The following is a 72,089-nucleotide window of genomic DNA, read 5'->3' as shown; positions in this document are numbered from 1 at the left end:
GTAAAACCTCAGATTAAAAGGAGCACAAGTCCTTCTGACCAATCAGAATCTAGAATTTAACAACACTGTGGTCTAATTCCAGTTAAGCCTACAACATGAAAAGGAATACAAGATTATTAATAAATGTAATAAGAACTATAATCTATTTCTTTGTGGTAACAGTAAATCTGCTTCATTACACCGCCTCAGTGTGTTACATTCCGTATAAAAGTGCTTATTTTAGTTGGAATGATACACATTTTATTTATAACAAATATGATACATATTTTATTATTTTTATTATATTTTATATTTTGTTACACTCATTAAAGCTTCCCACATGTGAATCCTGGGTTGTGTAGTTAGAGCTTTCACACTGCTCCTACTTTGTCCAGGGTTAACACCTAATCCTGGTGATCTTCATTATCTGATGTTTTACACTGTACATTCCTACAACAATGCTGCAACCTTCTTCTAATTTGCATATTTGTGTATCAACATTCCTGATTGGATAAATTCAGCACCCGGGCACTTTAAATAACGACCTGTCTGATCCTCAGTGTTTTGGTGGCTGTGTTGTCAGGCCTGTGAAAGTGTTCCGGTTGCTGGGGATGGACACGGTGGAGGAGGACATTTACTTCCACGCTAACAGCAAGCTCAAAATCTACAAAGCTGTGATCAAGAGCAGACTGTTCCCTCTGTCCAGAGATAGTCAGGATGCTGCTCTAAGTCTATAGTAGCTAAGTGAAATTATTCACTAAAACCTGAGAACCTTAGACTGACAAAACCATCCAGGTAGAACAGTCTATAGCACTCTTTAGGGAACCCGAGTGGTAACAACACCACAATCTGACCAAAGTCTCAGCAGCAGAGAGGCATGATGTAAAGCTTCAGGATGGACCAGGCGAGTCCAGAGAGCACAATAGAGTCAGGGTCATGAGCCAGGTGAGTACAGGGTCTGATCTACACTGAGGAATCCTGCTGTTTTTAATCCTTCTGACTGAATACAGAGCTTTGGTTTTGTTTTCATTTGCTTTTTTTGTCTTTTTCAGTTTATATTAATATATTAATTTTTACTTTTATCTCATTTATAAATTTATTTTGTTTTGTTTGTTTTCTTGTTGATCTAGGGCAGGGATCGGCAACCTTAAACACTCAAATGCCCCTTTTCCACCGAGGCAGTTTGAGTGCTGGTTCGGAGCCTAATTTTGAACCAGTTCTTTCTTTTTCGACAGCCAAAGCACCGGCTCTGAATCAGGAAAAGTGGTTCTTAAGTAGCACCAAAACGTTGCTGGTCAAGACTTAAGAACCACTTGTGTCAGGGGCTGTGGGCAGGGCTACTGTTAGCGCATTTGATAATGTACCTTAAGTATACTAATGTTTAATACACTTTTACTTTACCACAATATGATATATTATCAGCACACATGATAGTAAGTAGCTACATGCTAAGGCTAACTTTTGTCTGTGTTAATGATAAAATAACGTTATGTACTTTCTCGATAACAACCTCCGTTTATACAGATTACATGGAGCTGCACGTACACGTTGGATTCGCCGCGTTTGGATGTTAATGTAGGTTCACAAAGCCATGAGCATTAACAGTAAAGCAACATCCGCCATTGTTGTTGTGTTTGCCGCTGCTGCGCTAAAGTTGCTGGGACACGTGACACGTATACAGTGACGTCAGACTCGGCTCTGTGATGCTCTCTAACCGATGGAAAGGCAAACCGGTTCTTAGAAGGTTCCCCAGTGGAACCAACTTTGAACCAGCGCCAGTGCTAGCTCTGAACCAGCACCCGGTTCTTTTTGGTGGAAAAGGGGCAAAAGAGCCACTTGGACCCGTTTCCCACAGAAAAAAAAAACACAGGGAGCCACAAAACCCTTTTGACATCTAAAATGAAGATAACAGCCGCATATATGGTTTTTTACCTTTATGGAAAGTACAGAAAAAACTGTAGTGTGTTGCATTTATGAAATCAATGAAATGCTACAGAGTAAACGAAATTTGTCTGCAAGCAGTTTCAACTAACCTTAACAAAAAAGACGCTGGGTTGAAGGTTACTTTCAAATAAAATGTTCAATGTCTAATCGAGTCTTCTTCGTATTCATGACATAAAAATTTTAACTTGCCGGCTGCAGCAAACCAAACATGCGTCTGCTTCTGTGTCGGATTTCACAAGTCGGCAATTGACGCATATATGACGCATATTTTTAAGCGACAAACAAATTAAACATGGTTTATTTTAATGTTACAAGAGCGTCATAATCTTAGAATTTAGAATTACATTTTTTAAAAAACTAACTAACTAAATTAAAAAAAAAAATTCAATTAAATGTTCATTTTCCAATCTACAGGGAGCCACAGCAGAGGGATGAAAGAGCCACTTGCGGCTCCGGAGCCGCGGGTTGCCGACCCCTGGTCTAGTGAAAACAAGTCTCATGAATTTGGGAAATTATCACATGAGCATGAAATAATTTGTAATTTTCCAACAATATTTGTTTATTTTCTGAAAGAAAGCAAGATATTAAATGTTGTGATACCTAAAAAAAATTAGATACTTACCTAAAAAAAGAACTCACATCATCTTTACTTTACTTAAAAAATCTTGTGAAATTGGAAAATTATGACATGAGCACAAGTTACGTTTTTGTTTTAACAAGATTCTTTTTTGAGACAAAATGAGATAATAGATGGTTTATGAGAGATAATTAAGATTTTCTTCTTATGGTTTTATAATCATGAAATACAGAGACCTTAAAATCTCTAAAAACTCATGAAAATGGATTTTTTTTCTGAAATAGTTTGTGTTTTGGTGGGCACGGTGGCTTAGTGGTTAGCACGTTCGCCTCACACCTCCAGGGTTGGGGTTCGATTCCCGCCTCCGCCTTGTGTGTGTGGAGTTTGCATGTTCTCCCCGTGCCTTGGGGGTTTCCTCCGGGTACTCCGGTTTCCTCCCCCGGTCCAAAGACATGCATGGTAGGTTGATTGGCATCTCTGGAAAATTGTCTGTATTGTGTGATTGCTTGAGTGAATGAGAGTGTGTGTGTGTGTGCCCTGTGATGGGTTGGCACTCCGTCCAGGGTGTATCCTGCCTTGATGCCCGATGACGCCTGAGACGCACAGGCTCCCCGTGACCCGAGGTAGTTCGGATAAGCGGTAGAAAATGAGTGAGAGTTTGTGTGTGTTTTTTTAATGAAACAATATAGTAAATGGTGCACATTCAGATAATTACCTAAAAAGACATTACACCATGCCATTTACTTTGAGGAAAAACAAACTCTTGTGAAAATGTAAAATCTTTCTTTCTTTCTTACTTTCTTTAATTTTTCTGTTTGTGTGTTTCAGGATGTATTCGTGGGCATCGTATAAATCTTTGTTCCTGCAATAAATCTCTGTCCCTGCCCTCTGCTGATAGCGAAGGTGAGGATGAAGATGATTATGATGAAGAAGAGGACAGTGTGATCTTAGCAGACTCGGAGATTCAGTTTGTGAGCGGTGACGTCACACACCCTCAGGCTGAGAGCAAGGACGCCATCATCATTCACTGTTTGGGTATGTGAAGAAAAAACATGCCAAAATATCTGATGTTCCCATAGCAACAATATCCATGAGTCATCAGTGGCATTTAAGTTTTAAGTGTGTGTTAAATGTGTCCCTTAAAGGTGGGGTCTCCGTTGTTTGAGAAATGCTTCAGAAAACTGAGTCGGGACGACAAACAAAACAAAAACAAAACAAACGTGTAGCCAATGAGCAGAAAGGGGCGTGTCTTGTCAATATGGGCGGAGAGAGTGTTCAGTGCGCATGTGTAACATTAGCAGAAAGCGGTTTTAACATTGACATGGAGGATAAAAACAAAGAAAGAAAGAAAAGAAAGGCTTACGATAAGGTAAGAAGTAGGACGTGTTAATATAGGATCAGCTTTCCAGCGCTGGAGAGAACTGAAGGAGCAGGAAGTTGTTCACATATTCACAGATTGGAGTTTCCTGAGTCAATAACTCCTGAGCTAAACGCTGTTACTACACAAATAACACCTCTTTTCTATCGTAGTAATGTAGAGACGCAGCTACAACCGTGTTTTGTATAGTAACAGTGTTTAGCTCAGGAGTTATTGACTCGGGAAACTCCAATCTGTGAATATGTGTCCAACTTTACTTAAGACGCCGAGGCGCTTTTTTCCTTCTCGATAGGAGAGTAACGTTGGTTTTGCTTTGTTACACAGAACTAATATATGTCTTTGTCCTTTACATGATTATGCTTGTGTGTCATTTTTGCTTGTTTGTTTATCTGCAATCGTATTGTTCTTCACTTCAGCTGTGATAAAGACACATTTCTTTCTATTAGTTGCCTGGGTTACGTATGTATGTGTGGGCGGAGCTATCAATACAGGGGTGGGACCCATTTGGGTTAGGGGCGTGTTTGTTTTGGTGATTTCAAATGTCAACATTGGCTTTCAAACAACGGAGACCCCACCTTTAATGTCTATTTACTTTTCTTTTTCTTTCTGTCCTCCTTACTATCTTCCTTATGTTTTTCTTTATGTCTTTCTTTCTTTCTTTCTTCTGATATAGAGCAGATAGGAATATAAAAAACATAAATACAGTACAAAAAAAAATAGATATTGTTGGCAGAACAATATGACATTATTATTATTAATTATTATTATATAGTATTTTCTCATTTTTCAGGTTTTTACATATAAGTTGAATATTTATTGATAAAAACACACAAGGTTGCTCACATGAAAGACACAGTCCTTTGAAGATATGAATTTTTTTTTAAGCCTGTGTGTGTGTGTGTGTGTGTGTGTAGATGATTCTGGAAAGTGGGGAAATGGTGGCTTGTTTACAGCTCTGTTGCGCCGTTCAGTGGAGGTGAAGAATCAGTATGAAATGGCCGGACGCAAGTACGGTGAGTAAAATGTCCAGATCCTTCAGAGACTCGTCGTCAGCGACGTCTCCAGATTAACACACCTGATGCTCCGTTTCAGACCTGGATATCGGGGACGTGCTGCTGATTCCCATCACGACAAGCAGTCGAGAGCGAGCGGAAAAGACTTTGTGAGTCATAACTCAACCAGCTCCTTGTTTCTCAGCATCTTCTGCTCTTTGTCCTCTGTGTTCGAGGTGTGCGTGGGATTTTAAAAAATCTCTGCTGCTCTGCTCAGTTTCTGTACATGCTGTAAACCTCCCACTGTCACCTGACCTCAACCAGGACACTGCACTGTGGGACTCAGGTCTGAGCTCACTTTCCTTTTGTCTGTGTGGGAATCACAATAAGCCCCCAGGAAGGGTCACACTTAAACACTTAAATACACTACACCATACTGTCCATCACTCTCAGTATTTCAACATTTCTACACTCTTCTTTCTTTCTTTCTTTCTTTCTTTCTTTCTACCACTTTTTTAAATTAATTTCTCCCTTCCTTCCTTTCTTTCTTTCTATATTGAGAGAGATTACATTACGTCCCTGTGTGAAAACAAACTCCTTCAGTATGAAGACACTCCAGTACGCACCACAGCAGCAGCTTGTCTTATTTATTATTTTTTATATGCTCAGCTGACACAGTAAGATCATTTCACACTGAACACTGAAGACAGGCATGTGACTGTGTGACTTGTAGCGCTTTTGCTTGCAGTCCTTTAACCCTGTGAGCTGTTCGATATTCCCGTCTTGTAAACACACATGTGTTACATTTCCTTCCTCGTGTCACTACAGGTGACTCTGATCGTGGCACAAAGGAGATATAAAAGCAACAAGCTGTCAGGGATTAGCCTCGCTGCCCTGGAGGAGGGGCTCAAGAAGATCTACAGAACTGCCAAGGCCAAGAATGGTAAAGATCCTGCTCATGAATGCTCACTTCAAAATATTTATTTTATATATTATATATTTATGTTCAGAGCCAAAGGGAACAGTGATATTTTTGTAAATGTTAAGACATAAGATCGTAATCATACAGACGGGAAAACTTTGAAGAGAGGGATATCTAAAGTTTTAGAGTGTTGATGCAGTTTTTCTTGATCCGGTTCTTTTTCCAGCAAGCGTCCACCTTCCACAAATCGGGGAAACCACTAAAGACTTCAGCTGGTACGGCACTGAGAGACTGATACGCAAGCATTTAGCCTCGCGAGGCATTCCCACCTTCGTGTATCCTTCCACATGCATCTGTAAGACAGAATAATACCAAAAATATATATTTTTATAATAATAGTAATTATAAATTACTCTCACAAAAGCCATGATGGAAATATTGTATTTACGAGTGGAACACACATGAACACCACCACAAAGTCGTAATTACGAGCAGGATTTTCTTTAAGCTCTGAGTTTCCCAGTCTTTCACAGAAAAGAAGCTCAAAATCTGAATTCAGTTATTTCCGGTTACTCTGTGTTTGGTTTACGATGCTAGTTACTGAAGTACAAGCAAACTGGCTAATATTTACACAGATTACGATACAATACATAACGATAAAGTTTATAGCAAATAACATAAAGTGAAACACACCTGAACGCATTATTGTACCTTGCTGTATTTTTAGTAGCTAATCAACTGAAGGTTCACCTCCATCTCGCTCCGACGAAGACGACTTGAACGCATCTGACGTCATAATTATGACTTCACGTCTCGTAAATTCCATACCAACTTCCCAGGAGGATTTGAACACAACGCTACATTACACATAAGCTCCGCCTCATTAAATTGTTTAGACAGCATTAAGACCTGGATGGCAAAAAATGTCCTTGACAAAACTGGGGTCATTATTTTTGGCTCTCAAAAAAATTGCACCCGTCTGGGAAGTAACTTGGGCTTATACTCGCCATATGTAAAGTCTTTTGTAAAAAATCTGGGGGTGATCTTTGACTCTGAACTCAATTTTGAGAAGCCAATTAGCTCTGTTGTTAAGAACAGTTTCCATCAACTGAGAATTATTTCCAAACTGAAACCAATGTTCCAGGATCTAGAAAAGGTCATACATGCATTTATATAATCTTGATTGGATTACTGTAATTCTCTTTATATTGGTCTCCCCCATTCCTCTCTAAATCAGCTACAGTTAGTTCAGAATGCAGCTGCCAGGTTACTTATCACATTACTCCAGTGTTAGCTTCCCTACATTGGCTCCCAGTTTATTTTAGAATAAAGTTTAAAATTATTTTAACTGTTTTTAAAGGTCAAGCACCCATTTACATTTCTGAAATTATTCACCCTTATTCAGCATCCAGATCTCTCAAGTACAATAATCAAGCTCTTCTTCAGGTTCCTCGATCACGGTTGAAATCTAAAGGTGATAGAGCTTTTGCAACAGTTGCGCTCGCTCTCTGGAACCAGCTTCCTTTTAGTATAAAGAATGCGTCTTCTGTTGGGGTTTTTAAAAAACAGTTAAAAACCCATCTGTATTGTCAGGCTTTTCCTGTTGAGTTTTAATTTGTCTTTTCTTTTTGAACTTTCATATATTTTACCCGTTTTATTGTGTATTAATTGTATGTTATGTCTCTGTACAGCACTTTGGTCAGCTAGAGCTGAATTTAAATGTGCTTTAGAAATAAACTTACTTACTTACTTTTCTTTTGTTTGCCAAGTAGGGAAGTTAAAGGTACAAGATGGTACACTTGTAAAGGTACACTTGTACAATTGTTCCTCTCATTAAAATATTGTTGTTTTCTCGTTCCCTTTCATGTTGCGCCTTCACCCCTAGACGGGGCGTAACAGTGGTATGAGAACATTTTGAGAATGATTATTTTAATGCGAGTAGAACAGGTTTGAAACAGGACCAGCCACCTTTAGCACATTCACAGAGCTGCTTGAAGGAAAACAGAACTTCAGCAACAAACAAGAGGTTTGTCATATGCCTGTGCTGCAAAATATTACAAGCATGAATTTCAAAAAAATAAAGAAATAAAATAATGATAAAATAAAACCTCAGCACTCTGATACTGTCACTACATGACTAATTTGGACCTTTTCCAATAGTACAAACAAATAAGAATCTTTTTGACTCTGCATCCTTTGTTGGTGTTTGTTGGGAAATTGAAAGTTTTTTCCATTAAAGGAATAAAACAATTTAAATCTGCATGAAAATCATTAACTTCTGACTAACACCGGACACCAAAAAAAACCAAAACACATTTCTGATAAATTGTCTGCCTTTTCTTCCAGCTTGTTGACCTGTCCTGTACAGTGTCCTGGGTTTGTAGACAATGATCCACTTTCTCTCTGTTTCTCCTTAACCTCTCTGTACGTATGATGGAGATAAAGAAGACCTCATGAGCTCACGGGTCACTCACATAGTAGCTGAGGCGGAAAGTCCAGCTCATACCCAGGTATAAAGTATTTTACTCTTTAATTATTATTACACTTAAGGAACAATACAGTAAACAAGGAACTTTTTATGTTAATGTTTCTTTAACTGCTAACATTTAACATGTGAGATAACGTGAACAGGAGCTCCGTGTTAAAATCTTTATAAACATGTGCTTTTAACTTTCACCTCATCCTTATACATCTTTCTTTATTTCTTTATTTCTTATTTTATTACTTTCTTTCTTTCTTTTTTATACCAGGATGAACAGATTTTGTCCGAAAATCCGTAAGGTTCACGGCTGTAAAAAGATAATTTACACACAGTCATCTAATGCCAGATTATTTTACTTTACTATATAATTATAACTGTTAAAGAAATGCATGTGGAACAGATCAGGTTTCAGACAGAAATACATTTCTTTATTAAATTAGACTCCTACAGGTTTGTTTAATAATATATTTTTTTTCTCACAGGGATTTTCTGCAATTAAATTCGATAAATATAAATATATATTATTTCATTTCCCCCCTAATAATCATTGTACACAATATTTGTTGTGCTGCCGGTCCAGTGCTCTGACGAGTTATTTGTGTTTGCTCTCTCTGTAGGAGTTACAGGATATGTGTCAGCAGTATCCTCATGCCATCCTGGTACAGATGAGATGGCTGAGGTCTTGTTTTGTCAACCAGAAAAAAACTCTTCTTCAAAGTACATCCTGAAGTTAGAATAAAGAATAAATGAGAAGGTTTTTGTTTGTTGTTGTTTTTATTATAGAAAAGAATGAATTTGTTCAAGTTATGAAACCTCTGTCTCGTTCTGCTGATGTGTTTTGTGCGGAGAAAATAAAATAATAATATTTATTTCACTTTTTTGTTTTTATTTGTATGTAATACCTTTTTTATGAATATCACCTCTAGTATTCAGTGACACTTCAAATGTTATTACAAGATTTAAAATTAAAACAATACAAATAAATGTTATAAAATAAATAACAATATAATAAAATAATACTAAATAAATTTAACAATAAACTGGTATATCTAAACAAAATGTTACATACACACACACACACACACACACACACACTGTAAAAACACAATGAATGCACGTTGTTATGCACATTTTGTTATGCACATGTACAGCTTTTCAGCTAACAGAATTCAGTGGAAAGATAAAACTAGTCAACATACAAAACTGTATAAATTCTATATGCCACAGGTAATCAATGTAGTAGCATTAGCAATAGCTACATAGCACAGCATGAGAGATATGTTAGCCTGTTTCATTACAGTACATGCTATATACTCTTAGCAAAATGACTTAGTCTTAATACCTTTTGTGCCATTTTTCCATCTTTTTCTTATTATTAGCCTACAATTTGCACTAAGTTCTAAGTTCGCTTGCACCATCTTCCTGCTACTCTCATTACAGACGTCATTGTCACCTAAAGAGGTGTCAACTGTAAATAAACACCACCCATCCTTCTTGTATTGCCCAGTAAGAAACTGCCACTGAGAATTGTAGAGAAAAACAGAAGTAGTGATGAAACGCTACAAACTCTACAAAGTCCTGGGTGTTTACTTTCATATGAGCTCCATATTAACACCACTGTGGAGTGAGACATGAGGAAGACGTTCATCAACGTGGACACAAAAAAACAACAGGAGGAAATTAATTTTTTGGCCTTTGGGGAAAAAAGTAAAACCTGACTGAAATTCAGCAGTTAAATTAAATAAATATTGTCTTTCTTAAGACAATACAAATAACACGGAAAAACATTAGGAAGAAAATTAGAACTGTATAAACATACACAGGTAATAAAAATAGAAATTCTTTATTCTATAATAATCACACATGCAACAACTACTGACTGAACAGCAGGACCCTTTTAAATTTTATTTAGGTTTTTTTTCTGTAGAAATAGGAGGAGAAAAATGAGTCAAGAAAAAGAAAAATGTATCTGTATGTATGAGTCTTTTTGCTGAAAAATAACAAAACCGAGTAAACGAGCTTGAAGTGTTTCATACAGTGTGTTTAAAAAGTCAGGAATTGATGTGGCTTTATATTTATTGTTTATTAGCTTATGTATTTACACTTTTTATTGTATAGTTATTGTTTTAATTTTAGATGAAAAAATGGATTTGGTGTCAGATGAAAGGGTAGAAACAGTGCTTCTCATTCCTTCTTGCTTTTTCAGACGTCCTGTAGAAATAGTCGGGGTGCCAATACTTTTGGCTCGGGAGGGGGTACATTTAAAACAAAGCTAGAAAGCATTCCCATATGTATCCATATATCACTTCAATTGTATTATAAATGAGAAAATACTTCTAGGATATTGCAGGGTGCCAATAGTTTTGCAGATGCTGTGATTGTGTGTTTTTACAGATTCTCACATTCGGATTGAATCGTCATGACTACAGATTCCTGGCAGCTTGTATTTAGTATCTTCATAAAAAATGAACGAACGGATTCTTATAAATCTTCTTGTTTTTATAGTAACAAACTGGAACGTCTGTGAATCCGTGAGTTGTAAATTCTCTCAGAATTGTGGTGTATTTACTTTTACAAAATAACAGCGGTTCATTTTCCATCTGAAGTAAAAGACATCGACGGCAACGAGAATGGATTTAATCCTCATTAGTGTAAACACGTGTAGCATCATGTAGCGTTAAACATCATGAGTCACGTTTTCATTATGGTCCAAGTTACGAGAACACGAACACACACACACACACACATACACAAACACACACACACAGTGGAACGTGACCTCTTTCACTCTGATGGTTTGCACAGAGGAAGATAAAAGAGAGAGAGATGAAGAAGAAGAAGAAAGTAGAAGAACACTAACAGGTTGTGTTCTTGTTTTGTTTAAAAGTAAAAGCATTGCAGTAATGAACATGCGACACTTCAGGAACAAAGCGACGTAATACATCTAAGGATGAGAAATGAGTTTCTTTACTTCATGTCTCGATTGTGATCAACAGTGAACGACGAATTATATATTACACTTTAAGGTGTTTTAAGCTTTTAACCTCAACTTTAACTTTTCCGTATGATGTTGTGCTACAACCAGGAACTGAAATGGACTTCATTAAGATTATATGTCTTGAATAAACACAAAAATATTGGGGAAGATCGATAGAGTTCTGGAAAAAAGCATCATGCTTGTTAGAAATGACATTTAGAGATGAAATAATTTGGAGCAGAGCCACAATTGTGTCCACAGAAGAAACCCTCCACCCAGAGACTGTGACTAGGTGAAGAAGGAATTAGTCAAAGATGCAAATCCATGAGATTGTGTAGGTCTGATTCCTGAAACAACTGAAACAACCAGAGCCAGGACACTCCACAAAGCTGGGCTTTTGTGAAAGAGCTTGTTTAGCTTGCTGGAAACTCATGAAAGAAACATGTCAAAAATGCTTCTCAAGTCTTAAAACACCTAAATTGAAAAGTCTGACCTTGGTACAAAGTGCTTTGTTTGGAAAAACCCAACACTACTGATCACCCTGAGAACACCATCATCTGTGTGAAACATGGTGGTGGTAGCATAATGGTAGCATCATGTGACTGTAGAAAGGACATTATTCATAATAACACTCTCTGGTGTTTATAACAGTTTATAATCACACCCTCCAGTGTCACCCATATGAGGATGAGGTTCCCCTTTGAGTCTGGTTCCTCTCAAGGTTTCTTCATCTTCTATCTAAGGGAGTTTTTCTTCACTACAGTCACCTCAGTCACCTCAGACTTGTTCATTAGGGATAAATACAAACATATTTATATATAAGTCTAATATTAAACTTTTTGTACGATATTTCTAATGTTCTGTAAAGTTGCTTTAACACAATGTTCATTGTTAAATACAAATAAAATTAAATTGAATGTAGCAGGGATGCTCATATATCAACAAGCAAATGGGATACTGGTCAGGAGTGAAAGAGAGATACTGTAGATGACAGGCCCATTCTAGAAGATACCTTCTTCCAGACATCTTCTAAAAGGAAGTGTAAATCTGTTGGGATCACAAAACAACCACGACTAGAGCTAGGATACTCCACAAAACTGGGCTTTTAAGGAAGAATGGTCAGAATATGGGAAAAAATAGGTTTAGCTGTTGGAACTCCTCCAGTCTTTAAAGACCTAAATTGATAAATTTTATCTTGGCTTAAAGCATGTCATTGGGTGGAAACTCAACACTGCTCATCATCCTGAGATCATCATCAGTGTGAAACATGGTGGTGGTAGAATCATGTGGCTGGAATGTTTATTTATCAGCAGGTAAATGGAAAACTGGCCAGAGTTGAAGGAGAGATGGTTCGGATAGGGAAATCTTTAAAGACACCTTATTCCAGACGTCTTCTAACAGGACAATGATGCGAAGCAAAACACCAAAGTTAGGGCTTGAAGCTGACTGAGAATCTGTGGGAACTTGAACTTGAAACTTGAAACCTTGCTGTACACCTACTGTACAAGCATTTCATTGGGGGTTGTGGGGGGGTAAAAACATCTTCAAATGGCTGGGTGTGTTAAATAAATACACTCCAGATGCAGAGGAGAGAAATGAGAAACACATGGAGGACTGTGTTGTGACATGTATATAAACTGTTAGAATGAGCACATTATCTTAGCTGGTGTTCGCAGTTGTGTTTCGTTTCTGTCAGGAAGCTTTTCTTTGACCTTCTTTTCCTTCCTGACTCTAAACTGCTCAGACAGTTACGACCTCAGCATCATCAAACCACCATCTCTTTATCACTGAAACCTGCTGCTTCTGCATTTCTTTGTCCTACTTATTTTTTGTCGTCGTATTTTCCGATACTAGAGATCTCTGGTCTGCTTCAAGACTTTAATGACAAAGATGAAATTTAATGTTATCGACTTATTCTTGATAAAATCCTACTTTATAAAATTAATAAGAAAGTCTGAAAAAAACAAACGACTCTTTAACCTACTGTTTTCATTTATTTATTTGTTTGTTTATTGTCTGTATTGTCTTATCGCAGGAATTAGTCTACTGCATTGTTGAATTCTCGAATCTGATTGGTCGGAAGGCGATACAATTTTTGACACAAGTGTAGCTGCAGATCATAGGACTATATCAATGCGTTCATTCTATTCCATTATCGTTTCCATGGTAACAACTTACACAAAGGTCTTATACAGGGGACGAGTTAACAAACAGAGGCTTTTATTCATCAGACAGTATAGAAAGGTTGCTTTGATATGATGTGGAGATGTACGGAAGGATTATCACTAGGAAGTAACAGGACAGCTGTGGTTTTTTTTTTTCCCATTTATTAACTTCATTAAGAACGAATGTTTACAGCTGTTATAACGTGTGAGAACCGGTACTAAATTGTCTCTATGATGTAATGAACATTCTTACCACCACATGATCACCATGCTAATCATCTGTACATGATTGCTATTTAAGCCTTGATTAATAAAAAAATACTTTTATTTTTCCCATGTCTGTGCAATAAACGATATATACAATGATCTATGTAGTACTGCCATTATTAAAGCATTTACTACTACTACTACTACTACTACTACTACTAATAATAATAATAATAATAATAATAATAATAATAAGAAGAAGAAGAAGAAGAAGAAGAAGAAGAAGAAGAAGAAGAAGAAGAAGAAGAGTCAGGAACACAATGCAGTCAGTTGTTGTTTTAAAGCCGCGTGTTACAACGAACAAGACTGTGGTTGGACTGTGGCTGCTAATCATGGCTCAGGAGGCGGGATTTATTGGAACGCAGGTTGCGCGTTATAGAGATCGAGTGAGAAAGAGAAAGAGAGAGAGAGAGTGAGAGAGAGAATATGTTTACGAGCTCCGTCCTGTAACCCCAGCTTTACTCCGGATTTATTTGATTCATTTGTACTTTAAATAACTTTGGACTCCAAACGTTCTCAGCTGTGTGTGTTCAAGGTAAGTGTACACTTATATGTCCCGGTGTGTGTGTTTGTGTGTCTATCTGTGTGTTTGAGAATGTGCGTGTGTGTTTGTCTATCTGTGTGTGCGTGTGTGTTTGAGTGTGTCTATCTGTGCGTGTGTGTGTGTGTCTATCTGTGTGTGTGTGCGTCTATCTGTGTGTGCGTGTGTGTTTGAGTGTGTCTATGTGTGTGTGTGTGTGTGTGTGTGTGCGTGTGTGTCTATCTGTGTGTGTGCGTGTGTGTGTTTGTGTGTGTCTATCTGTGTGTGTGCGTGCGTGTGTTTGTGTGTGTCTATTTGTGTTTGTGTGTGTCTATCTGTGTGTGCGTGTGTGTTTGAGTGTGTCTATCTGTGTGGGAGTGTGCGTGTGTTTGAGTTTGTGTTTGTGTGTGGCTGTCTGTGTGTGTGTGTACGCGCGCGCCGGCGCCCGAACGAGCGCTCGCGCTTGACTAACAAAATGTCGGATTAAAAGCAAAGTAATTAATTAAATGAGTTACTAACGCGTTGGTTTTGGGTCGAAAACAAGGGACAATGTGTGAAGAAGTAAAGAAAGAAAGAAAGAAGAAAGGCAGGCAGGCGCGTGCGGGCGGAACCGGTAGCTTTCTCATGTCTGCAGTGTGAAATATTGTCATGTGGAAACACCAGTTCATCCTGCTGTACTCTCAGGTCTCAGGTCTCAACACACCCTCATCAGGTCTTCATTGGTTTATTATACAAGCTCTTATACACTTTACTGGCTCAATATTCCACTTTCATGCAAACAACAACGCAGAAATGTATTAAACTTAAGATGCAGTGCAGAAGTTAAAGTACTTCACATTTATAACGCAGTCATATTTAATGTAGTGAAACATGCATAAGCTTAAGTTTTAGCACAAGTTTGCTGTTACAGTAAGAAAAAAAAAATCTGAACCTTTTGTAGCCTTGACATGAAATTTGAAATATTATTTTAAGGGACACTAAAGTATAAAAACACAAAAATGTGTAAAAGGGTCATTTATTCAGTTCTTAAGTCCAGGTATTTAACACTACTACTGCACTAATAATAATAATAATAATAATAATAATAATAATAATAATAAATGTTTTGATTGCGTATTTCTTTGTTTTAAGGTTCAGTCCTTGTTTATCATAGACATTTTTGGGCAAAATTAAATGTATTTTCTTTTAAAAGTGACTAAGCAGGTTTATTACATTAAAAATATAATATATTATAAAGCTTTACTCTAAAAACAAAACCTCTAAAAGTCATTTGTGCACAATATCAATATTTCCAGGTAATGTAGTATTGTAAACCAATATTGTTTTTGTTTTGTTTGTTTTATTCTGAAAATATAAAATAATTATAATATAACGTTCAAGAATAAAACAAACTGCTGTATAGAATTTGTTGAAGGTTAGAAATATTTTAGAAGCTGAACAGGAAAACAAAATAAAAAAACAAAAAATAAAATGACAGGTTCCACAAGTTTTCACTAAAGATTTATTTGATTCCTTTCTATCACTCGTCATATTTAAATCTGCATTTAAAAGATTTTAGGGATTTTAATATCCTTTATGATGTAATTTTCCAGTGTAAAGGTAGAAAGTGCTGGAGATTTTTCTGGTAGTAAGTGCTGGAGATGGGTTATACTGCTTCAGAAGATCGGTAAGATTTACAAGAAATGAACCACTTAGCGCTTTGTACGTCATCAGTGAAATCCTGACGATGTGAAAAAAGTTAATAAGCAGCTAATGTGATCTGAATAAAACTGGAACGATGTGAGTTGTGACAGTTTTTTTTCCTGGTAAGGATGTAAAAGTGCCTCAGTCAGAAATAAGCAGAAATGTCTTCATATTTCAATGTTATTATCCACCGCTCAAACCTTATCGCACACTTATGAAACTAGCCTTGAGGGATTTAAGCTCCACCCACTTCACAAGCACCGAGAACTTGTTTATTGATACGTTAATATGATGCTAATGGAACATAATTTATCCCCTTGATGAACTTTATTAAGTTTACATTTTATAAAAGTACTACATACACACTGCATAGAGTGGAAACACATTAACTTATGCTGTATTTTTATATACATTTTCCCCAGTGTTTTGTTTATTTATTTATTTATTTGTTTGTTTACTGAGTTGACCTAAATTATTTATTTAGTATTTACAGTTTCATTAATTGTAATTCCTGTCCCTAGAAAGAAGGCGCTCACAAAGGAGTCAAAAACGACACAGACATTTATTTTGTGTTAGATTAAAAAAGCAGCATCCACAGAGTAGATTTTTATTTTAATCAGTCTACAAATGTATGCATATTTAAATAGATCATTCCTCATTTAAATAAGCAAATGTTCAAAAGTCTCATTGGAAAAAGTACTTCTATTCTACTATCAGCATTCAACTGACAAAAAAGGCATGAAAAGTAAAAAGCAACAACTGTGACTGAAAGTGACACAGAGTTGGAGAAGGAGATAAAAAGATGCTGGTGTTTTTTGTTTTTTTTTACGGAGAGTCATCGAGCACTGAAACCTGTGACTGATAGAAATCTGGATTTAATTCCACGGTTTATTTTGACTTTTATATGCAGGAGTTTCTTCCATTTCTCACAGAGTTAACAAAAAAGCTTGCTTTGTTTGCTCGTGTGATTGTGTGGCTGACAAATGTAGTAGTATTAAAACAGTAGTATTTAGTGAATGGTTGCTATGAGCAGTAGTGGTTAGTAACTGGTTGTTGTTAGCATTAATAATTATTGATTGGTTTCTATGAGCAGTAGTGATAAGTGATTGGCTGTTAGGAGGAATAGTGATTAGTGATTGGTTTCTATGAGCAGTAGTGATTGGTAGCTAGAAACAGTAAAGATCAGTGATTTGTTGCTTTTATCAGTAGTGATTAGTGAATGGTTGCTATGAGCAGTAATGAGTAGTGAATGGTTGCTATGAGCAGTAGTGATTAGTGAATGGTTGCTATGAGCAGTAGTGATAAGTGAATGGTGGCTAGGAGCAGTAATGATTAGTGAACGGTCACTAGGAGCAGTAGTGTTTAGTGAGCGTTCACTAGGAGCAGTAGTGTTTAGTGAGCGATCACTAGGAGCAGTAGTGTTTAGTGAGCGGTCACTAGGAGCAGTAGTGTTTAGTGAGCGGTCACTAGGAACAGTAGTGTTTAGTGAACGGTTGCTAGGAGCAGTAGCGATTAGTGAATGGTCGTTATGAGCGATAGTGAATAGTGAATGGTTGCTGTGAGCAGTAGTGTTTAGTGAATGGTTGCTATGAGCAGTAGTGATCAGTGATTGTTTACAAGGGACAATTGTGATCACACTGGTGCTTTTTACACACTCCAGCTGTATTATATCGTCGTATTAAGGCCCCACATTATCAGAGCTGGAGCGGCGTATGACATACAGGACAGTTTATAACTTTTGTTCCAAAAGGATTTTTGAAAACAGATTCATAAATAAACTTTTCATAAACATATATTTTTAACAAAGTTTCTAAAGGAGTTGTTGGTACCACAGCAGGACAAAGATAGCTAGCAGACAGTTTTAGAAAATGACCAAACATTCTTCTATTTAGATTTACATGTTCAATGGTAATGTAGTTCCTACTAAAGGCCTGTGAAGCTGGTCTAAATTCTGAAGGCCTCAGCACTCATGGGCTCTCATGACCTTGTTATTGGTGTTTGTGTTTTGCTTCTGTTCCTGACAGACACTGCGCTATGTAGCTTTAATGTCAGATTTGAGTTTCCACACAACTGAGGTGCTTTCCAGTGGTGCAGTGAGTGGCTCTGATATCACACGCTACAAACAGAGCAGCACAGGGAGAGAAATCCCCTCAGTATCGCTCACTCATCACTTCTCACTCTGACTTTCACTGCTTTTCCATCTGCAAGAAAAAGGTCAAGTGTAGATTCTAGCACTGCGCCAGATTTATCACATTCTGCTCACAGGGCCACAGTGAGATTCACTTCTTTTATTCAGCTTTAATTGTATTTCCTGTCTGCACTTGACATTGTATTTAACAGAGATAGAGATTTACTACTTAAAAACTTTTTCATCCTTCATTAACTAACTAACAAAGTACACTTTCTGTGTACATTGTGGCTGTCACAAAGTGTTACAGTTTCAGCAACTATTTTTTTTAAACATTATTTACAAATGTCAAGATGTCTGCTTTTTTTTTGTCTAAAAGGAATAGTGGAGGTTGAAGTAACTCTCTTATTACTGTAAATATCACAAGAACATGTTTTAAACAAAATTCATAGAATTGTGCAGGATTACACAGAGCAATGATCAGTGATTGGTCTCTAGGAGCAGAAGTGATCAGTGATTGTTCGCTAGGAGCAGGAGTGATCAGTGATTGTTCGCTAGGAGCAGGAGTGATCAGTGATTGGTCGCTAGGAGCAGGCGTGATCAGTGATTGGTCGCTAGGAGCAGGTGCGATCAGTGATATATGCATGTTTATATATAATTTTATTTAAAGATGAATAAATGTTTAAACCCTAGTTGTTTGTCCTAACCCATTTGTAATCACTGTGTTGGTAACTCCTGGGATGTTCATATTTATAAATCTGGAAGTGGTAATTACGACTACAGGTGTGAAATGGAGGTGAGCGTTCACTTAATTAACTACAACAATAGTATTTTACCTTCAGCCACAAACCCGCCTCCGACTGGGAATATCCTGAGTTTCCCGCTTGTAGTAACGACTTTATGGTGGCGTTCCTGTGCGTTCAAGTTCGGTATTATTGTTTTACTTTGTTCACCTGTATTTATCTGTCACTGTGTAGGTTGTAAAATGCCCAAGATAAAATAAAGAAAGTTGATTGGCTAAAAAAGTCAAATCAATTATTTGTTGTCAACATGCGCAAAAATGACTTGATGACCAAATCCTTCAATTCATTACTGTATTCTCTCCTTTTCTCTTCTCATTGTCATTAAAAATTTTTTCTGTGTATGTTGCTACTGGATGCTTGAATTTAACTTGGGATCAGTAAAGTCAGTCTCTCTCTCTGTCCAGAGCAACTTACATTATCTCATTTTTTTTATGTAATTAAGGGCCTTGCTCAGGGACCCAATGGTGACGGCTTGGTGGACCTGGGATCGAAAGCTACCACATGGCCCACTCAAATACACACATACACTCATACACTGCACTTATATGCACAAACATACACACTTGCACACACATTACATTCACACACACAAACACATACTCAAACAAAAATGAAATACTCACACCACCCTCATACACACGCACACAAACACACACTCACACAAAGACACACACCTGCGATTGCCTTTCCAGTGAGACAGCTTTAATTTTTGGAATACTATTTTTTTTGTGTGTGTGTGTGTGTAGAATATGTTGTAGTGCCAGTAATAGTGACACTGTATGTACAGTACATGTCTAATCACAGAATACATGCAGAAATCATGCACACACCACAGTCATATACACATACACACCACACTCATGCACACACCACAGTCATATACACATACACACCACACACATACACACCACACACATACACACCACACACATACACACCACACTCATACACACACACACCACTCATATATACATACACACAAACCACACTTGCAAATGCCTTTCCAGTGAGGCAGCTTTAATTTCTGCGATGGTGTTTTCTGTTTTTTTGTTTTATTTTGTTTTTTGCCCCTTTGTGTGTGTTTGTGTGTAGAATATATGTTGTAGTGCCAGTAATAGTGACACTGTATGTGTTTGATATTATAGATCAGTTTCAGAGACAAGGGGGGCACGGTGGCTTAGTGGTTAGCACGTTCGCCTCACACCTCCAGGGTTGGGGGTTTGATTCCCACCTCCTCCTTGTGTGTGTGGAGTTTGCATGTTCTCCCCGTGCCTCGGGGGTTTCCTCCGGGTACTCCGGTTTCCTCCCCCGGTCCAAAGACATGCATACTTGATTGGCATCTCTGGAAAATTGTCCCTAGTGTGTGAGTGAATGAGAGTGTGTGTGTGTGCCCTGCAATGGGTTGGCACTCCGTCCAGGGTGTATCCTGCCTTGATGCCCGATGACGCCTGAGATAGGCACAGGCTCCCCGTGACCCGAGGTAGTTTGGATAAGCGGTAGAAAATGAGTGAGTGAGAGAGAGTTTCAGAGACATCTATTCACAGAAGTGACATTTAAAATGAACATATATGTGTAATTAAAGATTTAATCCTTTAACCTGTTTGGGACTGAGGGCAGTGTGTGTGGCAGTGTGTGTGGCAGTGTGTGTTCACAATGTGCACATGTCTTCACAGGATCATGGACATACTGAGGCCTTGAGATGGTGTTGGTCTTTTAGTCATCGGCAGAAAGATGTTGCACAATCTGCTCTCCTCAGCCGCAGCAATAAATCCGAGGTAGACGCAGTTCTTTTCTTCTTATTTACTGATGGGCTTCATTTCACTCACAGAAACGTCACAGTCAGTGTTTTTACTGTCCCTGTTTTTACTGACTCTTGAAATTTACAACACACACACAGACACACACTGACACTCTCACAGACACAGACTCACACACACACTGACACATCACACAGACACATCACACACAGGCACATACACACACACACTCTCACAGACATAATTACTTACACACACTTACAGACACCTACACACACTTAGACACCTACACACACCACGCACACACACCTACAGATATACACACACACACACACCTACAGATACACTCACACAGACACACACACCTACAGATACACACACACTCACACAGACACACACACACCTACAGATACACACACTCACACACACAGACACACACCTACAGATACACTCACACAGACACACACACACCTACAGATACACACACACTCACACAGACACACACACAGACACTCCCTCACAGACAGTCTCTCTCACACACACACACACAAACCTTACCTTGAAACCACAAAATGTCACTCCTCTGTCCTGAAGGTGTTCCCATGCTAGAAAACTCCCACGCTACAAAGCACTGACACTCATGACCCCAGAACTCACTCAGACACACACTCTTGCACATGCACACAGACAAACACACACGTTCAGACACACACACACACACACACATATATATATATATATATATATATATATATATATATATATATATATATATATATATATATATATACACCCATTCATTCACTCATTGTAGACCTGAAATATTAAAGCCACTACTAAGAGGGGGAGAAAACTGCTGAGAACATCGAGAGAAAAGGAAAAATCATGAATAAAAATAAACAAGGAGAAAAGAAGAAAAAAACATATATATACATTTTCATCAACAAATTAACTAAACTAAACTAATTTGCCAAAGAAAACAAATTTATCACAGATTAAAAAAAGTTTTTTTGTGTTTTGTGGTCCTGTTCTCAGACTAATGTACACATGGATTTATTTAAACAGTTGTGTTTGGGCTGTAGTTTAAAGGGTGTAATGTTAGTTTAGTTCTTTAATTATTTATATTGTTAAAAGCCTGTTTTTTGCACATTTTTAGGCCATTTTCAAAATCCACCACATTTTCTTTTTTGTTTTTGTTTTTAGCTCTCATTTCCATTCACTGAACTTCCCGGAGGAGAACGACGAAACCATGAGTAAAAGCGACTTACAAGCTCTGCTCTGTTCAGAGTCTGTGTCTGATGTCAGCGGCATGGAGTCTCAGCCTTTTCCCGCTCCGGCTCGGTTGCCTCCCGGTGGCTCGGCTGCGTCCCTTGACCTCTGTGACAGCGTGAGCGACAGCGACAGCAGCAGCATGCAGTCCAGCTACGGGGCCTACCAACCTCGCCTGGGTCTGCCTGCAGGTTTCAGCGCCCAGACGCCTTTCCCCAGCCAAGCTCAAAGCTCCTTCAGCAGTCTGCAGTCTTCTAAAGACCAGTGGCTCCACTCCAGCTCATTTTCAGGCGGGTTCTCCAGCAGCAGCCATCCGTCCTGCCTCGTGTCTGGAGATTACTGTTCTTATCAGAGCAAATCCTGCTGCTCACACTCTCTGCCAGATGGCCACAGCTCTGACCCTGCCAGCCTAGAGCAGCCTCGCTCGCTGCACTCCATCCCCATGGATTTAGCGCAGCACAGCTACTACCTGCCCCCCTGCTCCTCACACGGGGCCCCGTGCTGTGGGCAGGGCCCAGGACACGCCTTCTGGATGAATCCAAGACCGCATCCTGACATACGCTACCACATGCCCTATTCATCTTCCTGTAAGTGTGCATAAAGGTCTTGCTGGGAGCCGTCAAGAAAAAGGAGATTTATATATATATGTGAGTGTGTGTGTGTGACCACACCAGTATATATGCAGTGTCAGGGATGGTTTATAGAATATTATGTATTTTTGTAGAATATTAAAGTCATGCCTACGAGATGGAGAGAAAACAAGAACAGCAAGAGAAAAGAAATAATTACAAATAAAAATAATAGATGTGGGGAAAAATGAAACAAAACAAATTTAGTCCAGATGGAAGTCTGACTGTGAGCTCTCAGAAAATTTGATTTATGTAAATAAATAAATAAATAAAATATCTGTGTGTTTGACATGTAACTGCCTGGAAAAAAAAAAATCTGAAATATTCAGCTCCATGTTCATTTATCACATGTTGACTTTTGATCATTTGCTCTTTTAAGCATTTAACTCTGTGGTTTGTTTGATTACACTCAGAAATGTATTATAGGACAAGCAGCAACATGAAGTTCTAATCAACTCCAGCCCTTTTCTTTTTTCTTTTTTCTTTTCATCTGTACGTCCCAGAGGTCTGTGTATTATATAACGTGTTTTGGCTTGGACTCACATCTGTCCCTGTGCAAACACGTCCTGTCTTTAATAGACTGAACTCAGCGTCAAAAAACGTGTTTATTCTCATGCCACGTATTCATCAGCGTCGTCTTATTACGTCACTTGATGTGTGAAACCGTGAATCCATACGAGTGACGATATTCATACAGGAGACAAGTGCTTTAAGTCTCTCATATTCACAAACGGGTTAAATTTAAACTCAAATTTAATTATTCACATACACAGTCATACACAGTAGTTAAATGCTTTTTACGACTGTCTCGCATGTTCTGTCAAAAGCTCCTGAAAACATTTTACACCACAAATAAACAATTTGCAGTATTAGAGAGCCGTATTTGTGTAAGCGTTAATTTTGCACGTTCTTTCCACTATACACAGTTACAAGCAGAACAGTACTTATTCCGGTCAGCAGGTGGCACTGTTTTTAGTATAAGGCAGCATTCATTCATTCATTGTAAGATTTGGTGAGGTGCAACATAGTCTCAAGGGGCTAAACTTCTCATCCCTTCCAGGATTAATGCCCCTGGTACAGAAGAAAAGAGTAAAATAAAGGAATAAAAATAAGGCACAAGTGGGTAGAATATAAAGAAGGAATAATTCTTTCAAAAAATCTATCAGAAAATAGAATCACAACCAGAGGTAGAGTTTAGTGTGATGCAGGTTTTGTTGTGTGCAATGTTCAGATTTCTCCCAAGCAGAAGAGCTCGAGACTTGAGATCTCATTGACCACCGATTTTAAACGTAAACCTCACATAAAGATGACGATGACATGCTCTGTGTCATGAGTTATAGGTTCGCTGTCAAAAGCAGATGATTTGCAGCTATTTTTTTTTGCAAACGTTAAATTTCCCCCTGAACAGGAGGAAGAACATTTTAAATTGATTTAAATAAAAAAGAATAATTTTTTATGTGTAGTTTTAATGATACAAAGACTTTAACAGCGACTCGGCTCCTTACACAGAGGCATTCTTACACAGAATATAAAGATGCTGTGATGATGATGATGATGAGCTCATGACGGCTCTGGACTGATGACACCTTTTCGATCTTTTGTGCATCGAATCAAAGCGTATTAATCTGCTCTGAAGGCGACAGGTTGAAATTTGCGAAGCTGCAGCGCTTTCATTAGACTCCAGAGAAGCTTAAACATTAATAAACTAAACCATCAGAGATTTTCCTCAGGACTTTATAACGACAACTTTAACTTGTTAAAATTGTTTAGAAATCTGAAAGATGTGGTTTGTGCTGACAGTAATTCAGAAGACATCAAATAAACCTGTATAGTAAAATAAGCCTAGACTCGAGGCATTGAGTTGCTGCCACATGATTGGCTGATTAGATAACTATATGAATGTGTAGATGTTCCTAATAAAGTGGACGCGATTGTATATTGTACTGTATTTTGTTTATTCGGTTTCTAATCCTGTTATTCTCTCTCTCTCTCTCTCTCTCTCTCTCTCTCGTTTTCTTTCACTCTCTCTCTCTCTCTTGTTTTCTTTCTCTCTCTCTCTCTCTCTCTTGTTTTCTTTCTCTCTCTCTCTTGTTTTCCATCTCTCTCTCTCTCTCTCTCTCTCTCTCTCTCTATCTCTCTCTTCCGCTCTCTCTTTCGCTCTCTCTCTCGCTCTCTCTCTCTTGTTCTCCCTCTCTCTCTGTCTCTCTCTCTCTCTTTTGCGCTCTCTCTTTCGCTCTCTCTCTCTCTCTCTCTCTCTCTCTCTCTCTCTCTCTCTCTCTTTTCCCTCCAGTCTCCAGTAACAGCAAGCCATCAGACCCCGAGATCAACCCTAGGTACTGTTATCTTGTTTGTAAGCTCGTCCTTCAGTAAATCTTGTTCTGAGATCTTTGTCCTTCTTCATGCAGTGAAAACTCTTGTGTGTTTGTGATTATTGTGTTCTTCCCTCTGAAAGCAGACACAAATCCTTTCACCCTCAGCCGAAGAGTGTTCCCAGCACCGCACCCCTCTCATTAGAGCAGAGTGAGTTTCTGAACAACAAAAGCACAAATTATACTGTGTGTGTGTGTGTGTGCGCGTGTGTGTGTGTGTGTGTGGAAAGAAAGAAATTTTACCTGCACTAAAAAATTAAGAAGAAACCTGTTTATTCTGAACTCTTTTATCACTGACATAAATTAGTAATAATAATAATAATAATAATAATAATAATAATAACTAGAACGTACATTTCCTGAAGAAAATTTGAATGTTGCTTGCACATGGCAAATCCCGGAGGCTAGTCGAGACGAGCATGTGACATCAGCTGGATACTCTTGAGGAAGTTTTCCTCATTGCGCTGAGTGTTTTGATATGTCACATGCCCATGTTGTGCTAATTTTTTATTTTCGCGTGACATCACGTGACATCATGTGACGTCATCAAAATACACGTGAAGAAGTTCCCCTCATTGTTCTGAGTGTTTTGATACATGTCCATGTTGTAAAAAAGTATTTTGATTTTGCATATTTGGGGGCGGGGCTGCGGCACAACCGGAAGGCCAGTCGGTACACCAATATAAAAGTTTGTTCAGAGTATCACCCTAAAGGTTCTGGCCGAGTTTGGTGTAGATAGTTCAAAGCTTGCCAAGTTATAAACCTCCAAAGTTTATAATGGGAGTCTATGGGGAAAAAGGCCACTTTGAGACCCGGTACCGGAAGTACCGGTACTCGGATCGCTTATAAAGGTCATAGCACACCTCTCCTCAATGAGCCGGTCGATTTGACATGTCATTCACAGGTCTAGGACAAAAGCTGCGGGACAAGTTACGTGCCGAAGTTTTGTCCGGCACAATAGTAATAATGTTGCTTTGCAAGCACCATTAATAATAATAGATAGGCAGATAGATAGATAGATAGATAGATAGATAGATAGATAGATAGATAGATAGATAGATAGATAGATGGATTCATTAATGGATAGATTGAAACCTTCACCTTTGTATCACACTTAGATGAGTACGAGTCCCTGTGGTTGCTATAGAAACGCTAACACTGTCAGGACGGCTGTTAAAGACAACTAATCAACACTTTATAGTGTTTATAGTGTTTCATGATTGACTGTATTTTACTTCCTATGAATGTCTTTTTTTATTATTATTATTCTTTCTTGCTCGTTTCAGGGAAAGTTTTCGTGACTTACGAAGCCGACAACGAAAAACACGTTAAAGAGGTCATCAATTTTGTGGCACTGCTGCGACACAACGGCTTCTACACCCACGTAAGAGAGAACGGCTTCAGACTTCAGAGCGTGAAGCTGGGGAACGAGGAATAGTTCATCTTTTTCATTTTTTTCTCCAGATTGCATCAGCTTTAAGTTAATGGTCCCCCCCCTTATAAAAACCCAAAGAGCTTTTCACCTTGGACTGACTTTATATCTGTGTTCCTTATTTAATGGCTGGAATTCAGTGCAGTATCTGACCTGACTGCTCTGTGTTTCAGATCGACATGTTTGAGCAGCAGTTCAGGAGCATCAGTAAGATCGACTTTATGGAACGTTACATTACTGAGGTAAGCTTACTTTTATTTAACAGTGAAACTGTCTCGAATTTCAGCTAACAGCACTGACTTGTGTTAAAGTGCAAGATTTAAACACACACTAGCTGGATGTTTACAGTTTCTTTCTATAGGTACAACAGTTTCAGTTTGTAACTCTGCTGAACTGGGCATAATTTAAATCTTTCTGTAGTGAGAAGCATTAGTCTGCTTCAAGTTGTGAGTCAGATGTGTTAATCTTCTTTGAGTTGTGAGTCAGTTGTGTTAATCTTCTTTGAGTTGTGAGTCAGTTGTGTTAATCTGCTTTGAGTTGTGAGTCAGATGTGTTAATCTGCTTTGAGTTGGGAGTCAGATGTGTTAATCTGCTTTGAGTTGGGAGTCAGAAGAATTGAAGTCTGAGTCGAGTTGCGAGTCAGAAGAATTGAGTTGAGTCGGGTTGTGAGGTCAGAAGAATTGAATTCTGAGTCGAGTTGTGAGGTCAGAAGAATTGAGTTGAGTCGAGTTGTGAGGTCAGAAGAATTGAGTTGAGTCGAGTTGTGAGGTCAGAAGAATTGAGTTGAGTCGAGTTGTGAGGTCAGAAGAATTGAGTTGAGTCGAGTTGTGAGGTCAGAAGAATTGAGTTGAGTCGAGTTGTGAGGTCAGAAGAATTGAGTTGAGTCGAGTTGTGAGTCAGAAGAATTGAGTTGAGTCGAGTTTGAGGTCAGAAGAATTGAGTTGAGTCGAGCTGTGAGTCAGAAGAATTGAGTTGAGTCGAGTTGTGAGTCAGAAGAATTGAATTCTGAGTCGAGTTGTGAGGTCAGAAGAATTGAATTCTGAGTCGAGTTGTGAGGTCAGAAGAATTGAGTTGAGTCGAGTTGTGAGGTCAGAAGAATTGAGTTGAGTCGAGTTGTGAGGTCAGAAGAATTGAGTTGAGTCGAGTTGTGAGGTCAGAAGAATTGAGTTGAGTCGAGTTGTGAGTCAGAAGCATTAGTCGAAGTTGAGTTTCCTTAAGCAGTGAAGTCAGTTATATCTCATTTCTCTCACGTCGTTGTCTTAGGGCTTTACATTTCACTGATCTGAAACCACCTGAATTCATGTTTTTCCTCTTTATTCTGTCTTACTGAATATTTCATCTCTTCCTGTTTAGAAAGATTATTTGATCATCATCATCATCAGCCCAAAGTACTTTGAGATTGTGACTAATGCTTCATTATACATGGAGAATGATGAAACACTCAACACAGTCTATATCCACAAACAGGTGAGATTTACTCTTTAAAAAAAACCTTTTTCTTTGTACAGTTTACTCAGTTTATATTCTATACTGAGCTGTTTGTTTTTATCTTACAGTTACAGAACGAATTCATTCAGAACGGCTGCAGGAATTTCAGATTCATCCCTGTGTTGTTTCCTGGTGCCAAGAGAGTAAGAATTGTTTGTTTGTTTATATTGTTATATTTTTATCATTTGTATGCAGGTGAAGCTTTAAGTAGAAATTGGTGGTATAACCTAGTTTTGGTTTTACATAATCCTTTGGCGGGTAAAAAAAAAAGTTTAAAATCAAAGATCCCCAGATCGGCATCAACCGGAAGTAGTTTTGTTTCAGTGGAGTGAGTTCATGGTTAAAAAAAGGGACTTGTTTTTCCACAACAGCAATTTCTTTTTTGACAACGTGTAACGTGTTCCTACTATCAGTTTCTAATCCGATGTAACCTTCTCGTCCTTAGTGCCACGTTCCTGCCTGGCTCCAGAACACACACATCTTCAGCTGGCCCAGAGACAGAGACGACATCTTGCGACGGCTCATGCGAGTGGAGAAGTACAACCCTCCGCCCATAGGGGAGCTGCCCACCATCGTCTCCATCCCCATATAGTGAGCAAACGAAGCGTGAGACGCTGTAAATGCTGGAGTCTTTCACCTGCATTCTGAGCCAGAAAGTGGACTCTTTTGTACCAAGATTTGTAACTTTTTAGCTACTATTTAAACCTGTATACATAGTTTCTGTGATGTACATTTAACCCACACCCCTGTTTAAATCCCACGGGTCTGAATAAGAGCAGAAAAATAACCTCTGATGTGCATCTTTAGCCCCAGAAGGTTAAAGGTTTTGTAAACTTGTTAGCATAGAAATGACCAAAATCTCAGAGAACACGGAGGCAGTGCTAAATAAATGATTCATTGATAAGAAGTAGATTAAAATATCTGTATTTTTTTGTCACATTTTGTGTGTTTTTCTCTTTTTCTTCCACATGGCTGCAGTGCTACAGCTTTGTCATTTTAGCAGTTGATTCAGAGTTCTGAGACGTGATTGTGATCAAAGAAATGTATAGATCTCTGCATACTCTCGCCAATTAACAACCAGGAGCCTTAACCACTTGAGCCACCACTGACCCACACACAACACTCACAACAGACCAAATAGTCAGTTCTTTTCATTTTTTTTTCTCTCTTGAAGACAAAACCCATCATGTTACTGATGTCCTGAAGATGTCTGAGAACCTACAGCTTCACCTCAGACTGATATAAAGCACCAATGTTAGAGAGTCCTTACAGAAGTATTATTTAAGCATCTTCCAGAAATTCAACGACCACAAGTCCATTCAGTTAGATCGCCTGTCGAATGAGTCGCTGTAAAAGAGCTGTTGCTATGGAAACGATAGCATATTAGAACCGCAATGATATAATCCTGCGAGCTGCTGTTATAGAGAAGCAATCAACCAATCAGAGCCTGGAATTGGAAAACATCTGTATGAATTTGTTTTTGCGTGACGTTTTCTGTTTGTACTAAAACGTGAACGCTGCGTATGAATGATGTAAGCTGTAATGTTACGGGATGCTGCAAGATTTCAGGAAAAAAACATTAGTTTGCTATTGTCTCAGATCAAGTCGAGGACTCGCTAAGATATAATTTGAGAACAATTTTGGACAAAGTTTAGTGAAAAGCTCACCGTGCTGCAGAGAGAAAATAACAGCTAGAAGCAAAACCAGAAGAAAACAAGCAATAACTTGTATTCATTCCTGTGAATTGTGCTTACGGCTGCAGTCTAATTCACTCCTGAGCAGCGTACCGAAGATTCAGCGCTAGTCATTATGTGAGTCCTAACAGCTCTCGTGTTTAAAGAAACTCCGTCTCTCAGGAGTCTGTTCGCCGTTCATCTGTCCTGCAAACGTGGACCGATAAGAAATCTGCCGCTTTTCTGCCTCCTCAGCCGCTTTTCTTTCACATCCTGAATGATAGCATCTTGTAATGATCTCTAGAAGGGAGAAAAAAAAGAAAAAAGGTACTGATACGCTGGTCCTGTCGCTCTTGCTCAAAAACATAACATGTTAATGAGACGGATAAGAATCTGTCAGCACTGCACAAACGGGATTGTGTATCTGTGTTTGTAGACTAAATCTAATCTGAAATGAGTCTGAGGCTCCCAGATGATTACTTGTAGTAGAATTCTTTTAAAAAAGAAATCAAAATCATGACCAAAGCTGAAGTGGACATACATTAGACAAAATTTGAACAGATGGAGAAATGAGCATCTCCTTCTGCTAAACAGAGATAGATTTCTAAGAAACCCAGCAGCACTCATGGCTCACTGACACAAACAAATGGCTAACTTTTTATTTCCGGCCTTCGTGTTAGAGAAGCAAGGTCACTGTGGAGTGCATGCGTTTCTAAGATACCGATATTATAAACTCCATAATCCCGCTTTCTCTCTCACTGCATGCACAAAAATATGTGCACCCCTAACCCTGACCACAATATTTGTTAAAAATCTTATTGCACATTTAATCCCAGTTTCTTTACAGTAAGGGGTGCACATACTTTTGCATTTATTTTATAACAGAAATGGTTCTGCACAACAGACATACTTCCTGCACTTTTTTATTCTTTCTGGCAACCCTGTCATTATCTGTCCGTTCTGCTGAACACCAGGCAGCACAATTCTTACCCGATTGGACTTCTACCAGCGTATGTTGCAGTTCATAATTTTGACCACTAGAGTTCCCAATTTTGACCACAATAATGTCTATGGAGCTCACTGATACTACACAACATCTAAAAACCTAGGAAGTATAAAGATAAAAAAGTAAAGAAGAAATTTGAATGGAATTTAAAAAGTATTGGCTTTGCACAAGAGCGCTTTGAGATTTGATAAACAGCTAAGAAATAAACATTTCTCCACTGATCCTGACCAATCAGAAACAAGCATTGGTAGACGTGAGACTGTATAATGTGATGCCCTGTTAAATAATTTCCCAGAATTCCACACAAGCTTCTGTATCACACAAAGGTCCAAACTGCTTCCACTGTAGGAACTGGAGATTCCTCCCATGTGTGAGCTGCCAGTTTTGTGCTCTCGGTTCTGCCACTGGCCAAATTCTGAAGCCTGCAGCATCCTGATGAAACATACAAACAAGCGCTCGATTCGGAGGAGAGATAAGGATACTTTTTAAAACTTTGTAAAAGGGTTGTGGATAAATTTTGCTTATTTATACAGAAACATTTTACTAAGCAAAAGACCCAAAAACAAAACAAAACAAAACAAAACAAAACAAAACAAAACAAACAAAACAAAACACCACCTTTTAGAGGTTTAACAAAATAAATAACAAAGTAAATAATAAGCTAAATCTTTCTGGAGTATGTGTATTAAAATTTAAACTAAATAATTAGAACAAACACAAAAACGAAACTATAATTACAAACAAAGGAAGAAATGTATTTTTTTTTAAAAAGTAGGGTTTAAACTTTCTAAAGAAGAAATCCAGTATTTAAAAAATTCTGAGATCTTTTTTTTTGTTTATTTGTTATAAAAAGTTTTTATATACACAACTAAATGCTACATTTGCCCTTTTAAGGTTAAAAAAGTGCTGCTGTTTTTTTAAAAATACTTATATTTTACTCCTTCCTTCAGCTAAATGCCCCCCCCCTCTCTCACACACACACACACACACTCACGTGAGAAGAGTGTTGCTGTGAGTCGGAAGAGCAGTTGAAGGTTGATTTGATGTCTAATCACACTGTGACCTCATTGTGAGGATGATTAGGCCTGAATTATCCTAAATGAAGTGGAACACGCTCATAAAGACGATGGACTATAAACGAAAGGCAATAAAATACTCCATAAAACCCACGTTATCACGTCCTGCTCTCACAAAACCATCCACACTAATGAAGCATGACGCTGCGTGATGAATAATAGATTTATTTAAAGTATGACTGTATTTTTAATACAGTGTCTCGTGTAAGGGATGAGTTGATTAAACAGACGTCCTCGAGACACCGTTGTTTCCATGACTACGGTAGAATTTTACTTTTTAAATATCAATTCAGGGACTTTTATCATGAAGGACATGACTTTGTTTGTTTGTTTGATTATTCATTTGCTTATTTATTGCATTCGATTTCATTTTATAAAATCCAGCCACATTAAAAACAAATAAATCACATAACTAAACTATTTATTTGTTTATTCAAATGAAAATTAATATTTTGCTAATATTTAAATAAATATTTACATAAATAAAACCTTTATACCGACAATACTGACTCAAATGTGCATAGTTTTCTCATTGTTTTCACCCTAATTCAAAATATATAAATAGCATTGTTTTTATAAATAAACATGCAAAATAAATCTAAATAAATAAATAAATAAGTTGATTCATTAAAGTTTTCAATGTTGTTGGGTTTTGTAAAGGAAAACAATGCAATACAAAGTAAACAAATATTATTTTAGTGTTATTTGATTTCATAAAGGACACTGAATGCCATAAATATAAGCAAATTAGCTAACTTTTTTTATTTAAAACAAACAAATAAACACAGAAATTTGTTTTTATTGTCCTTTTATAAAATATAATAAAATATACTATATTTATGAACTCAATGAAATAAAATGCAGAATTACATAAAACAGAGAAATGAATAAATATACAGATTATTGTTATATTAATATATTAATATTGTTAATAATTAATATATTATATATGTGTTTGGATTTTATAAAGTTACACCAAATACCTGAAATAAACAAATAAATATGTAAACAAAAAGTAAACACCAGTGAATAAGTAAATAAGCCGATAGTTATATTCATTTTTTTTGTATTTGTATTTTATAAAGACACCCAGAATGCCACAAATAAGAAAATAATTCAATTAAATAATAAATGAAAACATAAAAAATAACTTCAGTAAATGATCTGTTACACTAAGTGACATTTTGGTGAATTGTTTTAAATCATTTTGCTTTAACATTCAGATAAAAGTGATCAGTTATGAGTAATTAGTAACCTTTCTGTTTCACGTCAGTGAGCCAGAGCTCCACTAGAGGGCAGTGTGGCGTCGGATCATAATACGCTTGCACTCGTCTCACTTCTGAACTGAAGGATTCACACGCTCTCTTTTTATTCCTCTGAATAATTCAGGGCGCTATATGATCAGTGACACCCCGTCTCCCTCACCCCGGCTCCAGCACTCTGACTCTGCCATTTGATCTTTGATCTGAAGGCCAGAATCCGATACAGTAAAATAATAATAATAATAATAATAATAATAATAATAATAATAATAATAATAATAAACCTCAGCACTAGGAATAGTGATTGCTGTGCTGGATCAGAACAGTGACAGTGATGTATAATCTGTAACACTCACTCTGACCTGGGAGATGTTTCATGCTACACACATCCCTGTGCAACATACTAATTATTTAACAGTGCAGTGATGCAGTAGTGTGTGATGTGTAATGTAGTGATGTGTGATGCAGGGATGTGTGATGCAGTGATGTGTGATGTGTAATGCACTGATGCGTGATGCAGTGATGTGTGATGCAGGGATGGGTAATGCAGTGATGTGTGATGCAGTGATGTGTGATGCAGTGATGTGTAATGCACGGATGTGTGATGCAGTGATGTGTGATGCAGTGATGTGTGATGCAGTGATGTGTAATGCAGTGAGTGTAATGCAGTGATGTGTGATGCAGTGATGTGTGATGCAGTGATGTGTGATGCAGTGATGTGTAATGCAGTGAGTGTAATGCAGTGATATGTGATGCAGTGATGTGTGATGCAGTGATGTGTGATGCAGGGATGTGTAATGCAGTGATATGTGATGCAGTGATGTGTGATGCAGTGATGTGTGATGCAGGGATGTGTAATGCAGTGATGTTTGATGCAGGGATGTGTGATGCAGGGATGTGTGATGTGTAATGCTGTGATGTACAATGCAGTGATGTGTGATGCAGTGATGTGTAATGCAGTGATGTGTGATGCAGTGATGTGTGATGCAGTGATGTGTAATGCAGTGATGTGTGATGCAGTGATGTGTAATGCAGTGATGTGTAATGCAGGGATGTGTGATGCAGTGATGTGTAATGCAGTGATGTGTGATGCAGTGATGTGTAATGCAGTGATGTGTAATGCAGGGATGTGTGATGCAGTGATGTGTGATGCAGTGATGTGTGATGCAGTGATGTGTGATTCACTGATGTGTGATGCAGTGTTGTGTGATGTGTAATGCAGTGATGTGCGATGCAGTGATGTGTGATGTTTTTGGCCGTGATGCATGATGTGTGATTCAGTGATGTGTGATGCAGTGATGTTTGATGCAGTGATGTGTGATGCAGTGATGTGTGATGCAGTGATGTTTGATGCAGTGATGTGTGATGCAGTGATGTGTGATGGTTTTGGCCATGATGCATGATGTGTGATTCAGTGATGTGTGATGCAGGGATGTGTGATGCAGTGATGTGTGATGCAGTGATGTGTGATGCAGTGATGTGTGATGCAGTGATGTTTGATGCAGGGATGTGTGATGCACGGATGTGTGATGCAGTGATGTGTGATGCAGTGATGGGTGATGCAGTGATGTTTGATGCAGGGATGTGTGATGCAGGGATGTGTGATGCAGGGATGTGTGATGCAGGTATGTGTGATGCAGGGATGTGTGATGCACGGATGTGTGATGCAGTGATGGGTGATGCAGGGATGTGTGATGCAGTGATGTGTGATGCAGTGATGTGTGATGCACGGATGTGTGATGCAGTGATGTGTGATGCAGTGATGTTTGATGCAGTCATGTGTGATGCAGTGATGTGTGATGCACGGATGTGTGATGCAGTGATGTGTGATGCAGTGATGTGTGATGCAGTGATGTGTGATGCGTCTTTGGCTCTCGGCTCTCAGATTCAAGTTCAAACATCACCTAATGATGTGACGGTGAGGCCGCTGTGGTACCCCGGTTACTTCAGCATGTATCAGGGGAGTGATGGTGTGTATGAAATTTCTGCTGTGATTCTCTCGCTTGTAAAAGGGCTGTTGCCATGGAAACATCACAGTTCATCACACAGACACACACACACACCCACACACACACACAAACACACACACACCCACACAAACAAACAACTCACAACTGTTACTCTCTCCAACAGTTCCATGTAGGCAGGGGTGCCAGTAATTTTGTAAATTTCAATCAGTTCTTTGTGGTAAAATACACTACTGATATATGAGTTTATTTTAATATGTTGTTTGCTGTATTAATAATAATGAAGGGTGCCAGTACGTTTGAAGAAATTGGAGTAGGGGGGTTGTAATTATTTTGTTCTTTAGTTGTTCCACACCTTCACCGTGACCCCTGAAGACGTAATTGATGAAGAAATGCTAGTGAACATGTTGGTTTATCCAGCTAGATTTTAAAAATGTATTAAAGAACAACACATTGTACATTTTATCCATTTATAGCTTTTGTCTTTCTCTTGAAATTATTATTATTATTGTTGTTGTTGTTGTTGTTGTTATTATTATTATTATTATTATTATTATTATTATTATGACTCAAAGCACAAAGTGTGAATTCCTCAGTTGTGAAAAGTCAACTTAAACTTACAGCTTCAGCTCTGACACTGGAGACTCCTTCCATAAATGTTCAATAAACATCTCCTTAATGTGGAGAATGTGGAGCATGTACTGGTCCATGTGAATGCTCTGTTGCTATAGAAATGATAATGTATCAGAAGAATTGGGTTACTATAAATAAACCCAATTAATGAATGAATAATTAATCAACACATTCTGACCAACCAGAATCCAGAATTCAAGGAATGAACTACCGATTTTCTTCTTCTTCTTCTTCTTCTTCTTCTTCTTCTTCTTCTTATTATTATTATTATTATTATTATTATTATTATTATTATTATTATGTTTTTATTGCATATAAAAGTTAAGGTTAGGGTTAAAGCCTAAAGTCAGGCACCTCATTCTAACTCATATGAACTCTTTAATGCATAAAATGATCAAAAACCTGAAATAAATTTCATACAAACAAATAAACAAACAAATCGTCCATGTGAAGGAATGCCTAAAAAATGTAATTAATATATATTTCTATACATGAATTAAAAAAGATCATCCGATGTCATTAGAATAAAAATAAATTAAAATATCAAATAAAAATATTTAATATTAATAAAATAAATCAAATTAAATATTCAGATACATAAAATGTAAAATCAAACAATTTTAAAAATCACCCAATGTGTTATAAATATAAATATAAATATAATATATTTAAAGTCAAGAACTAAAAATATCTTTTAAAAAACTATATATTAAAGTATTGTGTCATTTTTAGGTAAAAAGCTAATCAGATTTAATAGGTAAAAAGCATCAAAAGTGTTTAAAATAAAGAAAATTTAAATATTCAAAAATATTGTCACTATCGATGTAAAAAAAAAAAAAAATTAAATCCAATATTCCCCTACACCAAATGTGCAAAAAAAATTATCCAATGTGTTTGGAATAAAAAAAATTAAATTAAAATCTAAAATGCTTAAAGTCATTAACTAAATGTGTTACTTTTTTAAAATCAAAATATAGTGATTTAATTGATGTACAAAATATATACAGTTTATGACTTCTGATTTCTGAGTTTTAAAAAAATCTTCAATTTGATTACTAATTTAAATTATTATTATTTTTTTAGCATATTTAAATATCTATGCAGATTTGTGGTAAATAAATAATATATTTTGAATTTCTGAATTTGGGGATCTTTTTTCCCTCTCTTTCTCTCTTTCTCTCTGTCCTATTCGTTAAGAATCTAAATCTCTTTATGGATTTCTAGAAATGTGCTTCATAACAGCTGGTTTGTTCAAACATCTACAGAAATGAAAGTGAACTGATTTGGTGTAAATGTTTCCATGCTCTGTTTGTGATTCTTCTTCCTGACTGTCAACAAAACTGGGAGAAACACTCAGCTGTTTGGCTGCAGCTAAAACTCTTTTTTTTCTGAGAAAATGACTTTGTCTTTGACGTGAGTGGTTTGGGAACGACTTCCATTTCAAGCACTGTAGGGCACAATAAAGGCTCAAATGAGACAGAAATCGAAGTAGTCATCTTCTGAGACATCCAGTTCACAGAAACATTAAAGTGAACCTCGACAAATTGAAAGGAAAAGAGAAAAAACAATAGGAAAATAAAATAAATAATGAAATAAATAAATACATTAATAAATTGTGGAATCTGTTTCCGATTGTATCTGCAGGAAAAGCCTGAAATTATAAAGAATCAGGAAATAACACCTAAATAATCCTCAAACTACTCAGAGATACTACTAGATACTGCTCAGAGATACTGCTAATCGTGTGCTACAGAAAAGGATTCTTCTTGTTTCAACTGAATATTTTTTATGTCTGTATGTTTTATTATGCAAGTTAATCACCAAACTTGGGGATCTGGACATCAACATCTCCCTCTGTCAGTGGATTATGGACTTTCTGAATAACAGACTCCAGCAGGTCAGGCCAGGCCACATCCGCACTACCACCATCACCCTTAACACAGGTGTTCCACAGGGCTGTGTGCTGAGCCCATTCCTCTATTCCCTCATGACTACAGACCTGTGCATGGATCTAATTCCATAATCAAGTTTGCTGTCTTCTATAGTCTTGTATGGAACCTGCACAGCCGAACACACTCCGGTGGATGGACTGGACATCTGTTCCTTACAAGTCCTAACACACTTCAAACAATTACTAACATAGGTCCTAACAAGTCCTAACAATTCCAAACTCTTTACCCTCAACACCTTCATTTATTGCCGGCTGAATGCGTTCTGCCTCGTCCGTGCTAGAATGCGGTGTGAAAATCTAGCTCGGGGTTCTGGCACAGGTAGCGTGGCCGAGCGGTCTAAGGCGCTGGATTAAGGCTCCAGTCTCTTCGGGGGCGTGGGTTCGAATCCCACCGCTGCCAGCAAAATTTTTCAAGGCACGGATTGAGGGAACAGGTAGGAAGCTTTTCCTACCTGTTCCCTCAATCCGTGCTAGAGTGGGCTGTGATAAACTAGGCCTGGGTCTGCAGCTCTTGCAACGTTAGGCCGTATTTCCCTGCTGGATAGACACAGATGATTGTTAGTTCACATGAGCTCCGCCATCAAAAGGCTATGGAGCGCCAATAAACTTTGCAATGCATTGTGGGGTCTTGACAAGACAAAGGCTTTGCAATGGTTGTGGCTGCCATGCCATTGAGATATAAATCTTAGGAAAAAAAGAGTTAAAGGACCCCAAGAAACTCACACGTGTACACTAATAAGAATCCCATTGCCGAAATAGCTCAGTTGGGAGAGCGTTAGACTGAAGATCTAAAGGTCCCTGGTTCGATCCCGGGTTTCGGCAAATGGCTTGTTTGTTTGGACACAGAGTGCATAAATTCATATCCTTAAATATCAGCTAGGGAGCGCTAATGAACATTACAAAACCCTTGTGGCTTTGGATCTTAGTGTTCTGAACACGACCTTTCTTAAGCCCATTTGGCAAAGAAAGTATGGCGCAGAGCTACATTTAAAGAGCTGATGATTTTGGGTGTTTTTCTACACAATGAGGTGGCCGCAAGATGCAGTGGATGGACTGGAAATCTGTTCCTAACAAGTCCTAACACACTTTAAACAATTCCTAACATAGGTCTTAACAAGTCCTAACAATTCCAAGCAGGGCAAAACAGTCATTGGCTGAAACATAGTCTGAGTCACTTGGCACGAACAATCGGTTTTAAATGAAAAAAAATGTCAATTCTGATGACATACAGTCACATGAATCAGCTGTTTAAAGACTGCAGAGAACTGCTGGACAGGACCAAGCTGGTATTATTAACAATAAACAACACTAAAGTTTATTTTCGATGAGTTGAGGTTCTCTTTCCTACATTCACATTTCCTACTTTTACTGAGATGAGGCCAACCATGTGAGGATCCCGAGGCATCTAGAGATTTACCAGCTCCAGTCGGACTCATGATGAGGAGATGCCAACTCCATGTGGTCTTTGAGGACAGACTGTCAGACTGTATATTTTCACACCCAAATAAGGATGGGTTCACCTTTGAGTATGGTTCCTCTCAAGGTTTCTTACTTTACCATCCAAGGGAGTTTTTCCTTGCAACAGTCACCTGAGTCACCTCAGGCTTGTTCCTTTGGGATAAATACAAGTACATTTAAATATAAGTCTAATATTAATCTTTATATTAACCTTATCTTAGCTGTAATCACAACTTTGTCTCAAATAGGAGCCTGATTGTATCTGTTAGATTAAATAAAAATCTTTGCAATTAAAGCCACTGTATAAAGAAAAAAAGTAATTTATAGAGATAACAAAGAAAGATATTTATCATTGTAAGTAAAAAAACAAACAAATAAACAATTTATTTTGGCTCACTTCAGAGATTTCCACATTTAAAATTCAGCTTTACTTTTTTTTTTTTAATTAAACGATGGCTCAGCTTTATTAGATTATAAACAGCATAGACTTAAAAGTGAAAACAAGCTAACACTGGCTAATTGGGTCATCGTTTTGAATATCTTCCAAAGATTTGGTTAAGGATTAGAGACGTTATTACGTGAAAAGGTTTTGAGTAGAAATGATAGAAACGTTTAAATGATTAATTACATTTTATATGTTACACTGAAACTCACAGCATTTCATCCACATGCTTCATCCTGATTCTGGTTCACTGGGTCAGCATCAGGCTTAGTGGTTAGCACGTTTGCCTCACACCTTTAGGGTTGGGGGTTCGATTCCCGCCTCCGCCTTGTGTGTGTAGAGTTTGCATGTTCTCCCCGTGCCTCGGGGGTTTCCTCCGGGTACTCCGGTTTCCTCCCCCGGACCAAAGACATGCATGGTAGGTTGATTGGCATCTCTGGAAAATTGTCCGTAGTGTGTGATTGCGTGAGTGAATGAGAGTGTGTGTGTGTGCCCTGTGATGGGTTGGCACTCCGTCCAGGGTGTATCCTGCCTTGATGCCCGATGACGCCTGAGCTAGGCACAGGCTCCCCGTGACCCAAGGTAGTTCTGATAAGCGGTAGAAAATGAGTGAGTGAGTGAGTGGGTTAGCATCAGACACCACCCAGAACACAGTTGAATCTTAATTCAGGTCTTCCTTGTTCCTTCCTTGTAGATGGTGAGTTGAGCAGATGATGCTGGAGTACCTGAGAGGGATGTGAGGTCAGTGGTTTTGCAAGCAAGCATCAGGGTTTTAAATCTGATGCAGCAGCCACAGGAGACTGGTGAAGAGATGAGGTAGCATGAAAGAACTTCAGAAGGTTGGAAAGAAGTCCTGCAAAGTAAACAATAAAAATTCCTGTTAATTGTGCATCGGTTACAAACAAAGGAATAATAGATGCTCAGGAAAGATGTTAAGAAGGAAGTTAGGATTCCGGAGGTCGAGCTGCCCTTTGTATCACTGTGAGTGTGTTTAAACTCTCTGCAGTATACTGACACAGAGTGGCTTTCCAGTCGTCTCTAGCCTGCAGTCAGGATTAAAATAAATAAGACTACAGGAGGAATTAAAGTGACATCAAGGGTTAGACAGGATAGAAATCCACTTACTGGGGAATGCAGATGTATTTTTCTGCTGAATGTGTTGGTAGATTCTATACAGCTTAAAATATTTTATCACAATGCCATAAAAAACACGCTTTGTCTTTTAAGAGTGTCACACAGTGCCCTTATCTGAAGTGTTATTATGGGAAGCTCATGTTGATCATTGAATGTCTTTGTCATGTCCTGCTCCACAATGATGAAACTCATATGACACTCCGGACTTCAGTGTTTCTGTTTTCTCCTAGTCTACTAGAGGCAAAATCTATTCATAATGAATCAACTCAAAATCACAAAAGGTACAATAGCTGAAGTATAATAATACAAAAAAATGACTGCATCAGCCCCTGCGCATCTCATGACCTGATTACTCACCTGTTTCCTAATTGCACCTAATCAATGCCCTATGGTGCACTTTAGTCTGCAGTCGCATAGTAAAACATCATCGCTGGCATTTACCAACAACATGCAGGACTGATATCTTTGACTTTTTTTTTTAATTAAAAAATACTTTTTTCTATAAAATATGTTTATTTTTCGCTATCAATTCTCACTATTGTCCACTGGCAAGCTTGTGGCTAACATTACTCATTATTATCCACTAACTAGCTTGTTGCTAACGTTATTCACTCTTGTCCACTGATTAGCTTTTTACTTACATCATTCACTCTTGTCCACTGACTAGCTTTTTGCTAACGTTACTTACTATTGTCCGCTGGCTAGCTTGTTGCTAATGTCATTCACCATTGTCCACTGGCTAGCTTGTTGCTAACACTATTCACCATTGTCTACCTGCTAGCTTGTTGCTAACGTTATTCACCATTGTCCACTGGCTAGCTTGTTGCTAACACTATTCACCATTGTCTACCTGCTAGCTTGTTGCTAATATTATTTACCATTGTCCACTGGCTAGCTAGTATTATTCACGACAGAAAAAATTTGGATGAAAGAAAACCAACCATGTTAATGTTAATTCAAGCACATGCACAAGTCAACATTCTGTTTTTTCTTTTTAGCATAGCATTAAAAAGAAAGATTCTTAGACTTCAGACACTTATCCTACAGTTTGCTCATCATAGTAACATAATGACGGTTAGGTGTTGGACTTAAACAATTCCTATCTGGACTAAACCTCTAAGACCTCTTATAACAAGCAATTTTTTCCATTCACAAATTATAACACAAAACATCTGAAGAAAATTATTCAGTTTGTACAGTTCCTCAGTACTCAAATACTTCACTGGAGTTTATAATTGATCTCCACCAGACGTCAAGTGTTACTCCCTGGAAAGTTTTCCAGGCCGGCCTGTAGAGAAATATGGTACAAATATGGCTTTACTATGGAGCTCAGTACTGTGTAAGCTCTATTGACTTTGTCTTGAGAACTTTCACACCTTTAATGAGGATGAAAGGATGAAAGCAGAAAATCACCCAACAATCCTGTTGCCTCCTGTGGGATCTCCAGCCTGATGCACAGCTGTAGTCTCAACCTGTGAATCATTCTAGCAAGCTGGTTTAAAAAGAAAAATACAGCACTTAATATTTACTGTTCATTCTGAATAACAAATTCATATTCAGTTACGTCCTTAGTCACAGCGTACATCCTGTATTTAACCTCCTTATCAGAAATAAGCCAGTTACCTTCAGAAGCTCCTCTGAGGCATTTTCTCCAACGTGAGCGGGAGGCGAGTCACATGTTTCCATTTTAATAAATGTTTTGTTCTCCAACAGCTGTGCCAGAGATGCGTGAAGGACATGTATTTTTGTCAGATGACCAGAAAAACTACTGTACTTGAGGTCACTCTATCCTACTGGATTCTGGAAAAAAGCCAAAAGTGACAAAAAAAATCAACAATGACAGTCACTTCATCTTCACAATCACTTCATCTTTCTTTATGAAGAGGTGCCATACTGACATTGTATATATATATATATATTACTTAATTTGCTTTGGTGTCTTGGTGCAAAGATCACTGTGAAAGCGTTGGGTTTAACAAAAACCTTTAAGATCCCTAAAACCTTAGCTTAGGTAGAAAGAAATGAACGGATTAATACTACTAACTCTGTGTAACCCTGTGTTTTTATAAAGTCTTTGCAAGCCAGCTTATTTAGGCTCAGTAATTTATGTAAAACAATAGCCATGGTTGCTATCAGGCTAGCTAGAATTAGGATGATTATTATATATTGCAAGCAACAGGATTGCTAATATACTAGCCGTAAATGTTGCTAATATTAACCTCCTAATATGTACGGTTATTACTGTACTTGATGGAGAGGTACAGGGTGGGAATTAAAGGGGGTAAGTAAAGATTTTCTCAATTCTATGCAAAGGAACAAATATAATTGGTTTAAACGGTTCCTCAGACCAGTCCTATGGCATGTGTTGTCTGATGTTAGCTCACGTTTACACTTTAGTACACACAAATAGAAGAAAATCTTCAACTTAAGACTCATTAAATAAAACAACAAGAAAAATTTTTGGAAGGAAATAGCAGAGAGTTATAGAGCAGCAGTGTCCAATCTTATCCGGAAAGGGCCGGTGTGGGTGCAGGTTTTCATTCCAACCAAGCAGAAGCCACACCAGAGTCGACTAAAAGCCAAGAACAACTGATTAAACAGGTGAAATCAGGTGTGGCTTCTGCTTGGTTCGAATGAAAACCTGCACCCACACCGGCCCTTTTGTGGATGAGATGTCATAGAGAGTACATTTAGCTTGCTTCGCTAATCTGAGAATGAAGCTATCATTAAAGCCAAGCACATAACTTTTTTTTTTGTGTGTGTGTTAGCATTAGAAACTGTATATTGCTAGTAATTTTACTCATCTGATCTCACATGACATAAGATTGGTGTTTCATAGTTGTGGTACCAAAATTATTTGTTAGTACTTTAATATTTTCCCAGTTAAAGTCTTTCTGGAGTTCATATGCCCGCCTCCCAGGGGTGTGTCTTGTAGAACATTAGCATCATGTTATCAGCAAACATGACTTGTTGAGGTTTTTTAATATTATTATTTTATAATTTTGTTTGCACAGTATTACACTTCTGCAGATATCACATTGTGGACAGTGATACAATAATTTATTCATTCGAAACAAGTTGAGTTGGTGGGAAAGATAATTATGATTCATCCCAATGACTCAAATCATTTGATTCTGATCAACAAAAGATTCCTTCACTAATTCATTCAGTGACCTTTTCAGTTACATCAGTACACCAGTAGGTGGCGCCAGTAAGTGTCTTTTTAAATATCATGAGTAAGTCATTGTTTGATTCACTCAATACATTTGGTTAAAAAAATTATGTGCAAGTTTAATATTAGGATTTGTTAAAATTGGCATGTCCTTTCGTTAAAGAAAAGGTCTTCTGAATTTACTTTCAAGAAAGACTTTTCAGTCAGTGCAGCTAGTTTTTTAGAAAGAGGTCATGAAAGATGGTACGAAGGAAGATTTTAAAATAAAAATGACATACAATTTTTTCAGTGCTACATTTATTTTAAAATATAGCCATCAGTCATTTTACACATTCATGTATAGGGGATTATGTTATGAACACCAACATCAACACACAAGTTATGTCTTAATTCTACACACCTTTCAAATGCACTGCTCCGCTATCTTTCTGTCCTTGTGGCGAACTGAACTAAAGACATCAGTGAGTCAGCAGATCTTCATTCACCCACTTCGTTCTTGTTGAATTACCAGTATGATTAGAATCAGTGGGTCTATGACTCTCCCTCAGAGTGAAAGTAAGAGTCATTTTCTTTCAATGCGTCCAATCAGTGACCTTCACATTCACAACTGTACTGTAATACAGCCAAAGCAGTGACGAGTTTAACAAAGGTGGAACTTACCTGAGGAGAAAAGTAGTCAGTACAATCAGCACAATTGAGTGACATTCGTTCACTTTAAAGATTTGTTCAAAAACACTGATTGGTGGTTGGATGCTGGAAAGGCATTAAGTCAGTCTGATTGAAAATTCTGTCTTTATACATCGTCTGATGTTCTCCATCAGTAAAAGTAAGTAATATGATTTTGTCTACAACTCAGACATCTCAAATGACGTCTCTGACTCTGCGGCTCTCCGTTACCGTCAACAAACACGTTCAGCATAACTTCATAGTCCATAAATGCACTCGTGTCTAGGATATGCTGGACTCTTGTTTAACTCTTTGCTGCTCTCTATATTTATCTAGCCGGTCTATACTTTAGATCGGCGGCCGTGTGACAGATCATTGTGAATCATTTTGTGAATCATTTAAACATTTCAAGTAAATATATTAACATACAGAAACATTGCATTGGGGAAATATGCAAGAAACATGGCTAATTTGCATTTTCTGAAGTTTACTGCAGGTATATAATTACTTCACTCCTATCTGTATCTTGGCAGAGGAAAATTTCCTGCTTATACGCAGGTGCACGCTCAGACATTCGCATCGCAGTGACCTCGTTGCTCTGCAGAGCCGGGCTTAATCTGAGGGGGAAAGAAGAAAGAAGAAGATGGATTAGTTCTCGGCTTTGCTCTACACACTGGGTCCAGGGACGTTTGTGTAAGAACGCAGGACCAACACTGCTCCCTCCATCTGGCCAGATCAAAGGGCGTCTAGCTGGTGACGTCGTTTGACTTCGGAGAAAGAAAAGGTGTCTGGGAGGATCTCTTCTGCTCTGAAATATTGATCATCTTGACCGCAGAATGCTTCTTCTTCTCTAACACTATTATCCTGTATCAAAAGAAGCAGCATGATGGCAGCAAAAAACATCTCGCCTTTAGTACGTCTTTTTTTTTCTCTAAAAGATGCAACACAAATTCCGAGAGAGACTAAATCTAAAAATCTTTTAGACTTCTTCTAAAAAAGTCTACTTAGAAACCCCAGGGTTTAAAGCACCCAGCAATCTGGTTTCTAACATCTCAGTGTCATAAGATCTGTGATTTAAAGGAAAACTTTATCCTGAAACGCATTCAATAAGTTTATATTGTGGTGTGTTTACAGATTCTGTTCTAATTTGTTGGTTGGTAGTGTGTGAATATTCCTGTGCTAATTTTTTGACAGGTCGATTGCTAGCAGAAATGGTGTTAAACAGAAGAAAAAACGTTGAAACCTGTCTTACAGGCAGCCGCTGAATGCCAAACAGAGAAACAGGATGTATTTATTATGCCTTTTTCCTTATACGAACAAAACAGCAGAAGCAAAGAGAAAAAAAAAAACGCTCAAGCAGCTTCAACACACAGGCTCAGCAGGACGTTGTCTTTTTCTTCACTGGAGCGTCGTATCTCACTGCCTGGCATTTAACAGCTTACTGTTATAGCATATAGCATACTGTGACTCCGCCCACCATTTACGTGTATACTAATCACAAGACTGTCTCCGCTGCTCACTGACAAGTAAACCTCATTGTTCTTTAAGCCAAGTCTGAGGTAAAATTTGTACTAATTCCATCAACTGTGCAATTTGTCGTTTCTCAGAATAACATAATGATTTTCTTAATAATAACCAAGATCCTTTTCCCGTAATAACAAACTTCTGTCTCATAATGAAATGCCTTTCTTGTGATAATGATTTCTTTTTTATAATGAGGTGCATGTCTTGTAACAATGAGATATTGAGATTGTTTTCTCGTAATTAGAAGATGTTTTCTGATAATGACAAGGTGACTTACTCATAACAAATAAGATGCTTGGTTGTAAAAGATGTTTTCCTCACAATAGCGAGATGTTTCCATGTTCAGATGCGATGGTTTTCTCATAATGAGATGATTTTCTCGCAATTATGAGATCTTTACTTACAGTAATAAGATGTTTTCTTGATCTCGAGATGGTTTTCTCATAACAAACTAGATGCTTTGATTGTGAAAGATGTTATTTCTCATCGCTGGGTCATGTCGTGTTCCTCTATACCTTCTCTTTTGGGTTTTCATACCACTGCTCTGCCGATGACCCTAAATGTTCCCCCATAATTTTCTCACATTTCAGCACAGATCTCAAAATGTCTGGCAGATATTTCATCATGGATAGTGCCTCATCAGGTGAAGTTAAAAATGAGCTGCTGTACATCCCTGGAGATGTGTCTCCATGTCAGGAACCTGTGATCTACCTTGACAACTAGCAATTACCTTGGAGTAACCATGGACAATCAGCTGTCCTTCCCTCCTCCTTTGCTAATCGGATATAGCTATCACAATTTATTGTATAGAACATCAACAGAATTTGTCTGTTTTAATCCGTTCAGGCCACTCGGGTGCTTTTTTAATCCCTTGTCATATCACGGCAGGACTACTGCTCCTCATTCCTGTCAGATCTGACTCTTAACACAATCTGATCTCTGCAACAGATCCAGAATGTAGCTGTATGACCTGTTTTAAATCTCCTGAAGTTCTTATGCTACCTAAGCTGCTCCATAGATGCTCTTTTAAAAAGTCAAAAACAGACCATCAGCCATTTACCTCAAAGATCATCTCACAACCCAGACTGCACCACACTTCCTTCTTCCAATCTTCTGGCATCAACAGCTTGACTGGTTCCATCATCTTTCAGGGTAAAAAGAAGACATGCAGACAAGGCTCTTCTCTGTTCTGGTACCCGGTTGGTGGAACAAACGTCCCCCCTGGAGTCACTGGCTATCTTCACACAAAGACCTACCTCTACACCAAGCACTTAAATCCATGTCTTATGTGGTTTTATACTGCACTAATCTTTTTTTTATACCTCAACAGGGTTTGAGAACAAGAGGTTGTTGTACACGTAAAACAAGTTTCAATGTGCAGTTTCCTGCCAAAGTTGTGATGCGTTTATGGTTACCAGTTGGCCCAAGAGAGTTTGCTGGTTGTTAGATTCAGAAAGCTGATTACAAATACACCTGTAGCATCATCCAGATGGCAGGAAAGAGAAGAGTTGGTGGCAGGTCTTTGCAGGTTCTCAAGATTTACTCAAGATTTGGCAGATTTTCTGAGCACTTTTGATGACTTGGTGCAGGGCGGGTCTCAGTGTACCATGTAGAGATGCAGTAGGTGAGTATGCTCTTGATACTGCTGTGGTAGAAAGCGACAATTTGGTCCTTGCCAAGGTTGACCTCAGAAAGTAGTGTTGCTGCTGTGCTTTTTAGGATCCATGCCAGATCCTCTGACATGTACCGTGCTACGTAACAGCAAAGTGAAGTTCTCACTCTCACTCACTCTTTTTCTACCGCTTATCCGAACTACCTTGGGTCACGGGGAGCCTGTGCATATCTCAGGCGTCATCGGGCATCAAGGCAGGATACACCCTGGACGGAGTGCCAACCCATCGCACACACTTTCATTCACTCACACAATCACACAATACAGACAATTTTCCAGATATGCCAATCAACCTACCATGCATGTCTTTGGACCGGGGGAGGAAACCAGAGTACCCGGAGGAAACCCCCGAGGCACGGGTAGAACATGCAAACTCCACACACAAGGCGGAGGCAGGAATCGAACCCCCAACCCTGGAGGTGTGAGGCGAACGCATTTTAGGAAGTTGGGGCCAGAGCAGAGGGTTAACCATGATACAACATCCATGGAGCAGAGAGAGTTAAGAGCCTTGCTTAATGGCCCAAGAATGGCAATCCTGGGGCTTGAACTCATATTCAGTAACCCAGAGCCACTCTGCCTTAAACATAAATCTTCATCTTTTCTTTACCAAATCTCCATTAATGCAAACTGGAGCTGGAGCCTCACCACTTTTCCTAAAGTCCATGATGAGCTCCTCGTTGAGATCCTGGTTGTTGTCTGAGCACAAGTTTCCCCTCTTCTCTGTAAGCTACTTTGTTGCTATGAGATGAGATGTCCATTCATTAAAATGATCTGCTTTTCTCGTAATATGGAAATGCTGATAAGTTTTCTCATTGTACTACAATACTTTTCTCATAATAACAAGATGCTTCTCTCATAATATGCTTATGTGAATTTTTTTTCCATGGGCAGCACTGCAGAGCCATAACTAAGTATTGTAGAAATGCATTTATCAGATGAAAATACAACTTGCCTACCATTATAAAGTCCTCAGTATAGATCATGATGTGTATATGTGTATAATGGCCTCAATTGGAGTGTAGCTACTCTACTAATTCTCAGTCCACCATTATCACATAAACTACTGCACTACAACATAGAATGTAAAATATTAAAAATGCAGTTTTGCTTAGGCACAACAGGGTCGAGAAAGATAAGTTAGTTACTGAGTTTGGGATAGAAATGTTTAAACCTAGGCTGATACCTAATCTTGATTGGACCTCCAAACATTTGGTGGAAAAACAATAATTCTGTCTTATATATTTTGCAGTGGGTATTAAACCCTCGACAGAAGCTCGAGTTAACAGTTAGAAGCTCATTATAAAAATGAGAGACTGAAGATTTAAAGATAACTGACACAAATATGTAGCTACGTATGCTCCACGGGATAATGTGGACTAGATTAAACCTCGTAATTACGTATCGGCCACAAAGCAAAGCTCAACTGTATCATTAATCACAGATATTACACGGCATTGTGGAATACTTCATCTTGATTGGGCAGCCAAGGAGGTCTGTTAGTTCTTAAAGTGCTGAATGTATATAATTGAGCACCCGGTCCTACAACCGTCTCACTACTTTGTCTCATCTTCACTCCAACAAGCAGCTATTTTTGTGATAATGCCACACTTCCTGTACTCATACTTTACATACTGTACTCTCACGCAATGCACTTTCTACTGATATGCATAAAAAATACAATTAATATGCAACAGCATAACACAAACGGAACGAACATTTTGAGGTCAGCCGTAAATGAGATTTTTTTTTTTTAAATTCCACGAACAGTTGTCATAAGGCAATTCAGGATGAATTAAATTATTTCCGGTCTGTCCTTCTGAATCACCCAGGCTATTTCATCGTATTTGCTCAACTGATGGTATGCGTCGGCAGAATGAGAGAACGTCTGATTGCGAGGAACAGAAATAAGACCATTTGCACACATGAATAATCAAACTGAAAGGAGACTTTGTCTTCCTTACACACAGCCAGGGCAGAAAGAATGGAGACATTTTTCCACAGCGCACTAACTTAAATTGGTTTAGTGAATGTGCTTTACCACCCACTGCTGTTCTCCTCTCTCCTTTTTCTTCAGGAATCTGAGGAATTGTCTTTGTCATAGCTTCAGGATCCGCCAAGGTCAAACGGCCAGTAGGGAAATTGAAGAGAATAACATCTGTATAAAACTAATTTCAATAAATCAAGCTGTGGTGTTTAGCTAATCTCCTTCACAGCAAACTTATTCCATAACTTATCCTTAGGTCCATATTCCAGATAAATAAGTTCATTTATAGCCACCCATTTACCTTACAATATAATTATGATGTTACGAGCCAGTCTAGGGTTGAGCCGCACAGAAGGATAGCTTGGGATTCACTGAGTTGATACCTTTATAATTGTGGTAATAAACGACAAACACATAAGAGTATTTCCAAAAAATGTGTTGCAATATTGTGAATAAGTGAACACATACATATATTATAATGAGTCTGCCTGTGTTTTTTGCCCTGTTACTGTCTGCTGGCCTGCCTTGCTGTTAATTGTTTGCTCCGCCCACTCTATCTTCCCCCAGGTGTGTCGTCTTAGTCTCTGATTGTCTCTGCGTTGTGTTTGGTTCCTGTTTGGTATATGTACTCTGTTTGTTCACTTCCCTGGTGTTAGTCATTATGGTGTGTTCATGTCTATGTCCCTGTTTCCTGTTTCGCTCAGTGTTCTGCCCTGTTTTGCCTGCTTGTCTGTTTGCCTGTTTCTTGTTTTGGTTTATTAAACGTTTGAACTGCATTTGGATCCTCACTCGCCTTTGCCTCATCGCGACATATATACACAACTGTAAAATGGAGTTTCTTCAGGCTGGGACCAGACCAAAGTAATAAACAAAAGAGTTTAATAGTTAGAAACCTTCTTAAACAGGGAAAAAGAACCCACTCCAGAGGACAGCCACAGCCCTACTGGCAGTGAAACAAGTGAACAATATGTACAGTGATTGATATAAATATATATACAAAGAGTAAACACAAGACAAGTTCAAATTGGAAACACAAGCTCAGAGTAAGGGAAAACTGGCACAAGTCAAAACCAGGACAGAAACAATCACTTAACAACAACAATCACTATTTTACATTTACAGCATTTAGCAGACACCCTTATCCAGAGCAACTTACATTTTTTTTATCTCATTTTATGCAACTGAGGGTTAAGGGCCTTGCTCAGGAGCCCAGCAGTGGCAGCCTGCTGGACATGGGAATCGAACACACAACCTTCCGACTGGTAGTCCCATACCTTAACCACTAGGCTACCACTATTTCAAACAAATTACTCCAACACACCACTTCCACCATCCTACACCTTCTTTTTCTGCTTTTTCTTCAAATAGGAGACCAGGGATGATGTCATCTAGGTGGAGGTGGGATGAGAGCAGGCTTTAGCACAAACACATACAAAGAAGGAACAGTCACCAAAATCAGGGTTGTAACAATTAGATCAATGAATTTCTTGAAGATACAGTACAATGTTGGCTTAGTACATTAGCATATTTGCCTCACACCTCCGAGACTGGGGTTTCAGTTCCTTTGAGTTTGCATGGTCTCGCTGTACTTTAGTGGTTTCCTCTGGGTACTCGGAATTCCTCCGCCAGTAAAAAAACATGTGGTAGGTTCTTGATTGGTTAAGATGTTGGGCTAATGATCAGAAGTGTCTGAGTTTCTAGGACCAACAAGATACAACTGTTGAGCAAGACCTTTAACCTCTAACTGCTTAAGCTTTGGAGGTTCCCTCTGGGTACTCTGGTTTCTCACACAGTCTAAATCCTTTTAAGCTCAGCGGTTAAGCTGTTGGGCTACTCCTTGGATTGCCTGGACCACTAAACTACAACCTTTGACCAAGATCCTTACCTCAACTTCTCAGTTGTATAAATGAGATAAATGTAAGTCTCCTTGGATAAAGGTGTGCCAAATGGCTTACAAATGGTAGACTGGTGTAAATTCGGCCCTGAGTCCCCTGGGAGAGGCTCCAGCTTCCCTGCTACCCAATGTGGTATGACTGGTGTAGAAAATGGATAGATGGATATTGACAGATACAGTCACTTTAATTTAGGCAATATTATTTAAGCCTTTAATATGAACATGCCATTACAGCGGATGCTCTGTTTACCACATTTTACACTCACTCACTTACTCACTTTCTACCACTTATCCGAACTACCTCGGGTCAAAGGGAGCCTGTGCCTATCTCAGGCGTCATCGGGCATCAAGGCAGGATACACACTGGATGGAGTGCCAACCCATAGCAGGGCACACACACACACACACACACACAGGGCCGGCCCTGGCCAAATTGCTGCCCTAGGCAAGATTTCACCTGGTGCCCCTGGAATCACAGAAATGTTCCGATCATTTTGTTCATAAAGTTACACAGAAACAAACTGCACAGCTTTGTCCTGTTTTTCTTTATTTTGAAAATATTTTGGAAAAACACACAGACTATATAAAAAAACTATATTACGGAGACGACCTTGCTTTCCTTGCCTTTCTTACAGCAATAAAATATATATAATAAATATATAAATAAAATACTGCTCAGGTATATATATATATATATATATATATATATATATATATATATATATATATATATATATATATATATATAATAAAAATAATAATTTGGGCCCTTAGCATTTGCCTATTCTGCCTATGCACAGGGCCGGCCCTGCACACACACACACACACACACTATTTTCCAGAGATGCCAATCAACCTACCATGCATGTCTTTGGACCGGGGCAGAAACCGGAGTACCCGGAGGAAACCCCCGAGGCACGGGGAGAACATGCAAACTCCACACACACACACACACACAAGGCGGAGGCGGGAATCGTGAGGTGGTGTGAGGTGAACGTGTTAACCATTAAGCCACCGTTCCCCCACGTTTCACATTATACTTGCTAACTCTATGCTAAGAGGTAAAAGGCAGCCATTTTCATCAGATAGATCTTAAACATAGCAAATTATCTTCACATCTTCTCAAAGATTAGACCCACGTTTTCCTTATGTTAAGAAATGATTTAAACAGTTTAATTTTTAAAAGTTCTTCGGCCTAAATGACTCCACAGTCATGGAATCGTCCCAGCTACAGCACAATCCCCACAGTGTTTTAGAGGATAATAAGGAATTGCACACTCTGGAGACTGACGCCTCATTAATCAAAACTTTCACTGCACACAGTTTGAACTCAAAGGCTTTTTCTGGTAGTTATATTTTGATACCGAGCAGCCTCATGCTTTCTTCTGTCTTTTAGCAAAAGATCTCTATTTGGCAAAGAAAACCGGATCAATGAACTTGAGGTCATACATGATGGACAGCCATATGCACAAACAAGCATGGCATTATTAAGGACGGAATAAAATACATGATGTTGGAAAGTAATCAAGGACAGAATGGCGTGATTGAGTGAGGACGCTATTTATGGTCTTATGATTCTTTTACAATAACAGATTGACCAATAGAAAGTGTTTAATTCCTTTCATAGCAGTTGAGCATAGTTAGTTTGCATAGATTGTGCACATTAATAATCATACAATTATAATTTATTAGTCTAGCAATGACTAACAGTGACTAAGGAAGTATGTGTGTGTGTATGTGTGTGACAGAATGCAAGGATTTAGCGAAGAATTAGCAATCTAGATAAGGTTGCTTCTATCATTATTTAGTCTCCAAAGTTGTAGCAAGGCAGTAGATTGGCTCAGCCCTGCCAGGTCTTCTTCAGTAATTGTGGCTGGACGTTTGGGATCCATTTTCGGATCCAGTCGCTTTGCTGATGGTTGAGACAATGTCCATTGTTAAAGGCGCTATACAAATAAGTTTGAAAGATTTTTACATTTTTAGATAAAATTCTCCTCTAATATGCCTCGAGATGTCTCTCTGTCTATGTTTCCTTCAATGATGTGTAATACACAGCACCGTTTGCATTAAAGCAGAGCCATATCATGATGCTCCCACCACCGTGCTTCACTTGTGTATGGTGTTCTATGAATCAAACAATTAACCCTTCTGTCTCGGAAGCTTTTATTAATTCTAAAGAGTTCTGTTTTTGTCTTGTCTGTAAAGTATACAGATCCCAAAGAAATCATTTTCATCTAAATGCTTTCATATGCACATCTCTGTACTTCTTTGTCAGCAAAAGAGTTTTTCATGAGATGTAGGAACAGAAGAGTTTCTCATGTGAGAAATATTTCCCCTGGGTCCTAGTGCACCCTGGGTGAAGTGAATCCTGGGTTGTGTAGTTAGAGGTTTCACACTACTCCTACTGTCCTCTTGGTTAACACTGAATACTCTCTCTTCATCATCTGATGTTTTACACTGTACATTCATAAACCCTGCTGAAAAATGTGAGACGAACCAAGGACGATTGAGACATTCCATTTCATTACAGCCGTGATAAACAATCATCAATGAGACAGAAAAATATCCCACAGCTTGACAAAAAAGCTTAAACTCCTTAAACTCGCATGCTACAGTTACTATTCTAAAACTAAAAAGAATTTCGTTAATGTAAAATAGAGATTTGTCTCTAATGTCAGAGCTGCTAATCAGGGAAATGAATCAACACCTTCCGACCAATCAGAATCCAGAATTAAACACCGCTGTGGTATAAACAACTGTATATGCTTTAGGGTGAAATAGAGTTTGTTTATAGTTGCAGAGAACTTGAAAGAAGTGGGATGTGTGTGTGTGTGTGTGTGTGTGTGTGTGTGTGTGTGTGAGTGTGTGTGAGTGTGTGTGTGTGTGTGTGTGTGTGTGAATGTCTGATAGAGAGAGAGAGAGCGAGAGAGAGAGAGAAAGTATGAGAACAAAATAATGCCCTGTGGGTAGATCGTCCCCTTGAAAGTGAGGTATGGATGGTGAAAGTGTCCACCTTTAAACAGCGTTCAGCCTGGGGGCCTTTTATTTGCGCCGTCTGCTTTTCCCCATCACATCTCATTATCCTCCTCGGAATATCACAATCTAGCCAATTCCACCGCTTCCAGTCCCTCGCAGCGTTTATTTACGCCCTCATACCTGCGACTCCAGAAGAGGCCAATCTCACGGACTCCTCACAGCAGAACTCACATCCTAGATGCCCTCCTCCTCCTCCTCCTCCTCCGCCTTCTCCTGCTGCTGCTTCATGCATTAATGAGCTCCATGACATGGATGAAAAAAAATAAAACCATAAAACCTTCTCTGAACAGAGCTGCTGGGGAGATTTGAGAGACAGGAAGTGCTGAGTGGAATCAGAAGAAAAATCGTTCCAAGAGGATTGTTAGTAAATAAAATAAATAATTATTGTGATGTGTGTTTGAGGGGTTTTCAATAATCCATTACAAGCGTGTTGATCTCATTTCCTGCCATCATTCTGCAAATATTTAATTAAAATGTTCAACTCTTTCGGGTTCAGCATCCATTGATCTGAAGTTTAAAATGTGATGCTGGAGGGAAGACTAAATAAATGGTAAAGTTTACATCCCCCATACACACACACACACACACACACACACACACAAACACACACAGCCTATTATAAGTCCTGAATACTTTCCCATGCCAGAAAAAAAACAAGAAATTAATACACAAGATATTAACAACGAAAAAAAACCCAGAAGGGTCAGTTGTAGAAGTTTCGGCACCCCCTCATGATGCACATCATCTACTATACGATACATTTTGGATTCATTCAGGTTCTGTTGCATGATATAAACCTGCGAGTGAAAATCAACACCTTTCTTCGAATATGCATTTCCATAGCAACAGCTTGTTTGCTGGTTCGAAACCCGTGTGACCGTTGCTACGGTGACATTTCTTAGAGTAAGGTTTATTGATGATCTGAGGAAGAAACATTGAGAGGAACATCGCTGTGGTGTGAAGGAATAAAACCCGACATGACTGTCATGACGATATGGAAATCTGCCCCAGCACGTCACGTGACCATGTCACCTGTCCTACTGCTCACACCTCCACATTAAACCCATGATGGTAGTTGAACAGACTCAGGTTAAGGCGATTAGTTTTGGGTTTATTAAAATGTCAGTTCAGGCAAAGATTCTTAAGCCACGATCAGAAGACGAGTGCGAGATGTCTGTACCGAACAACCGATCACTTTCAACATGGAGAGATTCTCACAGGTGTAAAAAAGATGCTCTATTTCAGTAGGGTGTGTTTTATGCAGGGGTGTTGTTCAGCGCTCTGAACTCGCCTGGAAAAGGACAGACTGTAAAAGCACAGCGAGGGGCTCACGCTGTCAGAATAAGACGGGTCAGACGGATTAAACCCTGCTTTGAAGAAACTCGCTCTTCACTAGCTGTAACTGCAGGGGAAATAAAATTAAAAAAAGAAAAAACTCTCCGCTATCCAGCTTTAAATGAGATGAAAAATTAAATTCCAGCGTGACGTGTGAAGGTCAGACGCGTAAGTTGCTTCATTCACTGGAACGTCGTCTGTTTTCATGGAGCAGAAAAAGAAAGAACTCCCTGTGGGTGCATCCTGCAAAGAAGGTAGAAGGACTCTGATGATATTAAAGATTCCTTTTCATCCGTACGTAATAAATACAGTGATGGATGTCACTCTGAAGACAGACAGAGAGCTGCATTTGGTTTCAGAGGAAGAAATATTTCTGCTCTGCTAAAAAAAGAAGGTTTGGGAAGAAATCAAAAGAAAAACATAATAAAGTGTACGTGCGTGTGTGTGTGTGTGTGTGTGTGTGTGTGTGTGTGTGTGTGTGTGTGTGTGCATCTCAAAAATCCTCAATAGAAGCTCTCAATATGAATTTATGACTTTTTTATAAATCCCCAGAATAAATCCATAGATGTGGAGATTAGATTAGATTACATTAGATTAGATTACATTAGATTAGATTAAACCTCATGTCATCAGGTACAGATCTTTGCCTTACTGCATATACAGCATCATTATTATTAGATTCTGATTTAGGGAAGATATCACCTATAGAGAAAGGTCTTCTTCTTCTTCTACTTTCGTCTTTTCCCGTTTCCACCTGACTCTATCCTCGGCATCTTCTGCTCTCACACCAATTACCTTCATGTCCTCATTTAACACACCGATACGTCTCCTCTTTGTCCTTCCTCTGGATCTCTTACCTGGCAGCTCCATCTCCAACTTCCTTCTACCAATATAACCATCTCCGTCCTCTGTACATGTCCAAACCATCTCAATCTAGTCTCTCTGTCCTTGTCCCCAACACAGCCAACCAGAGCCGTCCCTCCGATGTGCTTGTTCCTAATCCTGTCCATCCTCGTCACTCCTAAAGAGAACCTCAACATCCTCATCTCTGCTACCTCCATCTCTGCCTCGTGTTTGTTCCTCACTGTTACAGTCTCTAACCCGTACAGCAGACCTGCTCTCACTACTGTCTTCTACGCCTTTCACCTATAGAGAAAGGTCACGCTGCCTTATTTGGTCTTAATTGAATAAAATCTTTGGGATGGAAAGAAATCACAGGTGAAAATGGTGTGATGTCGCCAACAGCTCGTGTCATCAAATAAAACAAAAAATAATTTGGAAAATTATAAAGTAATTATAAAGTAAAAATAACACGGAAAATAAAGAAAAATCATGTCAATATAATTAAACTGTGAAAAAAGTTTAAAAAACTTTATATATATATTGTTTTTAAGTGTGTATATGTCTGTATGTGTGTGTGGGTGTGTGTTTATGATTGTTTTAAAAGAAACTCCTCGTGTACAGTTACAGGACGTTTACTGAGCAAGCACTCAAGCTTCAAGCCAAGTCTGCAAATAATAAACAGGCATTTAGCTTCCGAATATAGTTTCTGTGATCAAACACACACACACACACACACACACACACACACACACAAACACACACACAAACACACAAACACACACACACGCACACAAACACAGAAATACACAAACACACACACACAGAAACACAAACAAACACACACACTGTTGCTGATCAAACACACACACTGTTGCTATTTCTCTGATCTCACACACACATTGATGCTGTTCTTCTCATCACACACACACACACACACTGTTGCTGTTCCTCTGATCTCACACACACACACACACATTGATGCTGTTCCTCTCATCACACACACACACACACACACACATTGTTGCTGTTCATCTGATCACACATACACACACACACACACTGTTGCTGTTCCTCTGATCACACACACACACACACACACACACACACACACACTGTTGCTTTTCTTTTTATCTCACACACCCACACCCACACACACATTGTTGCTGTTCCACTGATCACACACACACACACACACACACACACACTGTTGCTGTTCCTCTGATCACACACACACACGCACACACACACACTGTTGCTTTTCTTCTTATCTCACACAACCACACCCACACACACATTGTTGCTGTTCCACTGATCACACACACACACACACACCACACATTCTTGCTGTTCCTCTCAGTTGGTCTTCCTGGAGGTGACATCCACGTCGTCTTCCTCACTCTCTCTAACGACCCTATTTGTCACTGTGTGAAATTTCTTAAAGGTCACGCTTGAGACTGAAACTCCAGATTAATTGGAGATATAAATCAGGTCTTTAAAAGGCAGATGAATTCGTCTTCTTCTACCTCAGAGTAAATATCAGAGAGCTTCCTGAAGTAATTACGCTCTCTGATTAAAACCATCTCACCTCCAGCAAAAAAAAACGACTTAACTTTAAATTCAATACTGCGTCATTGTGTATCGGGTTCTAGACTCTGATTGGACAGGAGGTGTTGAGTTCTTTACCCTGATTGGACAGGAGGCGTTGAGTTCTTTACTCTGATTGGACAGGAGCTATCAAATTAAAAAAGGGACTTGTAATAATCGATTTGTTAATGGAGATGTTTATAGATAGTTTATAGAAGGAGTCTCCAATGTCAGAGGTAAAGCTGTAACTTTAGCTGTAAATTTTGGCCACATTTTTGTTTATCATAGTGAACCATAAGCTACTGAACACTTTATGTGGAGTTTATTAGATAGATATGTTAGTTACATTACTTACATGATTCTTTTTTTTATTCCTTTCTTCCTTCCCTTCATTTTTACCTGCTTCCTTCCTTCCTTCCTTATTAGCAAATTAAAAAAAAAAAATTATATATGAAAAAATAAATATATATATATATATATATATATATATATATATATATATATATATATATATATATATATATATATATATATGCATTTTATTGAATATTCAGGTTTGTTACCTACAGGCAACAACATGCAGCAAAGGTTTAAAAAATAAATAAATAATTTATGCTATGAAATCACACAGTAGCTCAAAAACAATTACCATTTTAGGGAGAACAAAATAGCTACTTAAAGAGTGGAAAGGTCATGTGATCAATAAAGAGTGGGTAAAATAGAATAATGATGTGTTACACCTCTGACACAACACCATGCCACGGAGAACCCGTTTAATACAGAACGACACGTCACACTTTTATCCGTTTCCATCCATCCATTCCAACTTTTCCCTGCGGCAGACTGTTGAACTTCATGTATACCTTGAGTGACAGGTGTCTTGTCAAATGATCGGTACGTGTTCCAATCACAAACTATACCGACCTCTTCCGGGTTGTCTGAATTGTCGTTGTGTTTTCTGATTTGTTAATGTGTTACCATAGATGTGTTTCGTGCAACGATTCAGACAACCCGGAAGAGGTAGGTATAGTTTGTGAATTTTTTTTGGGGTCAAGTGACCAGGTCAGACTTCTTCAGGAGTAGTGTGAACACTCAAATCTAGCCCAGATCTGATTTTTTCAAATCAGATTCAGACCACTTCCATATGTGGTCCTGAATCAGACCCAAATCTGATTTTTTCCAACGTGGCCGCAGTGTGAACAACCGAGGCGGATTTGATGCGACTTTTACGTCAATCTACATCGACATTCGTCACAATTATGCGCCGGCGAGTTCGCACACAAACGTGACTACGCCTACAGAATGGATCAAATAATCAAAAGTTGCCCTCGACATCCGAAAATTTTCAAAACACTGCGTCTCTGTGCTGCCATTACACAAACATTTAGAAAGAAAAGTGAAAATTCTTACTTCCTCCATAACCTCGCCAACTTTAGCGCAATGGCGTGCTGCGTGTGACGTCATTGTTATCTTGGACAGAGTGCCAACTAATCACAGGGCACACACACTCTCTCATTCACTCACGCAATCACACACTACGGACAATTTTTCCAGAGATGCCAATCAACCTACCATGCATGTCTTTGGACCGGGGGAGGAAACCGGAGTACCCGGAGGAAACCCCCGAGGCACGGGGAGAACATGCAAACTCCACACACACAAGGCGGAGGCGGGAATCGAACCCCCAACCCTGGAGGTGTGAGGCGAACGTGCTAAGCTCATTATCAATCAGCTGAGCTCATTATATATTCTACACCAACTCCTTTGTGTTGAAGAAGCCAAATACTCAGTGATAGAGATACAGAGTGTAGAGTGTTATTTTGTGTATTGATGAAGAGTCTTTAAACTTCTCTTTCTGAAGTTATCTTACCACTGGTGCAAACCCGTCTATTAAAATGACTAGACTCAGAATTTTTTTATTTTATTTAATTTAATGAGCATGTGAAACAATCGACACCGTTATTTTGTTCCACGTCTGCAGAGCAATGTTGGACTAATCCACACTTACACAGTACATAATGACAACTTTCACCTTTTATTCTTGAGTCAGTTTCTGTGAGTGACATTGGACACGTACGATGTAGAAGGACGCTGCATTAAATGTGACTCTCTGGTGTACGAGCAGAAATCAGAGAGAGAGAGAGAGAGAGAGAGAGAGAGGCCATCAGAGAGAAAGACAAAGAGAAAGAGAGAAAGAGAGAGCTCGAGAGGAAAAAAGAGACAAAGAAAGAGCATGTGAGAGGAAAAAAATAGCGAGAGAGAAATTGAATAGAGAGAGAGAGAGAGAGAGAGAGAGAGAGAGAGAGAAAAAAGGTACAGAGAGCACACAAAGGAGAGACAAAGGAGAGAAAGAGCATGTGAGAGCAAAAAAGAGAGATAGCATGAGATAAACACACACACACACACACACACACACACACACACACACTCTACTCTGTTTATCACAGACACTTATTCAGTAAATAACCCGTTCTTTCTTCAACACTCTTTCATCCATTCACAAGCAGTGCTCAACCACATCCCCTCTGCCACAACACACAACTATTTATTTATTTGTTTATTTGTTTAATGCATTTAATTAATTTCATTATATTAAAAAAAACCTTTATTATTTGTCACATAAACCTTACAACACAGTGAAATCTTTCGCCACCTATCCAAACTTTGGACATTGGCATCAGAGCACAGGGTCAACAACCCAGAGACACTGATCCACGGATTCTTTTGTTTGTTTTGTTTTTAAACAAATTCCACATTTCATGTGTAAACATTTCTGTGGATAATTTACGATTTATTAATCAATTAATTCTTGTCAGGAAAACTGAAGCAATTTCTAGAACGATCTGAAGGTTTCTTCAGCAAACTCTGGTTATCTAAACTGTGGCTTATGTAAGCGTGCAGCAGGGTTTGGGCGTCTTTCAGACGAAGCGAAAGTCAAAGTTATGGCAGTTTCTCTGATTCTAGCAGTTGAGTTAGCGTGAGGTCAGGCTGAGACGCTAGACTCAAAAATAAAAATCCAGCATCCAACAGTTGGAAGAGATCTCAGGGTCTTTTTTTCTGTGTGTGAAAAGAAAATTAAACCATAATCCTCACTATTATGAGTTTGGTTTCCCAAATATCTGCAGTTTAAAACAGAAAGATTTCTTTCTGTCTTTCTTTAGGCTTGCTAGCTAACTATTCTTTGTTAGCAAGCTAGTTTCCGTTAAATTCAATTTTATTTGTACAGCGCTTTTAACATTTTTTCACCATGCGGCTTTACGAAAATTTTACGGAAAAAAAAGTGATATTTAAAGCGTTTACATTTTTGATAAATTCATTAGTTTTTCCCTAATAAGCAAATTTACTCAATAGTAAACTCTTACAGGGGGCACGGTGGCTTAGCGGTTAGCACATTCTCCTCACACCTCCAGGGTTGGGGGTTCGATTCCCACCTCCGCCTTGTGTGTGTGGCGTTTGCATGTTCTCCCCGTGCCTCGGGGGTTTCCTCCGGGTACTCCGGTTTCCTTCGGTCCAAAGACATGCATGGTAGGTTGATTGGCATCTCTGGAAAATTGTCCGTAGTGTGTGATTGCGTGAGTGAATGAGAGTGTGTGTGTGTGTGCCCTGCGATGGGTTGGCACTCTGTCCTGTAATTCATGCCTTGATGCCCGATGACGCCTGAGAAGTTCGGATAAGCGGTAGAAAATGAATAAACTCTTACAATTTGTGTATCTTGTCTTACTTTATTAGATTTCAAATTCTACTTTAAGTAGAGTTTTTGAAACTTATCTCAATTACTTTTATACACAGACACTCGTAAGCATTAGACTAAATGTTGTACTGTGTAGGATTGTATATGTGACAAATAAAAATGTATTTTGTATGTATGAAATTTGGCTGGTATGATGGAAAAACTCCCAGAGATGATATCAGAAAGAAACCTTGAGAGGAACCGGCCTTTAAAGAGAACCTCATCTGGGTGGAACCAGAGAATGGGATAAGAAATGTACATTTACCCCATTATCCAGAGCGACTTAAATTGTGAGGATTTACGGTCTTGCTCTGGGGCCCCTTGGTGGACCTGGGATTCAAACTCACAACATTCTGATACGTAATTCAGCACTTTATCCACTGGGCTACACATCCCCATCATATCAGACCTACATGGTCAGATTTTGTACCCAGGTGCTTTTGAACATCTGATGAGTCTGAGCATCAGCATGATGTCTCATTTCATAACAGTAACTTAAATTCCTTCCTGCCTACGCCATCAAATTTTCAATGATGGAGACCTGAGAGTAAAACCGACCACAGCAAAATCAGTTCAAAGCCACCGCCAAGGTCTCTATTCAAGTGGCACCATCCACAAAAGTCCCATGTGTCTCCAGTCTGTCTGTGTAGAACATCACCATCAGCAGTGTTCGGTTTATTTGGATGTGGTAGCCTAGTGTGGACTACTGATTGGAAGGTTGTGAGTTAGGTCCTAGGTCCTAGGTCCACCATGATGCACTGCTGTGACCCCTGAGTGAGGCCCTTAACTCTCAATTGTAAAAATTTAGATAAAATATGATCCACTCTGGATAAATGTGTCTGCCAAACTCCATAAATGTTTATTGATATGTGGAAACGTGGGCTCACTGTATTTGGTGCTCTTCTGGATTTGATTGCCAAGTTGTTGTTTTTTTTTTTACCATGACTGTTATATCGATTAGGTCCTGTGCTTGTCGATGAGTTAGTATTGTATACTATAGTGTGTTTTGGGTCAAGAATGACCTCATTGCAAGAGGAAATATTTTGAACGTAGCCAAATGTATGTAGTATTTCCTGTGATCAGATTACATTGAAGCAAAGCAAATAATCCTTTTGACTAGTTAAACTGGTGTTTCATTCCATTGGCAGAACGGAAACAGACTCATGGGATGTTTTCAATCAGTATAAAGAATCGTCTGATGTTTTGTCTGTGAGTCTGATCTAAAGTGAGTCAGGACTCTGTTGTAGTTTCAGTGTGTTTTAGACGTGTGTTTTTCCCTCTGTTGATAATCTTACACTGAATTTTAGTGTTGAAGAGAAATCTGAGCTGCTTTTTAGATGAACAAACACTCGGAGCTTCTCAGAGAGCAGAAATGGGTTTGATGTCAACATTTACTCTGAAGATACAAACATCTGTGTGGAAAAACAACAAACTTTTCTATGAATCTATCACCTCTAGTATTGTAGAGAAAAACAGAAATTGTGATTTAACTCTACAAATTCTTAAAGTCCTGAGTGTTTACTTTCATATGAACTTCATATTGACACCAGTGTGGAGTGAGACATGAGGAAGACGTTCAATCATCAACATGGACACCAGACAAACAGTTATTTTGAACGATTTCAAGAAGAAAAGCTAAATTGTTTACTGCTCGAAGCTTGCTGAGATGTTGAATTTTTTTTTTACAGTTTGTATTTGTATATGTTTGTATCTTGGTCAGGATTAAATACAGTGCATGGCGCTAATGAGGCAGTACACAGAGCTATAATTTGCCATGAAAATGAAGATTTATTTCACCAAGGAATAGTCTATATATGTGGAATAGAAAGGGACTGAGAAGTGACCTCTGAGGAACTCCGTGTAGCACTGGGGAAATATGAGTATTTGTGTTCCTCAATCAAAATTTATTTAATGAAAATCATGTGAGAGATGTGCCAGAATTTCTATTAAAAATGAGCAGAGAGAGAAGAACATCACCAAGTCAGAGGCTGCACTGAAGTCTGTCAGGAGAAGAATACCGAGGCCGTCAGCGTCAGCAGAAAGATGGAGGTCATTAGCGACTCTTCCAAGTTCTATGCAGCAGACTGAAAGACTTTAAAAGCTTGAAAATGTGATATGATGTGGTTGTGGGAAGAAAATTGTCTGCATACCACTCTCTTTCTAAGAGTTTGCAGAGAAATATGAGATTGTACTGTCGATATATATCATTAAAGTGTCTACTTTAATGTTAATGTTTAATGTAATAACAGGCAAAGTTTGTGCAGAGCTAACAATCACCCTATGGTCGCTGTTATAAAAAAAGCTTCACACATTTCACAAGAGCATTTAGTAAGATCCAGGAACTGATGTTAGGATGCTGAGGAGACTTCAGTTCCAATTCATCCCGAAAGTGTTCAGGTCATGCTGGAACAGGGATTGAGCCTCTTAGTTCCGCCAAAGGGAAATTGACTACATCCTACAGAAACATTCTAGACAACTGTATGCTTCTGACTTTGTGGTCACATTTTGGGGAAGAACCATCTATGGGTGTAATGGTCAGGGTGTACATACTTTTGTTTTAACATGTAATTTCCTGACCTGCAGCTTCTGTTGATATTGTCGCTATTTTCACTTTATATGGAGCAAATATCAGACTTTACAGCATACAATAAAGTCTACACTACTAGCGGTTTTGGACAAACCTCATCGACTAATGCGTGAGTTTTTTTATTTCAAATTCAATTTATTATTATATTTATTTGTTATTTTATTTTAATAACTCACAATTTCAAGCCATATTCTTAGCTTCTTCTGAGTTTTATCTCGTTACCTCATAAGATCTCGCTCTATCAAGATATCGTGAGGCCATTACGACAGTAAGCTGTTGCGAAGTTGTTATTTTAAACAACAACATCACTCCAGTATTTTATTCCTCAGCTCGGTTCAGGGCGTCTGTACTACAGGGAATATCCAAATGGATTCTCAGCCAACATGAATTGTAGAAGGAATACTCTGTACCTGTGTAATAACAGATATTAGCGTTAAGTACAGGACTGAGAGTTTTAATTAGCTGTCTTTTTTTCGTTCCCTCTCGTTAACACAGAGAATTTTTTTAGATAATTTGTCATTTTTGTTAGAAATGTCATTTCTGCTAGGCCATTAACGCTCAGCAGATTCCAGATGAAAAGAACATGCTGTGTTATCTCGCAGTTGTAAATGTATTCTCTCGTTTATGATGGTTACGGCATAAAAGGCAAAGAAATAAATAAATAAACGTCTGTCGCATTGGAAATGAAGTGAAGTACCATTTGGCTTTTATATTGTGCTTTTATTTGTGTAGAGTTCAATATGAAACGCTTCATGCAGCCATTACGGTTTCGCAGCGCGGCGTTAAGAACAGGAAGTCATTACTTTCTATCAGGCTTGATGCACTTCATCCCACTGACAAAAACATTAGCACTGGATGGCTCTATTGTGGTGGCAAAGGGCGTGGTCGAGAGTCAGATGTGACACAGATGTGGCATGGACGCAACCTCGCTGGCCGAGATCCCTCGCCACCCTCCACCAAACCCAGCAACAAAAGCTCCTCTGAGAGCTTCTGCACATCTCCAGCTGTGCATCTTCCCTGATGTGATGCCTGTGAAGATGCCCTCCACTGAGGATCCGGATACCTCCCTGGAGCTTTTTGAGTGTGTTGTGCAGGAATGGCTGGAGGAGGGATGGACTCTTTGACCCATTGTGCATTGCTATCACAGGAAGCCCAACTAGAGCTGGAGTGTTCCAGCATATTGAGGAAGGTTCTGCAGCACATCAGCCAGACCCCCAGGGCTTGGGAGCCATGACATCTCACAGCACAGGTCAAAGAGAGTTTGGTGTTGTGTTTGGTGGCGTGTGATGAAGGACTGTATGATCTCAGCTAGTATGAAGACTTCCATTGTGGACTCTGAGTCTTCCCCAATCCTGGTTTTCAACATCACTCTACAATCCCCAGAATTTAATCTGAGCCCTGAGCTCAAGTTCAATCAGCCCTGTGTTTTTAGGGCACTTTCAAAACTCAACAGAAAACTCATAACTTTCACTCTGTACAATTCAAGTTAACACTCATGCTGTGTGTGTGTGTGTCTGTGTGTGTGAGTGTGTGTGTGTCACAAGCTCTGCCAAGCAGATTAAGTGCCTGAAAGTACAACAGAGCCACAAATAAGCAGACTGGAAGTTTGAGCCACCTCGTTTCTGTCCACAGCTGCATGCAACATGTAAAATATAAAAACTAGCATACAGCTGTAGGATACAACATACAAACACTAGCATAGAACAGTTTTATACAACATACAAAAACTAACATAGAGCTGTAGGATAAAACATACAAAAACTAGCATAGAGCTGTAGGATACAACATACAAAAGCTAGAATAGAACAGTTTTATACAACATACAAAAACTAGCATAGAGCTGTAGGATACAACATACAAAAACTAGCATAGAGCTGTAGGATACAACATACAAAAACTAGCATAGAACAGTTTTATATAACATACAAAAACTAGCATAGAGCTGTAGGATACAACATACAAAAACTAGCATAGATCTGTAGGATACAACATACAATAACTAGCATAGAGCTGTAGGATACAACATACAAAAACTAGCATACAGCTGTAGCATACAACATACAAAAACTAGCATAGAGCTGTAGGATACAACATACAATAACTAGCATAGCTCTGTAGGATACAACATACAAAAACTAGCATAGCTCTGTAGGATACAACATACAAAAACTAACAGAGCTGTAGGATACAACATACAATAACTAGCATAGAGCTGTAGGATACAACATACAATAACTAGCATAGAGCTGTAGGATACAACATACAAAAACTAGCATAGATCTGTAGGATACAACATACAAAAACTAGCATACAGCTGTAGGATACAACATAAAAACTAGCATAGAGCTGTAGGATACAACATACAATAACTAGCATAGAGCTGTAGGATACAACATACAAAAACTAGCATAGAGCTGTAGGATACAACATACAAAAACAAGCATAGAGCTGTAGGATACAACATAAAAAACTAGCATAGAGCTGTAGGATACAACATACAATAACTAGCATAGAGCTGTAGGATACAACATACAATAACTAGCATAGAGCTGTAGGATACAACATACAATAACTAGCATAGAGCTGTAGGATACAACATACAATAACTAGCATAGAGCTATAGGATACAACATACAACTAGCATAGATCTGTAGGATACAACATACAATAACTAGCATAGAGCTGTAGGATACAACATACAATAACTAGCATAGAGCTGTAGGATACAACATACAATAACTAGCATAGAGCTGTAGGATACAATATACAATAACTAGCATAGAGCTGTAGGATACAACATACAATAACTAGCATAGAGCTGTAGGATACAACATACAATAACTAGCATAGAGCTGTAGGATACAACATACAATAACTAGCATAGAGCTGTAGGATACAACATACAATAACTAGCATAGAGCTGTAGGATACAACATACAATAACTAGCATAGAGCTGTAGGATACAATACTCAGAAGTACAAGTCTATTTATGCAAAAAACTACCAAGTCGAACTTATGATTAATTTTCAAAAAGAGACTCAAAAGGTCAGAATGTCCCGAACATCATCATGACTAGGATTTTCTTTTCATGTTTCTGAATAATTGAGCAAAAGAAACAAATATTATTGGGTAAATAATCCCAATGAATCCATGAATTTGGATTTTTTTTTTTACTTTGATTTGATGAAGTGAAGAGATGCAGAACGAGTGTAGATGATGTCTGCTTCACTCTTTTGGATGGAGAGATTCCAGTCGATCTTTCCAGCATGCTGCAGCCCGTCTTTGCCCAGAGACCTGCAATCCCTCACCAATTATACACAAATCCCCACTGCAACAACAACTTCACTTAATGAAAGGAAAAAAGGGCTTTTAAAGTGGCAGTTCAAGCAAAAATATAATTTTACACAAGAAAAATTTCCCGTAGCTGATCATCCAGTTCGCTGTCTGCAAATTGCTTCTTTACTTGTTACTGTTATTGTAAAATAAAAAAAAAGGCTGAATGACAAGCATAGAGATGAAAACGTACAGCTCAGGTAGGGGGCATGGCTGAGAGAGTGAAGGCGGGGCCATATATACAAAGTTTTTTTTTAAATATACCTCTGCAATTTTATGAAACTGTCATAGTTTTCCTTACTCGTTAGCCACAATAGCTGCATACAATAACGTGTTCATTTATCCAAGAGCAACACAATAAAAAATGAACACATGCTGTTAGCATGTAGCAATATGACATCAATCCCTGAATGCTGGAGGTTTTAGCTATCGGAAGAAAGATACACATTGTTTACTTTAACCCCTTGTAACACGACGTATTGTATAGATCCTGGATTCTGTTTGGTCCAGAGTTGGTTCATCTTCCATACATAGCAACAGCTTGCCATTCCAAAGCAACAAAGTGTAAGCATCTATTTAAAATATGGAAAATTGTTGTAGTGTTTTATGTAAAGAAACAACTAATTTTTTTCTATAAAGCAAGATCCAAAAAATAAAAAAACTTATATTCACTGGTACAAATGTAAAAATAGGAGCCATAGCGCCACCATCAGGCCATTGGCTTGCTTGTGTAGTGGAAATAAAAAAGAAACAAATAAAAATCCAAGAATAAAATAAGAAAATGTGAATGTTAAGAGGACCACAGAGAGAGTCAGTAAACTACATGAGAGCGAGAGCTGCAAGATGCTCCGACTCCGTCACCTTGATTTACAGGGTCATCAGTGAGACTTGTGACTGGATATTATTGTGTAATTGTGTAGAAATTAGTGTTCAAGTTTGCTTGCTGTGCCAAAAAAAAAACCTGACGGGGCAGAAAATTGCTTTTTCTTGTTAAATCTCAATGCTAACTTATCAGTGACGTTTTCCTACACGTGATAGCTTACATGAGCCTTTCGCATGAAATACAGTTCGAGTTATGTTCAATTCTAAGCACAGACACACGATGCACTGAGACAGATTAGGGACTCGTCAAGAGTTTGGTTGGTTACAGTAAAGTCTAGTTTTAGAATTTTACAGAATTGTAATTCAAATGATGGAGCAGTTAGAGCAGTCGACTGGTTCACACCAACCGGTTATGTAAAACATGTCAATTAAATTGAAGAGGATACAGTTGCTGCACATAGGATAAGTAACAACAAACAACAATATACACATTTTTAATTTTTTTTTATTTTTATAATTTTTTTTAAAGATGTCATTTCCTGTCTGTTTTCTGTGTCTTGACTTAGTTTATTAAAACGTTAACAAAAAACTGCACTTGGATCCTCACTCGCCTTTGTCTCACCATGACAGATATATATATATATGTATATATATATATATATATATATATATATATATATATATATATATATATATATATATATATATATATATTTCTTCTTGAACTGTACCAACTTTGTGCCTTATTTTCATTCCTTACTTCATTTTATTTTTATTCTTTACTATCTGGCTGTTTTTACAACAAGGACAGTCGTAAAGAGCATTTCACTACAAGTCGTACTCTGTAATCGTGCATGTGAGACATAAAACTTGAATTTGAACAAATTGTGCAACTTGGTGTGCAGATTGGAACAATATAGCAGTATGGATTAAGAACAGGAAGTGAAATAATAAAAATAACTGTTTATAATGTTACAAATTTTAAAAATTGCACATTTTTATTGTACTTATGTAGGATTTGAAATTTCTTTGGCTTAAAATTTTGCCGAAATGATTGTCCAAGCGATCTGTTTTAGCATGGCTGTATGTATTTAGCACGTCGACTTACCCTTTCTTCTGTACACATAAAGGAACTAACGAGCATAGTGATAATAACGGCAGGACTACCGTTCAAAAATCACGGGACATAATCAAAATAATGAGCACTAGCGCTGAGTTTCCAAAGCCTGGCTCTGGGATAATTAGCCAATTTGTATATTCAGATTTGCTGGAGCAAGAAATGCAGGTGCTCACTTGTACCAGCACTGGGGAACACTGCCAGAGCTCAATCAAAAAAAAAAAAAGAGGCAGAGAGAAATCTTTTAGAAATTGTAAAGAGTGCTACAATAAAATCTGGTGCTTTCTTTATTAAATTCTCTTTAAGTCTGTCTGAGAGTGTATAAATCCAGAGTTGTTTAAATTAAATTGCCTAAAATTATTTATTTATTATTATTAAGTTCTTATTCAAGGGGGCACGGTGGCTTAGTGGTTAGCACGTTCGCCTCACACCTCCAGGGTTGGGAGTTCGATTCCCACCTCCGCCTTGTGTGTGTGGAGTTTGCATGTTCTCCCCATGCCTCGGGGGTTTCCTCCGGGTACTCCAGTTTCCTCCCCCGGTCCAAAGACATGCATGGTAGGTTGATTGGCATCTCTGGAAAATTGTCCGTAGTGTGTGATTGCGTGAGTGAATGAGAGTGTGTGTGTGCCCTGTGATGGGTTGGCACTCCGTCCAGAGTGTATCCTGCCTTGATGCCCAATGACGCCTGAGATAAGCGGTAGACGATGAGTGAATGAATGAATAACTGTTGTTGAAGTAATATTCACGTTAACTGCAGATTAAATAAATTTCACATCATGCTCTTAATTTGAAACATATTTCTATTCTTAATCTGGAACAGGAAAAAGCAATGAGTCTAATAATTAGAGAGAAAAAAGTGTCGATGGAATTTCTTTTATATTTCTTTAATATAAGAATATTATTCTTTTATATTTCTTTTTTCAGTGGAAATTCTTTTATAACCCCTGCGTCAGACTAAGTCGCCAGAGCTTTGCTAGCTACGACTAGCTAGCTGATGAGCTTCCAGACTGATTTAAGTTTTAGTTCTCTTTGTGGAATGAATTTTGGGAATCTATCTATCTATCTATCTATCTATCTATCTATCTATCTATCTATCTATCTATCTATCTATCTATCTATCTATCTATCTATCTATCTATTTATGTCTGTGTGTTTTAAATTAAGGAGTTATGGGAGTTTTGTAGGAAACGTTAATGACAAACATTGATATAAACTAGAAAAGTAAAATAAATCATTGAACAGCAAAAGCTTTGAGCCTCTAAGACTGACTGCAAAAAATAAGGGGATTTTGAGGAAGTACAGGCAGCTTCCCCAGATGGATTCATGGTATTTAGCAGATGCCCTTATCCAGACTTACATTTTTTTTATACAGCTGAGGGTTAAGGGCCTTGCTCAGGGGCCCAACAGTGTTAGACCACTAAGCTATCATGTCTCCATTTAAATCAGTGCAGTCAGTGGAAAACAGGGAAGGAACCATGTCACTTTTTTGGAGATAAATGGAAGCTTGCAAAGACAATAGAAAACTTGCAAGGTAAAGAACATCGCTATCGTAGGCACGTAGAGCGTTTTCGTATTTAGCTCCCGAACTTTGGAATAGTCTTCCTGATAGTGTTGGAGCCTCAGACACACTTTCCCAGTTTAATTGTAGATTAAAGACATATCTCTTTAGTCAGACATAAACATAATACATCCCGTAACCTTGTGCTCCAGTGTATGCACATTATCATCTAGTTCTGGTTAATATTATGAACAGCAGCTACTGTACACTAACTCCTCTCCACTTGCTTCTATTTTTCTACCCATCCCGAAGCTTTCAGAGATGGTTCCAGCTCCAGTTGTGTTCTGTGTCATGAAGATTTTGGACCTTTATTGAGATGAGGCTGATCCTGTGAAGATCCTGAGACATCTGGAGATGTTCCAGCTCCAGTTAGACTCTGCTTTATGAAGTATTCAGACCTTCTAAGTGGAGATGGCAACTCCATGTGGTCTTTGAGGACAACAACCTCCTCATCAAAACAACATTTATCAGACTGTATAGTTATAATCACACCCTCCAGTGTCACCCAAATGAGGATGAGGTTCACTTTTGAGTCTGGTGTCTTAATGGTTAGCACGTTCGCCTCACACCTCCAGGGTCGGGGTTCGATTCCCGCCTCCACCTTGTGTGTGTGGAGTTTGCATGTTCTCCCCGTTCCTCGGGGGTTTCCTCCGGGTACTCCGGTTTCCTCCCCCGGTCCAAAGACATGCATGGTAGGTTGATTGGCATCTCTGGAAAATTGTCCATAGTGTGTGATTGTGTGAGTGAATGAGTGTGTGTGTGCCCTGTGATGGGTTGGCACTCCGTCCAGAGTGTATCCTGCCTTGATGCCCAATGACGCCTGAGATAGGCACAGGCTCCCCGTGACCCGAGGTAGTTCAGATAAGCG

The 72,089-nt window shown here is 38.5% G+C and overlaps 1 protein-coding gene, 2 non-coding genes and 1 pseudogene across 4 annotated transcripts; all 4 read left to right on the top strand.

Annotated features, from left to right (window-relative positions):
• The window catches only part of LOC132844200 (chromodomain-helicase-DNA-binding protein 1-like), an 8,939-nt pseudogene extending 2,233 nt beyond the window's left edge, over window positions 1-6,706 (top strand).
• Window positions 6,707-14,073: 7,367 nt separating this feature from the next.
• Window positions 14,074-28,698, top strand: traf3ip2l (TRAF3 interacting protein 2-like). Of its 2 annotated transcripts, none has more exons than XM_060867402.1 (10): window positions 14,074-14,218; window positions 20,491-20,592; window positions 21,778-22,430; window positions 24,763-24,805; window positions 24,928-24,992; window positions 26,128-26,225; window positions 26,447-26,515; window positions 27,627-27,740; window positions 27,830-27,904; window positions 28,207-28,698. In XM_060867402.1, the coding sequence occupies exons 2-10, from the start codon at window positions 20,549-20,551 to the stop codon at window positions 28,351-28,353; spliced, it is 1,308 nt and encodes a 435-aa protein (XP_060723385.1). In that variant the 5' UTR covers window positions 14,074-14,218; window positions 20,491-20,548; the 3' UTR covers window positions 28,354-28,698. The 2 variants fall into 2 exon arrangements, with proteins under 2 accessions (XP_060723385.1, XP_060723384.1); XM_060867401.1 differs by having other exon boundaries at window positions 24,925-24,992.
• An 8,949-nt stretch (window positions 28,699-37,647) lies between these two features.
• trnal-aag (transfer RNA leucine (anticodon AAG)) lies at window positions 37,648-37,729 on the top strand. The gene has a single exon. It is a non-coding gene; the product is annotated as a tRNA-Leu (tRNA).
• A 349-nt stretch (window positions 37,730-38,078) lies between these two features.
• trnaf-gaa (transfer RNA phenylalanine (anticodon GAA)) lies at window positions 38,079-38,151 on the top strand. Its single transcript has one exon. It is a non-coding gene; the product is annotated as a tRNA-Phe (tRNA).
• Window positions 38,152-72,089: the final 33,938 nt, after the last annotated feature.

Source organism: Tachysurus vachellii, chromosome 4, assembly GCF_030014155.1.
Source record: "Tachysurus vachellii isolate PV-2020 chromosome 4, HZAU_Pvac_v1, whole genome shotgun sequence".
Lineage (NCBI taxonomy): Eukaryota > Metazoa > Chordata > Actinopteri > Siluriformes > Bagridae > Tachysurus > Tachysurus vachellii.
This window is presented reverse-complemented; position numbering and strand designations above follow the sequence as displayed.

Coding starts and splice junctions, on each gene's coding strand:
- traf3ip2l (XM_060867401.1), top strand. CDS start 20,549: ATGTTGCACAATCTGCTCTCCTCAGCCGCAGCAATAAATCCGAG. Junction 26,226..26,446: donor ACAACGGCTTCTACACCCAC/GTAAGAGAGAAC, acceptor TCTGTGTTTCAG/ATCGACATGTTTGAGCAGCA. Junction 26,516..27,626: donor TGGAACGTTACATTACTGAG/GTAAGCTTACTT, acceptor CTTCCTGTTTAG/AAAGATTATTTGATCATCAT.